Here is a 72,089-nt window from a genome sequence, read left to right on the forward strand (position 1 = left end):
TAGAACGGGCAGGGCTGGGTTCGGAGGTCGGACGCAGGATGACACACTATGGCAGCAGCGTCTTCCAGCCGCTTATCTTCTCAACTTTGATATGACAGGTGAAATTATAAATGCTGTACATAATCTTTTTTTTGGCATTATTTAGCACATTATCGTTACCATAATCAAAGGGACAGCTATGGATTTAGTGTTGGTAGTATGAGTATGTATTGCTTTTATTTGTCTGTGCCTTTGAATTACTGTGCCGTTCGTATTTTGTGACTCGTTTCCTGTGCCTTTGAATTATTGTGCCGTTCATATTTTGTGACTCGTTTTCTGTGCCTTTGTATTACTGTGCCGTTCATATTTTGTGACTCGTTTTTTGTGCCTTTGAATTACTGTGCCGTTCATTCCTCAGTTTCCTTCTGCACTTTTTTCCAGTTATTACTGCCGCTTTTTGCCCCTTGTGCGCGCCCCTTGTCGGCTCTCTCTGAGCCGCTTTCCCCGCCGCTACCTCCCTGCAGCCCGCCCCCCTCTCACCCCCATTCGGCGCTCCCTCCCGCCTCCCAGCTGCTCCTCCCTCCCACCTCACTTCTTAATGGCGGTTGCTGCGCTTCCGTGCCGCTGGCGCGCCAGGGGCAAGCCCGTCTGTGCCCGTCCGTGCCTGGACCGCGCTCAGTGCCGCACCCCCTGGTCCGCGAGACCCCTGCATCTCCAGACACCGCTACACGCCTGACCAACTCAACGCCCTCAATCCAGGCCGCATCACAACATGCTTCCAGTGCTCACCAAGGAACACCCACGGACCCTTCTCATGTCACAACTGCAGATTCACCTGTGACAGAACAACAAAACCATCAAAGACCGGAACAAACCACCTCCACTGCATACTCCTCAACACCCGCTCCGCACGCAAGCACGCCATCGAGCTCTGAGACCTGCTCGACTCCACCCCCCCAGACATTGCCTTCCTGACCGAAACTTGGTGGAACGACTCCTCGGCGCCCGACATCGCAATAGCCATCCTGGATGGCTACGAGATCATCCGAAGGGACCGCACCAACGGAATTGGAGGAGGAATAGCCATTGCCCAAAAATCCACCCTCAAGGTCTACACCCACACTGACGACATCCTCAAGACCGCCGAACACCTACACTTCTGCATCCACACCGACCCCAACACCACTCTCAGTGGAACGCTCATCTACAGACCTCCCGGACCACAAGCACCTTTCAGCGAATCCATCGCCGACCTCACCAGCACCCACGCACTCACCTCAACAGATTACATCCTCCTCGGGGACCTAAATTTCCACCTGGACAACAAAAACAACACCAACTCCACTACTATGATTGACAACCTCACCAACCACGGCCTCAGACAACTCGTAAACACACCAACCCACATTGCTGGCCACAACCTAGATCCCATCTTCTCCTCAAGCGCCAACGTCTCCTTCAACCACACCACCGTACTCCACTGGACCGTCACCACTGCATCCACTTCACCTACAAGAAACATATCGAGCACCATTGCACCCAACAACCACCCCGCCGATGCTGGAGCAAAGTTACGGAAGACCAGCTTACCAACACCCTCACCCAGAACCCACCATCCGACCCCACTGACCCAGACATCGCCGCCCACAACCTCACTCTGTGGATCAACGATTTCGCCAACGCCCTCGCGCCACTCAAGAAACCCACCGACAACCAAGCCAGAAGAAAAGCCACCTGGTTCACCGACGAGCTCCTAAACTCCAAGCGCAACTGCTGGAAATTAAAAAAGGAATGGCTCCGCAAACGCACACCTGACAGCCTCAAAGCCCACAAAGACGCCACCCGCAGACACCACCAACTCATCAGACAAGCCAAACGATCCCACTTCAAAGATCGCCTGGACAACAACGCACATGACAGCAAAGAGCTCTTCAGCATCGTAAAAGAGCTCTCCAACATCAACGACATCCCTCCATCCCAAGAACTCTGCAACGCACTGTCCACCTTCTTCCACCAGAAGATCACCGACATCCACGACAGCTTCAGCGCCACTCCCACGCCAGACCCCACCCCCAAAAGCTCAGTCTGTGCAAACCGCCTGACCTCCTGGACCAACGTCAACGACACAGAGACACGCAAGATCATGAACTCCATCCACTCAGGATCTCCGTCAGACCCCTGCCCCCACCATGTATACAACAAGGCTGACTCCATCATCGCCCCCCAACTACGGAAAGTCATCAACATCTCCTTCGATACAGCGACTTTTCCGGAAAGTTGGAAGCACGCCGAAATCCGGGCCCTCCTCAAGAAGCCCAAAGCAGAACCCAACGACCTCAATAACTTCCGACCGATCTCCCTACTCCCCTTCCCAGTAAAGGTGATTGAAAAAATAGTCAACACGCAACTAACCAGCCACCTTGAAGACAACAACATCCTGGCTCCCTCCCAATCTGGCTTTAGACGAAACCACAGCACTGAGACCGCCCTTCTCGCCGCCACAGACGACATCAGACGTCAAATGGGCAACGGGGAAACATCAGCCCTCATCCTCCTGGACCTATCCGCCGCCTTCGACACAGTCTGCCACCGCACCCTGAAAACACGCCTCCACGAAACCGGAATCCAAGGAAAAGCCCTCGACTGGATCATCTCATTCCTCTTTGGCAGAACCCAGAGAGTTCGCCTCCCCCCTTTCTGCTCCGAAGCCACCGACATCATCTGCGGCGTCCCCCAAGGCTCATCCCTCAGCCCGACGCTGTTCAATATCTACATGGCCCCCCTCGCACAAGTGGCCCAACAACACAACCTCAACATTCTCACCCACGCCGACGACACCCAGCTCATCCTCTCGCTCACCAAAGACCCGCGCACAGCCAAAACCATCCTCCGCGAGGGAATGGAATCCATCGCCGGATGGATGAAAAGCAGCCGTCTGAAACTCAATTTGGACAAGATGGAGGTCCTCATCCTAGGACCCGCCCCCTCCGCCTGGGACGACTCCTGGTGGCCTACCACACTAGGAACCCCACCGACACCAACCAACCACGCACGCAACCTGGGCTTCGTCCTCGACTCCTCCCTCACCATGTCTAAACAGGTCAACGCAGTCTCCTCCTCTTGCTACAACACACTCTGCATGCTCCGTAGGATTTTCAAGTGGATCCCAACAGAAACAAGAAGAACGGTGACACAGGCCCTCGTCAGCAGCAGGCTAGACTACGGCAATGCACTCTACACAGGCATCCCAGCAAAAGACCTACTACGCCTCCAACGCATCCAAAACGCCTCCGCCCAGCTGATCCTCAACGTACCCCGCCGCAGCCACATCTCCCACCACCTGAGAAACCTTCACTGGCTCCCCGTAGACAAGAGGATCACTTTCAAGTTTCTTACCCACGCTCACAAAGCACTCCACGACACCGGACCAAACTACCTGAACAACAGACTCAGCTTCTACACCCCCACCCGTCAGCTCCACTCCGCAAACCTCACCTTCGCCATCGTCCCCCGCATCCAACGAAAGACCTCCGGCAGCAGATCCTTCTCATACCTTGCCGCCAAAACCTGGAACACGCTCCCTACCAACCTGAGACAGACCCAAGACCTACTCACCTTCAGAAGACTCCTCAAGACCTGGCTCTTCAATCAGTAACAACAGCACTCCCCCCCAGCGCCTTGAAACCCTTACGGGTACGTAGAGCGCTTTGGAAATTCAATGATCGATTGATTGATCTAGGTTTTGCTTTTCCTTTCATACAAGGGGGTGTTCTTCTAGAAACACACAACAGGAGTACGGGGTTCATCTATTACTACGAGGAGCTCCCCAAGGGTACAGCAGTGGTGCCCTAGGTTCCGCGTGGTCCTCTATTGGAGGAAGTACAGTGTGGTGATGGAGAGCTGTGGGAGATCGAAAGGGATGTGGCTTATCCGGGTACATCCTTATCCACAGCAGAAATCTTTTTTAGTGGACGTTCATCAAAGGTGTATCCAACCTCATGCCTTATCAACATTTCTCTGCCTCATCCCACTATAGATTTTTTACTTCAATTTTGGTGACTAAGAGGTCGATTAGGAGTTTGGCGGATGGAAGCACCTGTCTACCAAACTCCCGACAGGGTGGATGCCTCTGTGCTGGGGCCTTCCCACTGGGCTGACGGACAGAAACCACATTGTACAGTGTAGGGGGTAATTTGGCCAGAGTAGCATGGTCCTTTGGCAAATGAAGGTTGCTGGTGGGTATGTGATGGTTGCACTTCTGACATGGTAAACAGCTCCATTTTTATATGGTTAATACCTTACAAAATCTCTAATTCATCTATGTATTGATGCATTTTGAACTTATGACACTTTTCATGAAATGTCAATTCTTGTGACATCATCACAAGTCAAAGGGCACTTTATGTCACTTCCACTATACCTGGCATTTTGCAAAAGCGATGTCCATGCCTGTAGCTCGCAGTCACTTTATCTCAGATAATCTAACAACTCATCCTCAAGACAATATAACATACAAGTGGAAGTCTTTAGTGTCCATAACATGACACTGTGGGACTTTGTCAGTTCTAAGCGCAGTGCTGAAACCAACTTTCTCCGATATAGGATAGTCTTGAAAACAATACTCGTTTGTCCCATATACATCTATAACCATTTAGGAAAGGGGTGTGACTGAAGATTTCATTTTTTTACTAGAAGAGTTCACATTAATTCATCATGAAATAACAGAAAGAAACAAGGCGGGCCACCACACAATGGCACCCCCATGCCCAAAGTCTTATAAAACCTAAAGCCAAAAGTTGTGAGAATCACTTCTACCTACTTACAGAATTGGTGGTAAAAAAAATGTGAATTGTAAACAATGCGGTGTGTCACTTTTTGAGACACACCGACTGCCCAGGCTGCGGTTCCATATCTAAAAGGCCAAGAAAAGCCACTTGTAGATATAGAACAAGTTGCTGTGTTGCCCTAATCTGCATCAAAGAGGCTTTCCATGGGTTTTGTGGTGGGTGTTCTCATACAAAACCCATGGATTTTGACGCATTCCAGAAATACAAGGATTTGTAAACCTGGAATGTGTCAAAAGCCTACACCTACTCAAGGGAGGTGTAAGGGAGGGGCAATGAGGAGAAATACTGTTATTTTCTTTTTCCAGGTGTACTGCAGGGAAATGCCTCTTGTAATTGTTTTTGTGTAGGTAAGTGTCCCTTACAGCCCTGTAAACCAGACACTCAGGGTGCAAGGCTTGAGGCACTGACCTGTGACAGAAGTTTGTAAATATGGAACAAAGTCTCAGCATTCACAAACCTTCCCACAACCTAAGAAATTTAGCGTATAAGCCAGATCCCAGCATATAACAGCATTCCAAGGCCTTTATCTTTGACATTTTAGTCGGCCAGTGTTCGAAGGTTGGGACTACTTCAGTGTTCTAATTTTGTAGGATTATGGCTCTTTCAATCAAAGTAACCAAGAAAAGATTCTTCTTGTCATCCATATTGATACTAGTATTTGAGGAGTACTCCAAAAGAATCACCTGAACATCCAGAGAAACATTAATATTCAAAGTACACATGCAATATTCCAAAATAGAGGTGCAATCTTTTGACAGTCCCAAGTAATATGCTGCCAGTTGCCCTCACCCTGTTTTAAGCATTGGAAGCATTCCAACTGTACCTGGGGGTCCATTTTATTTAAAAATCTGGTATTCTATATAGCAGCCACTTAGTGCAGAATTGCATCCGGTGGACGTTTGCACCCTTCAACAAGAAGAAGTTGAACAGACTAATCTTGTTGCAAACTTCCACAGATATTTGCACTCCCTCTCTTGACTGCCATTTTTGTCTGGCTTTACTAAGCAGATCATCCTCCTTGTATATTCAAAATGTGATTATCCAATACCTAACTGGTCTATGTTTGCTCAGCTTTATCAGTTTCTTTGCTAATTCAAGACTAGCCATAATTTTGTACAGTCCAATTCTTTTTTTTTTTAATCTAATACGAACAAAGGTCCATTGGAGGGAGGATTTCCAGTATCTAATGTTGAACTCAATATCAGGCCACTCTTTCCATGTATCCGCTCTTAAAAAGTCTTCAGTGCTATGATAGCTATTCATCTTCCACTTATGAGTGGCCTTACCATCCAATAAGGAACACCATTCTTTAAAAACATCAGTAAGTCGAGTTGAGCATTTAACAACTGGTATATTAAAATAATTTAACAATTGTTATTTATTGTTTAAAAGCCATTGTAGCTGACTTTTTGGCAATCTGATCAGGTATATAAAGCATTATTTTATATTTCTGCATGATTAATTTTAAAAACCAATTATGAATTGGTTTATCAAGACCTTTGGGGTTAAAGAATCTGTATGAAAAAGTGCAAAACTAGTAAAATAATACTTTTTTTACATTAGTCTTTTTTACAGGGCTGCCTTCTATTGCTGGCATATATAAAGTGTTCGGTGCTATCTGCTGTGTTTTAGTGGCCCAAATAAAGGTGGAGAACAGTCCCTCAATTGCCTTAAAAAATGTTATTTGCAAGGTACAGGGTAATGCTGCAAAGAAAAAGTTTAACAAAGGTAACATCAACATACAAACCAATGTGAGTCATCCCACTAAGGATACAGGCAAACCTGTCCATCTTGAAAAAAGTGATTTAATCTTCCTAGTCAGACACAGATAATTTAATACAAATAAATCCTCAATGTTCTCCATGGTATATATTCCCAAGTATCTATTAGGTATTAAACTAGGGGGCGGAGTTCTAAAAGTAAGATATCAGTTGTGCAGTTACACAACAGAATTTCCATTTTTAGTCTGTTTATCTTGGAGCCACCCACTGACTGAAATCTCAAAGGATATCTATGACTTTTTGTGGAGATACCAGACCAGGTTTGAGAACAGTGACACATCATCTGCATATAGATTGATTTTTGACATTCAACTCACAGGGGGTTCCATGCACCCATCTTCCCTACTTGCATTGGCCAATGGTTCTTTAAAGATTGCAATCAGGATGGGTGAAAGAGGACACCCGTGTCTTGTGCCCTAGCTTATCTTACAGGTGCCTAAATCGCCAGCAGTTATGATTAATTGCACCATTCCATCGCAATATAATCCAGAAATGACCTGGAAACAAATTATAGGGATTCCAAACTTCTCAACTATGAAGAAAAGTCTAGACCAGCATACCAGGTTGAAAGCCTTTTTGCCATTTATTAGTAACACCTGAGCTGGGACCAGTTTTTGTTTGAAATAGTCTAACGCCTCAACCGAAGAATTAGCACTGGTGGAGAGTTGCCTGCCTAGCATAACCCCGTCTTTCTCTTCATGAATGAAGGCTCCAACAACTTTGTTCATTCAGTTGACCAATACCTTCTGTAATAACAAGACTGATTGGCCTATATTCTCTGGGTCCTTATTTGTTTTCAAAAGAATAACCACAATGGCAGTGTTAAAAGATGGTGGCATTTTACCACCATTTAAAATGTGGTAGGTAAGCTGCAGTATTTTGATTTTTAAAACAGGAAGAAATTTGACTGGAAGGCCCCTTTCCACACAAGCCTTCCAATTGGCAAAATATTTGATCGCCTCCTCCACCTCATCTAAAGTGAACAAGGTTATCTGAGCCTCTGCTTGCATTCTTCTTAACCTGGGAATGGCGAGTATACTCCCAAAACACCCAAGCTGTTCAATGTTGACCTCCTGTCTCACACAATACACCTGCTCGTATTGTCCCTGAAATTTGTCCTGAATCTCCTTAGGATCAGTGATCTGGGTCTTAGTCTTTGCCTGATAAAGCAAGGTGATATTGTTCTGTGCCTTTTTCTCCCTAGCCTACCAAATTAAGAACCTCCCCTACATGTTTGTTCTCCTCATAGACCTTTTGTAGATTGGCACTATTGGCTGGGTAGGCTCGTTCAGAATAGCAATCATAATAATCTTGCATTAACAATTTCACTTTCCTAAGCTCCTGTTGCTTATTATGACTGTTATATCGTAAAAATAATTAATTAGCTGTTTTTTAGCCCCTTCTTCTTTCAGTAAGGCACTTCCTTCCAGCACTACTAGAGGTAAAACATGCATGTATAGTTGCTTTAAAAGCGTCCTAGACAATTTCTATGCTAGCAGTGAGCAAATTAGACTTGAAATATTGGACAATTTCATCTATAATCTCTTTGGGTCACATATCTTCTAATTTAGCCCTACTAAAATACCATCTGCCTCCTGACTTATGAAGCACAAACCCCATCTTAGAAATTTCTGCTAGGGAGTGATCTCAAAACCCATTAGGTATGACATTCCGGTAATACGAAAAGTAATTCAACCTCACTGCTGACCTAGTTCATTCCTAAATACATCCACTAAATCCAAAACCTTCAGGTAGTTAGGTATAATTTCAGCAGTTTGTGCCTCATTGTGTTTTCAGGTAGAGGTTGCCGAATCTAATTCTGGTTTCAAAGGAAAATGAAAGTGCCCTCCCAGAATTAAGTGACTGGGAGTGGTTGTCAAAGTCTGGAAAAGCTCCAATAGCGGAGCTGGATCTGTGGCAACAGATATTCTGACCCTGTTTATTAGCCAACAGACCCAAGCCCACCTCCCTCCTTTGTCTGTTTGAAAATTGCTAATATGATATTTAAGATTTTTGTTTACATTTATAGCCAAGCCTTAGTGTTTGATAAACATTCAAATCCTGCCTAATTACTAAAACTTGTAGGCCATGGCTTCTCTCCCTCCCTGAAATGGGTCTCCCGAATTATGATGATATCAAGGGAGTGGCCTTTTATCCAATCCTCTACTGTCTTGGGTTTTTGGTTTTTATTCAAACCATTGGCATAGTATGAAATTATTTTCAGGAAGATATTTTGTTACCTCATTTGTTGTCTTCATACAAAATACATGGCAAATATGGATGCATAGTTCAGTTATCACAGACCAATCTTCCATCTTGCCATGCACCATAAAATAGACATAAATATTGCTACTAAATGCAATTTGCTAGCTGCCATTTCGGGTATCCTGAAGTGCTTCTGAGGAGTTCCATCCATGGAGTAAATCCTTCACTCATAAAGTACACAATACTAATTCCCATTCTAGTATCCTAAATTACATCTACACTGCTTCAACCATTGCTCTCCATATGTGTTCCCAATTTCATTAAGAAATAAGTTATCACATGCCAAAGTGCTATGTGCAAAAGTGTTCAGTGCCCCTAGTTTAGCTAAGAAGTTGCAGAAGACCTACACTTCAAATGGAACATGGGTACATCCAGCATCCACCCCTTCCAAGAACTCTGCAACATCCTCTCAGACTTCTTCCATGGCAAGATTGCCACAATCGACAACAACTTTGACCAGTTTGTCAGCAACACTTCTTGAGGTCTCTCCACATCCTTCCCCTTAACTCTACCTGGTCAGCTCATGTTGGAATCTCTCAAACCTCCCCCTGCCAAATGTGTGCATTTCTCTGTGGGGGTCTCCTTGCTAGTTTTGATGCCTCCTCAAAATGATTTTATCAACATAGTCTTCTTTGAACTTCCTCAATGCCCAAAATTACAGGTGTCCCCCCGCTAGTCAAACTACCTGCTTACTTTTAGCGCTCTGGAAGCTCAGTACTCCTTGAAGAGGAAGGCACCGGGATTAGGTGGCTTTGTTGTGGGGGTAAAATGAGCAGGAGGATGACTTGCAATCCCATTCGTTCATCGAGCAGGATCGGTTAGTCCACACGTGACACGTTGAACATATGGAGCCTTTTGGTCTTCAGGAGGGCAGACGTCTGGTGTATACACTGATTACTGATCAGCCACAGCCAAAAATTGCAGACACTAATAATTCATCAGAGTATGACAGTGTCTCTCCCTCACCTGGAGTGGGAGCATCTGGGCGGGGCGAGGGAAGCAGCGTGCTTCTCACTACGGGAACCTCTACAAGCCATCCGCTGGTCTTTAAATCTCTTTTTTCTTCAGTTTTTTCAGTTTCTTTGTGATCTTTCATTGTTCTTAAGTGGCTTAGCTGATGTGTCAGCACTTTATGAGTCTATAAACTAAAGATAAATAAACAAATTAATTAAGGGACACAGTTGACTCAGAAGGCGGTAAATGTTTTCCTGAATGAAGCCCATCCACAAGCAAAAGTTAGCCTTATAAAATATCTGAATAGAGTGGACAAAGCATTAAGGAACTCAGCTACATCATCCAACCTCCCAGATGTCGCGTTGTGCAGTGGCAGCTGCCGATGCAGTATGCGCTCGCGCAGCAGCGCTAGATCACTCAGGCATGCACCAGCTATTTATCCACTGGGAGCTGTAGAGATGCGTCTCTCTCACTCCCATCTTTATTACCCTACTCTTTTATCGCCACCCCAGAACTCCTATCCGCTTCCGGGTCGGGTCCCGCATGGCCAGTCTAGAACATGTAGACCGCCACGCTATATTACATCCCTCCGCAACTAGATCAAAACATTTACCCACTGAATGCACACACAAAGTCTCTCAGTCTTTGGCTGGGGAGAGGATTAGGTCTCAAGTTGTACCTCCCAGACTGTAATCTGGTCTCTCTGCCTTCGGTCGCCGGGGATCAGTCACCAGTGGTCTTGGAGGTTTCAGTTCATCTGTGAGCGACGACTTGTCCTCCTGACCATGCCTCGGACTTTCAGTGGCTGACCATTCTGGTGCAGGGTCCTCTGTCTCCAGATCCTCCAACAGCCCTACAGACATTGTCTTTCGAAACCATGAGATGTGCCGTGTCACTAGCTCAGTACCTTTTTCAACAGTTACCATGGTTCCGGATACCCCGGTCACAGTACATACTCCTGGCTCGTGGGGGGCGCAGAACTTCCTTCCAGGCTTCCGATCTTTGATGATCCCGGTTGCTGCCTCAAATGTCCCTTACTCTGGCACACCTCTTCTGGCTCACCATGTAATTTACCTTTTTCATCCTGGCTTGCGTTTGCTCCAGGCGATAGGGAGTGGGCCACCACCCAGGGATCATAGGAATGGAGTCTCGCCTCTGCCCAGCAAGCATTAATGATAATGGGGTCAGGCCAGTGGTGCAATGAGGGGTCCCTCTCGCGGAGGACTTGATGAAGGCTGAGTTCCGGATCACTGTTTTCTAAGATGGCATTCTGGATGTCTTATTGAGTGTGCAGTTAAAGTGCTCGATCTCCCCATTGCCCTGGGGCCATTTCAGTGTGATTTTTTGATGTCTGATGCCTTGGAACCTCATCCCCTCTTGAAACTCAGTCACTTGGAATGGGGGCACATTATCGGTTTTGATTTCTTCCAGTAGACCAAACATGGCAAATATTTTCTCAAGTGTCAGGCCCACATGTACAAACGCCACTGATGCAATGACCTCCACAATGGGATACTTCAAGTATCCACCTAAAAGAGCAAGGGTGATCCGGCCATCTGGTAAACTCCCAGGGTCTAGACTAACCTGTGACCATGGGGTGGTACATGCTTCTTCCATGATGATTGGAGCAGGTACTTCAGGGATGGCTGTTAATTGACAGACCGGGCATTGTCGCACACACTCTTCCACTCCTTCTTCAAGACCTGGGAACCACACCTTCTCCCTCAGGTGCATTTTCATCTTTGTCATCCCTTGGTGCTAGCAGGATCACCCGCTGTTGTAGGTGCTGTGGAATCACTAGTCAGTGTCCCCGGAGAATGAGGCCATCTGATGTTGCACTAAGTTCATACCGGACTCTCCACAGTTTCAATAGCCGTTCCCATTCAGCCGCATTCCAGTTGTTCCTGTCCCGGATTAAATTGTGCTAGGAGTCGCCCTCCAATGCTTTCTTTACGCACAGCAACACCTCATCATCCAGGACAGCTTCTGCAATTTCTTTTGCGATGAGCACCTTAGGACAACTCCCCTGTACTAGAGCTTGCACGTGGACCTCTGTGTTTTCTTTGTCCTCAGTGGTGGTGGTTGGAGCCTGTTCTGACGGCTACCTTGACAGGAAGTCTGCTGGATTTTTGGCCCCCGGTTTGTACACCATGTCCATACAGTAGTATTGGAGCTGGATGGCCCTTCTTTCAATCCGTGAAGGCGGGTGTAGGGAGGTCCCCTTGAACAGAGGGAAGGGTGGTTGGTGGTCGGTGACCACCCTTGTAGGTACAGGTGAAATGACCACACGCCCACTTGATGGCCAGGGCCTCCCTCTCGGTTGTTTAGGCACTGTTAAAGCCTTGCTGGCACATGCTAGGGAGGGCCCACCGGCCCGGCTCATTTTCTTGGGCCGGGACTGCACTGAGACTCGCGTCAACCACAAGCTCAGTCTTCTTTTTGGAGTCAAAGTACTCTGTGGTTTCACAGAGAAGGGCTTCTATTAGCGCTTGGAGCGCTTCTTCTTCCTGACTCCCCCATGTCCACGGTGCATCAGCTTTGGTGAGAGCTCAGAGTGGCTCTGACACAGTGGCTAGCTTTGGAATGAATCTGCCACAATATGTCACCAGTCCCAGAAAACTCCATACCTCGGTTACAGTTCTTGGGGCGGGAGCTTTCCTAATGGCACTGCACTTCCGCGGTTCCACTTGGATACCCTCCTGATTGAACACGTATCCAAAAAATGCAATTGTTGTTTGAAAAAATACGCATTTGTCTCTGTGGAAGGTGCGCCCATGCTCTGACAGTCATTGGAGGGTATCCGTCATGTGCTGATGGTGCTCATCGGCCGTTGCGGAGTAAATTATTATGTCATCAGTGACATTCATAACACAGTGTAACCCAGATAATGTCTGTCAAATTGTGTCCTGCAATACCTCTGCCGCTGAGGACATGCCGAAGCTCAGGCATTTGTAGCGTTGCAGCCCCATATGCATTGAAAATGTCTTAATGTATGTGCTTTCCTCTGCTAGTTGGAGTTGGTGGTATCCCACGTTTAGGTCTAGCTTGGAGAACCACTTGGATCTATTCAAATCAGCTATAATATCGTCTATTGTGGGTTCGCTCACTGTTCCCTACAGTAGTGTGAAGGACGTCCTGCCCTGGGGATGTTCAACCTTTGGCAGGGTCCCGGGGCACAATTATGCCAGCTCTGTGGCTTCTGGAGTAGCAGGAGCTGCCAAGTAGGGTCTGGCACTCGCATGGCCTGCGGGGCTATTGCACATCATGCGTGATCGCAGCGTGGTCCCGCGTCCTCTTCTTCGCTTTATGTTGGGCGTGGGAACAGGCCAATCCTCGTCACCAGTGTTGCGTCGTGCAGCAGTGGCTGCCAATACAGGGTGCTCGCGTGCGGCAACGCTAAATCACTCCGGCATGCACCAGCTATTTATCCAGAGGGAGCTGTTGAGATGCACCTCTCTTGCTCCCTTCTTTATTAACTCATTCTTTTCTCACCTCCCCGGAACTCCTCCCTGCTTCCAGGTCGGGTCCCACGTGGACAGTGTAGAACATCTAGACCGCCATGCTATATTATACCAGATATCTGGCATTTCTTAGCGTCAATATCATCTGATGAATCTTGCACCATGTGTGAACGAAGCGGCCAGGCTGCTAGGAGAAAGAAGGCTGTCATTTTTATCTTTACTTTTGAAATCATCATCGGACAAATATTATTAATTTAAAGATGACAACCTTACCTATCCCGGCGCCATCAGAACATTATCAACAGTAACCACTTATTGTATTATGTCTAGTTTATGTTCACAGACTATGCAATTCTCAGTGTGACGGGGCTCTGTTGTCCTGTGCCTGCTTGTTAACATCATTAGTTATCAAAGCATTATATTTTACTGTCAGGTTCAAATCAGAGCCAGTTTTTGATATTTTTGTGCACCCATGCTTATTATATTAGGTTATAATTAAGGGTCTGCTTGACCTGATTTTTTATTCTGGAAATGCTGTTGGAGGTAACCAAATTATACTGTTAATGTATTAAATGCTTCAGTTAGCCCCAGCAACCCCATGGCCCAAATGGTTGAACCGGAAAAAAAATGGTTTCATGATATTCATGATCCATTTAACAGTTATGCGCACATTTAGTTGGCATGTTTAGTTGGTATCTTTATTGAGTCCTATCTGTTTTTCTTTTATCTTTTTCCTAACTGTGAAATGACTAGGAATGTACAATAAGACACAGTGTATTAGTTTAGCATATTATAAGGTCTTATATTTGTGTATTTTTGCTTCTTTTTTTCTAATATTACGTTGTTTGCACAGTAATGGACTTGATTGCCTAAATAAACTATTTTTCAATCAATCAATAAATAAGTAAATAAATAAATGAATATGAATGTTATTGTTTTAAGGGCTCAGCTATTAACTGTGACGACAAAAAACATGTAAGTTATTCCATCTTTGTTTTTTTATACAAATGTACCACCGAAAACCATTTTTTTAGAAGTCGGCGTATTGAAATTATTCAATGTGTAGCACATCATTTCTTAAATGTATGTAAGATTAGTGATACACGCTTTACTGAGTGCTGTTTTCTCAAGCTGTTTGCTCAAAAATGCGTGGGAGTGAAGACAAAGGGTTTCCTATTAAAGTTAGCAATCATTCAGTCTGTTTAAGAGGTACTTGGGCATTATCAAACACACAGTGCACAGGTTTTTTAGAGAGAGACAAACTTTAATAAAACTTCGTGTACTCTTTATATTGAACACACATAAAACATCGTGTAGCACACTTTATACAAGGCATCTGATGTATTCCTGTTGGGAGAATGTACTTGCAGTTCCGTTTTACCCGAATTGTATAAACGTTCATACATTGCTCAGAGGATTAAGTATTCTTTCTCTTCAGTTAATATATCAACATGTAAAACGCGTGTGTTTGCGGACTTTTCCATATTCATTGTATTGTTAAAGAAAGAGCGCTAAAAAAGATGAAGAAAGGTTCCAAAAGGTGGAAATGCCGACAAAGTATTTGCACCTGAATCACGACCACATAGGATCCCATAATGTATAAAACATATTTCTGGCACATTTCGGACTCATGGGTTTTCTGGCCAGCTTCCTAAATCTGATGCAGTAGTTGAACTGCCTTCACTTTGCCATTGCTGACAGCAATCCTAATATCTTGTTGATTTATCGTTCTGTAGCCCAGGGCCTTGCTGCAGAAATCTATCAGCATCCAACTGTCAGACATAGTTCTCCTCATCTATTACTGTTGGGGCTTTAACGTACTGTTTCTAAGACAGGGATCGCATGCTTGCTTTCTATGTCTCATAGTGTCAGCAGGAATGGTGTTAACAACAAAACACATACTAATCATTATGTACAGTACTTGATTTAATGCGCATAAAACTGGAAAAGCATTTAACAAGCATTTGCAAAGGAAATACGTTTAGCCTTCCTCAGGCCTCTTTGTAAAACATCGTCATTGACAAAGACACAGGGCCTCATTTAGATTTTGTAGGAAGAGGCACTCCATCACAATCTGGCAGAGCAGTCTGTCCGTTCTACTGCGAACCTAGTGGATCATCACATTTCCGCTGGTGGTGTCCCCAGACGCCTCAGTCAATGTCAGTAGTTTTTGTTTTATAAAAACAAACTTCCACTTTGGGAGTTTGTTTCTGTAAAACCAAAACGTTTTCTGAGTGTCAGCATGGCATCTGCTCAACAAAGGTTTAGTGCCTGCAGAGGGGAGACCGAGGGGGAGGATGACAATCTACTAGAGTGTCAGAGGTTATGCCTTCTGTGCCAGAAGACGGCACGCACCTTCATCCTGGATTTAGGAGAGAGGGCTAGTAAGCATATACACACTAAAAGTACAGGAAGCCAAGATCTGAGACATCTGTCACACTCAGAGAGGACTCATTGTCCTCGGAAGCAAACTGCATCTATTCTCCTTGAAATTGTCATATGAAGATCGTGTCTGTTAGACCAGACAGCCTTAGGGTGGTTTTCCCCCAACGTTTTGACTTCCTCTTCTGCTTTTTCTTTGCTGGAGTTGTGAATATGTGCATTTTACCACTGCTAACCAGTGCTTAAGTTCTTGTGCTCTTTCTCCTAAACAAGGTAATATTGTCCTATCCTCAATCAGCACACTATAATTTACTTATAGCTCCCTAGTAAAGTGCACTACATGTGCCCATGCCTTTGTAAATGAAATGCTACTTGTGGACCTGAAGCACTGATTGTGCTTTCCACTTATGTAGCCCCTTAACCATGTCTCTTGCCTACCATTGCTGAGCCTGCGTGTGCAGTTTTACACTGGCATGTTGGCCTGCCAAAATATCCCTTTTGCCAGTCCCAAACCTTCCCTTTTTATAAATATAAATCACCCCTTATGTAGGTTCTGGACAGCTCAGAGGGTGGGGTGCAATATAGTTGAAAGTCAGGATATGTTTTTTATTTTTTTATATCCCGGTGTTGGAAAACTATCAAAGTTGGTTTTCACTACAGCAAGGCCTGTCTCACCCATAGGATAACATTGGGACTACCTTATTACATTTTATGAGTGTAATTCACAATCTGGAATAGATACGTTTTTCAAGTTTGGTGTCTCTGGACTCACAATTCAAATTCACAACTATGGTGAGGTTGGATTTTAGATTGTAGTTCTGAAAATGCCACTTTTAGAAAGTTGGCATTTTCTTACTTTTGCCTTTTGATGCCTTCTACATGTCTCTTGTTATACGTCCAAAGTGGGTGACAGCTGGGCTTTGTGCATTCCATCTAAACAGCCATACACAGAGGGAGTTTAGATGTGATCTGATGGTCCATCCACATCCTGATGGGCCATACTGGGCAGGATGGAAGAGAGGAGCTGGGCACAGTGACACACTCACACTTGAATAGACTGTGACCTGTCCCCACACCAAAGTTGCATTCCCCCTTGTAGTGAGTCTGGTGCTATGGCAGGAAGTGAGGGCCTCTGTGCACTTCAAAGACCTTTCTCTGAAGTCTCCCCCGCTTTAAAGGCACAACTGGTAAAAGTACTGCACCTCCAACACCACAACTTCGGTACACTTCTGGACCTGTGGATACTCTGACAGGAGGAAGGACTGCTATTCTTCAGCAAGGGCTGCCACTCTTCTGGATTACTACACTGCTGCATGTCTGCTTTGCTGACCTGCTGCCTGTTGCCTGGGGGATGAGAAGGACTGGACCTGCATCTCTCTTTCCTCAGAATCCAGAGTGACTCCAAGGGCCAGTTGATTGGTATCCTGTTTCCTGAAGTCTCAGGGACATAAAAGACTTTCAGCTTACCTGCATCTGGACTCTGTCATCGGTGAGTCTGCCCTACCAGATGGTGCCACCCCTGTCCTGGACCCTTGGAAGTGAGGCCTACGTTTCTTTTTCAGTCAAAACCATGCATCCTCACTGGAACTGGTGCATCTCCGCCTTTGTGTGTATAAGAACTGGAAAATCCTCATTGCTGCCTGGAGTGGGCCCGGAACATCGGCTTTGGAACCAGCGCATTGCCCTCGAAATTGGTGCATCCTCTGCTACAGAAGCAGAACTGACACATAGAATTCAGAACCAGCACATCATCCTCAGAACTGATGCATCACCAACTTTGTGTGGAGAAAACCTATACAACTCATTCTGTTGTGGGATCAGAACCAACACATCAGCTCGGCTGCACACCACATCTTTCTTGACGTTGATGTAACCAGGATCAAGGTACTTTTTGTTCAGTGGGTCGAAGTGGGTCCCTCTATCCAGCCTGTGAACCATCGCGGTCAGCCTGAACTTTTGACTTTGTCCCGGTCCAGCGCAACCAGATAACCCTGGTTCTTGCTTCTTCCTTCTGAGCGTTTTTCTACAGTTTATTCTTTAAAATTTCATAACTCAAGTTCTACTTATTGGATGTTTGTAGTTTGGTCTTGTTTTATTTATTAAATTAAGCTCTATCCATCCAACCAGGTGTGGTAACTTTGTGCATAGTGTTTTCACTGTTTTACTGTTTGAAGTGGTGCACAAATACTTTAGGGTGTATTTGTGTCCTACCGTGACTGTGAATCAATCAATCAACTTTTATTATCAGTGCACCTAGTTAATGACAACCATTTCACTTGTACACATAAAAACACATAAAATCAGACCTTTACACTAAAACATAAACTAAAACCCATAAAGTAAAGCATTACACTTGTATCATATTCAATAGACAAGTATCATTTTATAATGCAACGTTATTGTTATTGCTGCCTGGCAGAAGGCATATGCCTATGTCTTGTAGTCTGCCATTGTTGCATCAGCCAGGGCACGCTCCACACTCTACAGGTATCTCACAGTGTGGGTGATCAGTTTTTGGTTGGCAGAATTATGGCAGCTTACGGTTGCATGTCTGCATGTGCAGACCCCCAGATGAACCCACAGCGGGCGCAGGAGCCTGCGGTGCTCCTTCAGAGTCCTGGAGCAAACGCAGAGCATGTGGGGCACAGTTTCAACTGTTGACCCACATACCAACAGAGTTTGTCTTTTGTGGACCATCCACATGGGCTCTCAGGTCTGCCTACTAGGAGGATCCCCACGCGATAAAGCAAGTACTTCCTCTTGATGCTGTAGGTAAAGACTTCTCCCAGATAGGGCTTGGGGGCTGGGTCCTATAATTATTTAAAACTAACCACACATGATGCCTTTTCTTGAAGGTTGCCTTGTCTTCAGAAAGGGACAAAAGCTTTGTTGCTTTTTTGGTTAAGGTTTTAAATAGTTTGTGGTTGAGTTTCGATGACCATAAGCTCTCAATGTCTAGGTGCTTTATTGAGGTGTTAAGGTATTTTCATGCCGGTGAGCAGGGCTTAATCATTATTTCTTCCCCTATGTACTAGTTTATGGTGTTCATGGCTGAGCTCCTTTTTTTATGATAAAGGTGGATGAAAGTTTTACGCCTTGCTAGAGACTGTTTGAGTAAGCCGAACTCCAGCCTTATCTGTGTTGGTGATATATAACTTGGGAGCTTGAACATTTATAAATACTCACTACGGTGTCATCCAAGACCTTTGCGTCTCTACCGCAAAGTGCAATACTTCTGTAAGCCAGTGTGGGGACCACCTTAGCTCTTGCTACTTCTAACAGTGGACTCAGCGTGTACTTGTTCAGTTTGGTTGCCAATGTCCGAAGCCCTATAGTGAGAGCAGCCCCCTTCAGTCTTATTTCTTCTTTATGTTTAAGAAAGGATCCATGACAGTCAAACAGGAAACCCAGATATTTATAAATTGTTGTTTCTTCAAGCGTGCCCCCACTTAGTCTCCAGGTTGTGACCTGCCTCAAGGATCTCTTGTCTAGACTCATGATTTTGGCCTATTTTATGGTTGATTTGCAGCCCATTCTCTGGGAAGTAATCTTCTGTGGCTTTCAAGAGATGTTGCATGCCTACCCTTTTTCTACTGAGTAGCACAATGTCATCTGCATATAGGACGTTCAAAAGTTGCTTCTTCCCCAATCATGGTGCATGAGAGTTGATTGAAGGGAGCACTGTTGAAAAGTCAGCCATGAAGAGATTGATTAAAGTGGGGGCCAAAACACAGCCCTGCTTTAAGTCTCTTGTTGTTGGGATTGTCCTAGATAGGTTTGATCCGTTGCCCAGTTTAATCCTAACCCACATGCTGGTGTACAGGGTCTTAATGGCTTTCAGGAGTTGCTGTGGGATTTTCCAGTTATTGAGTTTCCCCCAGAGCCTCTTTTGATTGATGCTGTTTAAGGCTGCTTTGAAGTCAATAAAGCAGAGATAGTGTGAGAGTTTCGTAGCCAATGAGGATTCTAGTATGAGCGATAGAGCCATAATATTGGTGTCTGTGCCTGAGTTACCGGTAAACCCTGTTTAGTTTTTGGGGATTATTGATTCTTGACCACCCCAGTCGACCAGATATTCAGGGAGAGTGCAAGCAAAGTATTCTGCTTCATTATCGAATAGTACAATCAGTCATTCATTTCTGGTATCCAATTTATCACCACCTTTGTATATTAGAGAGATTATGGATCCCCTCCAGGATTCTGGGATAGGTTTTCTGGACAGGGCATGACTGAAGAAGGGGTCCATGAGGTCGGGTCGACTTATTGGAGAAGGAGGGCATGACTACTTGCAGGGGGGCAAGGGAGGTTTTAGAGGTGGAAGGGCTGGACTTGGAGAGGGACACAGAGCATTTGGGGGTCACATGGGGTGGGAGAGGAGTAGGGAAAAGGGACAATTCTGGGAGGAAACATTTCTTAGACACACAGGACGATCATGGCAAAAGGGTTTGGGAATTGAGGGAGCCAGCTACCCACTGCAAATTGTCTCTCTCTTTGCCATCCTTCTGTTTCGGCACATGCTGTTTGGGCCATGCACGCCCTGGGGTGTTGGAATCTGTTCTCGGGGGCGGGCCCCTTGCACCCCATAGGACCATATGGGCAACCACAGACAACCTTCTTGTGTCGTTTGATGCACCTTTTCATGGCCTTACTGGGTATGGATATCTGGGGTCTACTATTCCTACCAAGTTGATTCCCCACTTCTTGAAGTGTTTACCTTCCTTAAGAACTGCCCCAGCCAGGGTGGCGGACCGCCAGATGACTTTGGGTGATTTATTGGCTTGCCCTGGACCTCGCTCTGTGAATTCTACTGACTTGGGGCCTGATTACATCTTTGGAGGAGGGTGTTAATCCGTCCGAAATGTGACAAATATCCTGCCCACCGTATTACGAGTTCCATAGGATATAATGGACTCGTAATACGGTGGGTGGTATATCCGTCACATTTGGGACGGATTAACACCCTCCTCCAAAGTTGTAATCAGGCCCTAGATCATGTCTGAAGTGATGTTAGTTAGGCCTGGAATTTTCCCTAAGAGTTTTAGTATATTTCCTCAATTGACGTGTCCATTTTGCCAAGTAATCAATATTCTGGGTTGAATAGAATTGTACAGTACTATTTCTCTCCTAGGGTGTGCTCAGTGGGGTTGTGATTTTCATCCTCCGTAAATGGGGACAGCAGGGTGTAAAACTTGGCTGAGGGTTGGTTTAGGAGGTTGCATTGGGGCCAAATCTGGTCATCCTCCTGACCAGGGGTAGAGATTATGGCTGGAGGGCAGCTGAAGACTGCCTCACAACTTCATTTGGAGATAGCTGATCCAGTTTCTGAGCATATGGCAGTCTGTTCGTGACTGGGATAAACATTTGTATTCCTCTATGAGCCATGTTATCCTGCATTTCTGTCACCTCTTGGCAGTCATCGGATGTCCACGGCCCAGTTGAGCTGACTCCTTAGGCCGGGATGTCTTGCCACTTAGCTTTGAGGGGTGAGCCCCTCGGAACTGGTGATGGGGGTGGACTTTCCTTGTCTCAGGGGCCACCTCGGAGCTGTAGATTTTCTCCTTTAGTTGCTTGGTCTCAGTAGGGTTTACTGTGGGTGGCTCTGTTTCATGCTCTGTGAGGTGAGTCACGTCAGGGGCTCCTCATTGCTGGTTGGTGAGGCATTGCCCCCGGTGTTGTATACATGGCGTGTCTGATTAGATGTCAGGTAGGTTTGCAGCCATGCTGCTTTTGGGTAGTTTTTGTTATCTGATTTCCTCTTCTGAGTCCTTTTGGACTTAACTTTGTTCCCTGTTTACTCTGCCTGGTATATAATGTTACCATTGGTCTTTAAGCCTGAAATTGGCTCTCGTTTTAGATAAGCTGGTGATGCTCTCCTTCCCTCCCCAGTGGTGTTAAAGGTTTCCCTTGGAGGTGAGGGATTCTGGCCATTTGCGGCCACTTCTCCAAGTGGAGCTCCCTTGATTTTGGGCACACTGTCATGTTTGTCACCATATGCACTGTTGCAGCCTCCTTGTTACACTCCATAGTATGCTTGGCAGCTGGCTTAATTTGTCTAGGGTTACATAATAACAGCATCTTGGAGCAAGGTCATTGGTTACTTCTTGAGCCCTCTTGATGAGGGTATTGAGATCAATGATGTGCTTGTCTATACCAGCCACATAGGTAGATACGATACTGAGGTCAGAATCTCAACTTGCACATCCATCTTAGCTGAGTAATAGCTGAGTGCATTGGCCATTGTCTGGATGGTCCTGAGCAGTGTTGGCCATGCTCTATCTTCCACCTGCTTGGGGGATCCTCTACAGCTGTCAGGAGGGGGTCCACCAAGGTTGTGGTGAGAAGCTGGGGTATCCAGAGTACAGGGTTCCTGGTGTGCAGTCGGGCACTCGTTTTCCTTTCTCTGACGAATATGAAGTGAGGCGCTCGTTCCATTCTTCCAGTGTTAAGTCATCAAAGTCAGCCACTGTGTTGGGCTTGACCTCAGCCTGGCAGATTCCTGTCTTGTTGGACACTGTGGCACACCTGTTTGCAGAAAGGGCCAGATGTACTCCAATTTTCTCATTCTTTTAGTGCAACAAGAGCTTTCTCCTGCTTGTCTCATTCTGCTCGTGTTCCATCTTTCCTGGACTGGTGAATTGGCAGCCTAGACTTGGTCCCCCCCACCTGGTGGAATGAGTTAGGCTGTGTGGTTTTGTCCCGGAAATGTTGTGCTCCTGACAGGGCATATCTTTCCAGTATCCCTCCTTTCATCACTGTCCCGGCTTCATTGCCAATATCTGTGTCTTTTATCCTTGCACAGTAGTTTGAGAGTTACTTGAGTTGGTCCTTCCTGGAGTGACTTTTATGCTGGCTTTATACAGGGAAGAGACAGTTGTAGTTATAGGGGGTTATTCTAACTTTGGAGGAGTGTTAATCCGTCCCAAAAGTGACGGTAAAGTGACGGATATACCACCAGCCGTATTACGAGTTCCATAGGATATAATGGACTCGTAATACGGCTGGTGGTAAATCCGTCACTTTTCCGTCACTTTTGGGACAGATTAACACCTCCTCCAAAGTTAGAATAACCCCCATAGTGCCAATTGCTGTGCCAGTTATTATGCCACTGGATGTTAGCTCAGGCTCATCTAATACCATGGGGGCTGCGTGCAGCAGTGTACTGAGATTGTCTTTGAGAATCAGAGATAAGGATTGTTACCTGGCTCTGATTATCTCCAGAGGTCTTAATGGGACAGGAAGAACAGTGCTCATGGGAGTGGATGAGTGGATGGCAGCTCCTCCATTTTTCAAAAACAGGAATTTTGTTGTTATTTTGGGCTGGCCGGTGATCACCGATGCCCCTGCTCCATGACCCATTTGATAAATTCAGCACCCAGTTGGGTGGATGTCCAACGGGGGGGTCGCTGTTGTGTGCCTTCTTTTTCTTGCTGCTCTGAACCAGGGATTTCCTTGGCCTCCCTGACCTCCTTGCCTTTGGTGTCTGCTCAGTGTGAGCTCATCTGCTGTAACGTGTGTGGCGTTGGTATTGTTGCAGGTTCAGTACGATTAGGTGGAATGATACCCTGATAGGGATTGTGGCTCCTGCTTGGACAAGGTGCATACCTCTGCCAACCAGAAACCTTTCTGTGCTAAGGGACATCACCTAGAACCACTGCCAAGCTTGAAGCTAGTCCTCTTTAGGAAGGAGCATATCTTGATGACATGAAATATGGCAAGGACCTACCTAAAATAGGTCATAGGCCAGTGCAAGTATTATTGTATGTGGATGACGCAGTACTGTTGTCCCATACCATCAAGGGATTGCAATCTCTATTAGATGCCTTCAATTTCTTTAGGATTTATTTAGACTTAAAGGTTAATCATGCTGAATCTTTCATCATGACATATGGCCTCAGGAACACTCAATCACGTAGATTTAAAATGGACGATATTTCAATTGTAAAAGTCTCAAATTTGAATAACCTAGGGATCCTAAAGGATGCACATTTTAAATGGGACAAGTTATTGAACTAGTGAGAGCTCAAAATGGGAAATATGTCTGACATAAATGTTCTTTTTACCTACTGTGTTTCAATTGCGCACTCCTTTTCTCAAATGGTGAAGTCAATTTAATGTGTATGTGCTGTCAAGCTGTGTACAGTGTCTCAGGCGGCACTTCCCAAATAGACCAATTTCATGTGACGGTGATGACAAGCACTTCCCAGCTGTCTGATAGACTTAAACTGAGACCCGCTTATTCATATACTATTTAATGCACAAATGTACTTTACTCCTCAAATGAAATAGATCAATTATTTATTGAGGTGATCATCAATGTGTAACTTTCAGTTGAATCCTTTATCATCCTTTCAATGTCATTAAATGGTGACTTCTGTACATAATACATTTATTACTTCATGACACCATGGAGGTCATTATGAACACAGTGATAAACACTGCCGTGTTCATGCTGGCGGTCTTTCCATAGACCGCCAGCCCCCTTGAGACCCCGCCGGCCGTATTACGAACATTCTGCTGGGCCGGGACATTGCCGACGGCTCCACATGGAGCCGTCGTCAATGCCTCAGGGTGGCAGGTGCATCAGCACCCGTAAATCGGGCAGCGACCTGCGCGACTGGGCACTTCACGGGGGCCCCAGAGCACCCCTTCCACCAGCCTTTTCCCTGCCAGGGAAAGGCTGGGTGAAACCGGGTACATTACCCGGAGGGCAGCGCTGCCTGCAGCACTGCCCTGTCAGATAATGTAATCCGCCATCATCAGGCTGCCTGTCGGCAGTAGCCTGGCGGTGGCGGAGGGCCACAACAGGCGGCCCTCCCTGTGTTTATTATATGGTGGTTCAGACCACCATGCCAGTGGCAGTCTTTTCTGCTGCTGCTGGCATGGCGGTCTGAACCGCTGGGTTCGTAATGAGCCCCCATATATTCAATGGACCCAATGCATTTCAGGTCACATTTCCCTTTGTCAGGGGTATCTGCAAATCAACAAGCTAACTGTCACCAACATGAGCTCCACTGCACAACCTACATGACATAAAAGTTGTTAAATACCCAAAACACATTTGTTCTCAAGAGATTTGACAGCCACCTTCATGCACCTTGTGTACAAAAAACAAGTGCAAGGTAAGTGGATTAGTTAAAAATAAGGGAATCATGACTGTGTAAACTACAATGTGAACAAGCCTGACGCCATGCATTAGTTGGCTCTTTGCGTCAGGTGAATGCCAACAATCCTCGTCTATCAAACTCACCCATAAACTGTTGGTGTGTCATAACTTAGCAGTACTATCTACAATGTTTTGACTCCCTTGTATCAAATGGGATTAAGGGGGTCATTCTGACTCCCGCCGGCGGAGGTAACCGCACGCCCGGCGGGAGCCGCCGAATGACCGCACTGCGGTCAAATGACCGCGGCGGCCATTCTGGCTTTCCCGCTGGGCTGGCGGGAGACCGCCAGAAGGCCGCCCGCCGGCCCAGCAGGAAAGCGCCTTCAACGAGGAAGCCGGCTCCGAATGGAGCCGGCGGAGTTGAAAGCGTGCGACGGGTGCAGTGGCACCCGTCACGATTTTCAGTGTCTGCTTAGCAGACACTGAAAATCAATGTGGGGCCCTGTTAGGGGGCCCCACGACACCCGTTACCGCCATCCTGTTCCCGGCGGTGAAAACCACCAGGGACAGGATGGCGGTAAGGGGGTCGGAATCCCCGTGGAGGATTCCCTGGGGCAGCGGGAAACCGGCGGGACACCGCCGGTTTCCCGTTTCTGACCGCGGCTGTACCGCCTCAGTCAGAATGCCCATGGAAGCACCGCCAGCCAGTTGGCGGTGCTTCTGCGGTCGTTGGCCCTGGCGGTCGATGACCGCCAGGGTCAGAATGACCCCCTAAGTGTCTTTTCTCACCTGTTCCATAACATATCAATAACTCTAACAATCCTTGACTTATGAACATTGCAACAAATCTAAGTAGCACAACAACACCATCTGTGTCATTTGATAATGCAATGACTCAATTGAAACCATTTCAAATAGCCCACTGAAAATGTGGCACAACATGAAGGTTATCTTCCTCTAATTTGCTGTTAAATTCTTGAACAATATGGCCTGACCTTTTGAATATATCTCTGAAGCATCAGCAATGTCTTGGGTGGATAACATCTCCATGTTCATCTTGTTCAATGTTGATGAACAGAACTTGCACAGGTATAGGTGTTGAATTTGTGATGCAGGCAAGGTGAATTGTTCCACTTGTAGACTTTCATCTGATTCACTCACATTCAGTTGAAGATAGTTCAGGATAACTGTAAAGACAATGTGCAGTTCTTGCAAAGTGCACATTGACTTTGATATCTGTAGAACACTCGGAACAACCTCTCTGAAGTTATGCATGGATGAAATCTTGACCATTCGCAATTGTGACACACTGTCAACAACAATAGCAGTTTTCAGTGAAGACAACATTTTGAGTTGAAATTCTTCAGATGAATTTTTTTTTTAGCTTTTGTATAAGTTTCTGCTTCACTGGTTTGGTTGCAGCATCTGCATTAAATAACGCTTTGTTGGTAGAAGATCATGCAACAGAATGTCCTTGATAAATTCACCCCTTTCTTTTGCTGCATACATCTTTGTACGTACTTGCAAAAGTTCTTTTTTTGTAACCTGTTTCATAGTGGTTGGCTGGATAAAACTCTTACTATGACAATTAATGTGGGGAAGTTTAACTTTATTGATTATGTCAAACACATTTTTTCTCTTTCAATACAAATGTCTCCTGCTTCAGATCTGCGTATGGTTTTAATCTATGTTCCAGGACCGCTAATAGACGTGTCTTTTATTGTTATCCACATATTGTTTGTTAACGAAGTTGTGTAGTCACACAGACCCAGTCATTTCACAGGGGTCTCCTTGTTGCTGCATAAAATGAAGAAGTCTGTCAATATGTTTACTAAAATGTTCCCTTCTCTTTCCCACAAGTTTGTGGTGGGGAACAGTTTCACGATGCTCCATTAATTTTGAATTTGTCACCTCTCGGAAAACATTGCAAATAGAAAAGACTTCATGGTAAACTAGCTGCTATTGAGCAACATATTCACTTTTATGTGTCTGACCAACAATTCCCTTGGAGCATTTTCTGTGATCTCTGGATCGTCAGTTCCTGGAGCCACAGCATTAAATGTTCCCTCGCTGTCTTTCACCACAAAATGTCTTTGGATTAATTTTCTGTAGATGTATGGTTTTTCCAACTCTAGCTTCTTCGCTATTTCCAAATACCAGGACCCATATCTCAGGTAGTTTAGCTAATCAGATTTGTGAAACAGTAATCAGTGACTCCACAGTCTTCATGTGTAGCTCCCAATCACCTTCCCGATGAGCATGTACCAAGTTTTTCACTAGAGCTATCATGTGTAAAACATTTCCCTAGTACTTGCAAAATTCTGATTTTTCTTCACATTCTTTGACAAACTCTACAAACTTGATTTTCAGGTTTTCCGATTTTGAATTGAGTGTATTGAACATTGCCTGGCTTTGCATTATGTCTTTTGAATGAAGTGCGCCCTGTGCCGTATTCACTTCTGAGTTAAGATATGCAAAACCTAATTTGCTAGTCTTGTTCCAGAAATCATTCCTAGACTATGGCCCTCATTATGACTCTGGTGGTCTTTTGCCAAGACCACTGCAGTTACGGCCGCCGGAAGACCGCCAACCGCCTTATTATGACTGCCACCGGATATCCGCACCACGGGCGGTCAAATATCCGGCGGCATTCATCATGCCGGTCTGCGGCACTTAGGCAGTTCCACTGCTGGCACTGCCAAGCCAGAAAAAGACCGCCCATAGAATTACAAACAGTAATTCTGTGTGGTGGTCTTCTGATGGCGTGGTGGTGCTGGCGGAGGGAGCACCGGGTCCTGTCCCCTCACAGAGGAGCAACTCATTGGACAAGGTAAGTGTTGTCCGCAAGGGGAGGGTGTAGGTGTGTGTGAATGGGTATGTGTGAGTGTTTATATGCATGTTATGAATGTGGGGGGAGGGCAGGGGAGGCTCTGTGCATGCATGTGTACCTGTGTGTAAATGTGGCAATCGTAATGCATGTGTGTATGCATGTGGACAGGCGGTGTGGGTGTGTGCATGGGTGAATGTGTAAGGGGCAAGGGGGGTGTGAGTGAGTGCATGTAGTTGCGTGTATGTATGGCTGTGTATATGGTATGTGCTTGAGGCGAGGTGCGATTGGTGTGTGGGGGTGACATTGTGTGAAGATGAGTTAGGGGGTGGGGGTTGTGTATATATGAAAGAAGTTGAAGGGAAGGGGTGGAGGGATGGTGAATGTATGCATGCATGTGTGATGTGTATGTATGAGTGTCTATGGGGTGAATGTTGTGAGTGCGTGTTTGAGTGGGGGGTGTTTATGTGTGATTGTTTGTGTGTGGGTGCATGCATGCATGAGTGCCAAGGTGTTTCAGGGGTATCCCGGTGACAGGAACACGAGTTCCTGTCGTAGGGATACCTTTCCCCCAGCATTGTTTGGCGATGAGACCGCCAGGAAAATGCTGGCGGTGTTCCGAGTTGGAATAACCTCTGTGGTTATCTAACTCCTGCCGATCGTCACAGGTGGAAACCTCCAGCCCGGCGGGCCGCAGTAAAGCAGAGGGACGGGCAGGGACACGGTGGGGACAAAGTGGCCAAACCGCAGCGGTCGTCATATGGCGGTCTGTACCACTGGTCCCAAAGAGGTGAGATCGCCACAGAGGACCTGGTGGTCAATGAACCACTAGGGTCATAATAAGGGCCTATATTTCAATAGCCTCAGATATGGTGACCATAACTTGTAACAAGTTAACATATTGAGTTCTGCTCACTACTGATTGGACAGTTTTGCTTCTAAAGATTTCATCCTCAAAAGGTGCATCATCTATGCCTCATCCACACTGCAACACAGCTTATGTCATGTGGAAAATGCCCATCATTGGATATCACAGGGTAGACTGGCCTTCAAGCTCATTATGCACATTTTGGATTTTTTTTAGAGCTGTGTATACTGTTGCATAGTTTGTGACTGATGTTTGTATTACTGGTAAAAACCCAGCATTCTTCAGTGGGATGGTATTCTGGGAGATCAGTGCAAGAATTCCAGCCCATGGAGATACTGGTTTTCTTCATTTTTTAGACTGCACCGAATAAGCAAATTCAGTTAAATCAGCTTTGTGGACCACAGCATCATGTAGAAGAAGATCCATGTTCTCAGCCACTTTTAAACTTTGTGGTAGACTGGGACGTGTGGATGACTTGTAGTGATTTTGCTAACATTGGCAAGGCTGTAGGGTTATAAGTTTGCAGCTTCGTTTGTTTATGCCTAGAGCTGACACAGTTTGTTTTCCAGCAGCTACTTCACTGGTACAGTCTTGAAAAAGCACCATGGCAGTATTATTTGTGCTGGATGTTCCAGATAAAGAAGATCTGTCTTCAAAATCAAAATTATCAAAAGCAGAAATTGTAAATAGTTTCCTGATCAAATGGTATGCTGTCGGGCTCACACGATTTGACAACATGAGCTGCTAACAGGTTCCTGCTCTGTGCTAGGTCATTATAACTTGTGTATACACCAATCCTATTCATTGACGTGATTAGCTCTCTACTTTTGCACTTGACATAGATTGTGTGTGCAGTCATCATGTGTAGCAGAGTTTTCTTTTTGCTGCAATATAATTCATAAAATATAATTTGGAAAAGACAGTAGATTTGCACAGCATAAGCCTGTCAGTTCATGGAATTGTCTTCCCCTTCTTCGCTTATATCTTCAAAGCCATTATCAATGTTGTTGGATTCTGTTCTGAACTCAAGAACTTTAGTTTGTAACAGTTTTGCTTTAGTGATATAAAATAATGGTGTACAAATGCTAAGACAACATCAGGCATTCTTGCTGACTTTCATGTTTTCTGGTGCTCTGGCGCATCACAGAATTAGTCATGAAGTCCATAATCTAAATCTTTCAGGACATTTCTTACAATGGTTCTGTGAGGAGAAAACGGGCCGTGAACCCCCCTACTTATCTTGCATGAATCCCTGAGTCCGCACCACTGGCTATAGATACTTCAGGAACTCCTGCAGCAGAAAAAAAGAAAGAAAGAAAGGATTGAAGCAGGAAGAACACAGAGACAAACAACACTAACATTGGACTACCATATTTTTGAACAGCAGAGGGGACTCAATCCTGTGAGAGTGAAGGAGGAGAAAAGAACACCTCAGCTGCACAGGAGAAAAGCAAGGAGAATAGAAAGGAAGAGAAACAGGAGTTGGAGGGAGCCTGTCTGGAACTGACGTGCAGGAGGAAACCACCAGCCTGGACGAAGTGCCCGACGCATGGAGTGAAGAGTAGTACATACACCCTGAGGATACAGGGGAGCTGCCGCAGCTCAGGAGAGCTGCAACATAGCAGAATCTGCGATGGTGCCATCTGGACAGACAATCCTGACAAAACAAAAGGAAGACTATTACCAGTGGATCCATCATCAACATCCCTACAATTGTTGTTTACCCATACCAGTAACACAAATAAATACCACCATTTTTAATCCCATCTGGATTCCGCATTTACATATTTGCCCAGCCCTCCTACAGGTTCCTGCTGATTTTATTGCATCCTATGATCTTCTTTTGGCAGCAAGAACTTCAGGAGTCAAACCAGATGAGGACATCATAAGCAACACGTTCTTTTTGTTAGACTGACAAAAAAGAATACTGTCATTGTACATTCTCACCAGAAAAATCTTAATTTCATTACAATGGATCAATACATTTTCATTAATGTTGACCATTATTTCTCTGATCTCACTGAATGTGAACCTGTCACCATCACTCAACAGTGGCTTTAAAACCTCATTTGCTTTTTCAAAGAGAGCAAACTTAACTAAAGGTTGGCGGTTATGTTGCTGCTGTGAGCTCATTGTACATTCATATTTTCGAATGTTTGCATTCATGCAGTTTGAAAATACAGATCTGCTGCAAAAAAAAATCACCTTGCTGTTTAGATCATCTCCTTGGCTGAAAGCTTTATCTTGGAAGAAACTAGCTGCAGATAAAAACATATTTGCCCTTTGAGACTTACATACTCTGTACTTTGTTCTTTCATCAATTCCTTTCACCCTTGTTCTGGCTAAACCACATATAACACATTGAAGATCCTCTGCTTTCTGACCTGTTGTTGGAGGTGGACGAGGGGTAGCCATCAATCATCTAAATGGTTGGGCATTGGTTTTGGGTGTTGTCGCTTTCTCAGAAGACTCAGATTCTTGTTTTGATTCACTGGTTTCTGCCATATTTTGGCAAAAAAAATTCAGACTTTTTTCCATTGTATACGGCTTGAAGCACTTGTAACAGTGATAAAATAATTGATCTGCTTCTCCCATCAGGTTCAATCTTTTGTGAACTTCGTTTTGCCATAGTTCTTCTGCATCACAAACACTCTTCTCTCCAGCCACAGTTGATATTAGCATTTGTTTCACATTAGCTTGGCATATGACATATTTTTCTCTGTTGGAGGAGTCCTCAGATTTTGTAGTTACCAACACTCTGTCAGGAGGTACGGATCCTCTGCTACCACTTGCTTCGCTCATGTTTACTAATTTGAATCAATGGAAAACCTGAAACAAAACCAACATTGAAATACATTACCAATATGATGTCTAAAGAACATTATTATAGAGCCACCATTTTGGAAAATGTTAGAAGGGTAACTCTGAGGAGTTATTTTCTGTCTCTGTAAGACTACTTGACCCCCAAAACCTATATTCTGACACCCAAATGATTTGTATAGGTCTGAGGGTTCCTGAAATATTACATCATTACTGCAACACATCCGCCACTTTTAAAAATGTAATCTAGAAGAAATGTACCCCAATTTGCAAAGTCTATGCAAGCTAAATTACTTCACTAATGGTACAAAAACACAAATTAAAAATGAAAACCTACCTGTAGAGGTGACCTTCATTACATAGGAAGAGTTGCAAAATGTTAAATGCAATCAGCAGACAAGGCAAGCAACATTTTTAATTGCTCTTTTTGTAGCTCTTCTTGAGATCTTCTTGTATCACACAAAATGGTAGAACAGAATGCCTCATACCTAGATGTTTTACTCAGCCACTTGGCTCTTTTCTTTCACTCCCTACACTTAGTCAGCCACCACTTAATACCTCTTTGGGGTTTTGTCATTCCATTATCACCATTGGTATGTTTGCCCCCCCCCCACACTTGTGCCATACTGTTACTTTTTCCCAAAGATTTTCTCATGGTGTGTACCTAAATATCAACTCCAAAATATGGTTTGCCCAAAAAATTGTTGTTAAAAAAGGTGTGACTGCAATCGTGGTACTTACTATCACAGGTAAGTGTAACATGCTCTGCTTTTTGTAAATAATACCAATGATTAGCAGAAAGGTGTAAGGGTTGGATACAGAGACCAGGTTAGTCTTGCTGAAAAGTTGTCCTCTCAGCCCGGAGCAATGAGTCCTGTTCTCAGGGGGGAGTCAAGAGGTGCAGAGAAGCATCGCAAACAGTTGTCAAGGAAGTGAGAAGAGCAGGCATGGCATCACAGACAGTTGTTATTGTAGCGCAAAGATCCTGTTGTTGTCTAAAGTGAGTGGGCTGAAGCTGTGCAGTGCCGCTCCTGGCAAACGGTCAAATCCGTAGCGTGAAGAGTCAGGTAGATGGAACTTTGCGTTAGAGGGCTGTGAGAGTGGCAAGATTTTGGTGCCAATTGGCCCATTTACATTTTTGAAGATCCCAAAATCTTACATTCAGCCTCACTGAGGCCATACCACATTTACAGGACCTGAGGTGTATCACTTGGGGGATCTGGTGGTTATTCCAATTGGATCTAGGGGCTGGTTCAGATGGTGTAAGCCTCTTATGTCCCTGTGGTTCTGCAAAGGAGGACAACAGAGTAGCCCTTGAGGTCATTCTGGAAGTCCTGGGTTCAGGTGCAGATCAAAATCCCTATGGCTCAGGCAGGAGGGCAGTATGGCAGCAGTTCAGCATGGCAGTAGGCTAGCAGGCCAGCAGTCCAGCAACCCAGCAGAGTGGCAGTCCTTTCAGCAGCATAGCAGTCCTTTTTGCTGGCAGGGTCTCAACAGGTCCAATACTGTACTAAAGAGTTGGCTTCCAAGTCCAATATTTAGACCTGGATCTTTCTTTGAAGTGGGAGAAACTTATAGAGTGTTTCATTTGAAGTCCACAGGCTTCCTTCCTTTTCCTACCCAGGTTCCAGACTAACTACAGGGGAAAGCAGCCCTTTGTGTGGAGGAAAGACAGAGCCTATTTAACTCTAAGTAGGGCTATACCCAGCTCTGCCCTCTTATCCTGCCTGTAAGCTCTCTATTGTGTGTGGCTCTCTAGGAGGAATACACAAAGCCCATCTGTCAACTACACCCAGTCATGTGAGCCAGAGACAGCCTGTGGGCACCAAAATGGAGGCAAATGTCAACTTTCTAAAAGTTACATTTTCAAAATTGTAATTCAAAATCCGACTTAACCATAAAATAGTATTTTTCATTACAATTCCAAAGACACCAAACATGAACTGATTACCTGTTCCCATTAGGAAATTGTAGCTTATTAAATGTGAAAGGAAATACTAATTATATACTGTGGGAGAGACAGGCTTTGCAATAATGAAAAGAGAATGTAAGAGTTTTTTACTACTAGGACATGTAAAACCTAAAGGTAGAACTTTTTAAATATACTGCACCCTGCCTTCTGGGCTGTCCATGGCCTACCCTGGGGGTGACTTGTATGTATTAAAAAGGAAGGTTTGGGCCTGGTAAATGATTGATTTTGCCAGGTTGAAATGGCAGTTTCAAACTGCACACGCAGGCTGCAGTGGAAGGTTTGAGACATTTTGAATGGACTCCTTAAGTGGGTGGCACAATTAGTGCTGAGGACCCACTATTAGCATTTAATTTATGGGCCGTGAGTACAAGTAGTTCCACTTTAATAGGGGCTTATAAGTAAATTAAACTTTCCAATTGGGGAAAAGCCAAAGTTACCAAGAAACCACACTATAATACCTCCTACTCTCACTTTCTCCATGCACTGCTCATAGTTTTTTATATTATATTACTTATATCTTTTAAAAAAATAACATTTACAATAACACTCATGGCGTCACAAATCATTTGTGAGAACAGTGCATGGTAGCGTGGTGAGCTGTAGTTCATGTAGTGTGGCTACAGAGTTCAGTTGAAGGTGTTGGGTAAATTATAAATTAAAGCTATAAGTTTAGAATTTATAATGTTTGTGTAGCTAATGTTTGGTTTGTAGCTAAGGAGTAAGTAAAGTTATGAAAATGTAATGGTGAGGTGCCAATTGCAAATTTAAAGTACATTTATAAATCTAGAAGTTGTAATCTTTGTGAAGTTTAGGTTTGGTTTGTATTGAAGGAATAACCAAAGTGTTCCTAGCTATAACAACCGTTTAAACTTTGTTTTTTATTGCATTTAATTTTTTTTTTTTTTTTTAATAACAATGTATTTTAGAGCACATAGGCCCATGTTTATACTTTTTTAGCGCTGCATTTGCGCGGCTTTTTGGCGCAAAAGCGGTGCAAACTTACAAAATACAATTGTATTTTGTAAGTTCGCACAGTTTTTGCGTCAAAAAGCAGTGCAAATGCAGCACTAAAAAAGTATAAATACGGGCCATAGTTTTTGTTGTTGAATGGAGTGGCATAAGTAGAGTGCCATGCAGTAGGGCAGAGGACAATGTCATCCACTGTAGTGTCATAGAGTGTAGGGCTGAATAGTGGAGAAGAGTGGAGTGTGGCAAATTGGAGTGGCTTACACTGTAATATCATTCAGAGGAATGGTGAACAGTCAACTGGCTTAGAGGTGAGTTTACTACAGTGGAGTTCCATAAAGTCGAATAGCGCACAGTGGAGTGGTGTAAAGTTGAGTAGCATACAGTGGAATACCAAAGACTGTAGTGGCGCACACTGGAATGGCAGACATTTAAGTGGTATACAGTGGAATCAGATACAGTGGAGTTGCATACATTGTAAAGGCATACAGGTCAGTAGCTTTGAGTGAAGTGGCATAAAATGGAGTCCTCTACAGTGGAATAGAATACATATGAGTTTGTAGTGGCACACATTGGAGTGGTATACACTGGAGTGGCATAGAATGGAGTGGCTTGGAGCGGGATACTTTAGAGTACAATTGTGAAGAGTGGAGTGGCATATACTGCAGTGGCATAGATTGGAATAGGGTACAGTGAAGTGGTTTATAGTGGAGTGGCATACACTGAAGGGGCATAAAGTGATACCATAGATTGGAGTGGCATAGAGTATAGTAGACTTTCGTACAGTGGAATAGTTTACAGTGGAGTGGGTGGAGTATTGCATAGTGGAGTGTCGTAGACTAGACTGCCGTATAGTGGAGTGGTGTAGAGTGCATTAGTACAGAGATGACTAGTGTAGAGTGGTGTTTTGTAGAGTGGAGTGGGGAAGGGTGGCATGGGTAGAGTGTAGATGTGTGCAGTCTACAGTGAAGGACGGACTGGCTCAGAGTGTAGTAGCATGGAGTGGCGTAGAGTGGAATACTCTAGAGTTTAGTGGCACATATTGGAGTGCCATAGAATGGAGCCACATACAGTTGAGCAGCATACAGTGGAGTGGTGTAGAGTGGAATAGCATTCATTGTAGTGGCATACAGTGAAATGGCGTAGAGTGTGATAGTTTTTAGGGGCATGCAATGGAATAGTGTACAGTGCAGGGGCATGAAGTGAAGTAGCATTCAGTGGAATAGCATACAGTGGAGTAGCCTAGAGTGTAGTACTGCACAATGGAGTGGTGTGGATTGGAGTGTCAAACAGTAGAGTGGTGTATACTGAAATGGCATGGAGTGGAGTGGCATACAGTGGAATAGCATAAAGTGTAGTGTTGTAGAGTGGAGCTGCAGGGAGAGGCATAGAGTGTAATAGTGTACAGTGGGGGGGTTAGAGTGTGGAGGCATAGAGTGGAGTGTGGTAGAGTGGAATAACATACAGTGGATTAGCATAGAGTGTGTGGCATGAAGTGGATTAGCCTAAAGTGGGGTAGCCTGTAATAGCACAGAGTGGAATGGCGTAAAGTGGTGTGGCATAAAGTGCAGTGGCATAGAGTAGAGCGTGGTACTTGAAACAGATGTAGTGTGAAAATGGGTGGATGGATATAGATGTAATGTGTCAGGAATATAGATTATGAGGTGTAAATGCTAATTTCTGGTAGTAGAAAATAGTGTAAGCAGTAATAAAGTTATGTGTTAAAATACATAGTAATATATTGTGCTGCTGTGTACAACAGTAACGTTACGGTATATTGTAGTGCATACCCATAAGCAGGAAGTATCTCACTGACTAATGGCTGTTTTTACAAAACTTAAAAGGCCCCCTTTTCGAGAGTTCTGGGTTAGGGCCTCCAATATAGGTAAGTATATTTTTTTTATAGTTTGTCTGTTCCTGTTACAACTTTATACAAGGGGAATAGTTAGAGGAATGCATTTCTAATTCATATATATTTTTCGACAGTTTAGTGAGAACAGCACTTTAAAAAAAAATGTAATCGGCGCTGTAATTTGTAGGTATTACCACAGTACTCTGTGAAGATTGAAATGTTTTAAAAATTGCAAACACATTATAGTACACAATATTTGAAAAATATATGGTAGTACAGTGTTTCTTGGCTGTACTATTTAACGTACTGGTGGTATGAAACGTTTAAATAACCATGAGGCGTATATAGGAAGGAGAATTTTATGGCTGTATGTTTGAAAAGTAGAAATCGACAATAGGTCCACGGGGACTGTTGCCAAGATAGTCTGGATCTGAGTAAGTGGATACATTTCAAGATGGCGCAGAGAAATATAGCGACCCCTCGTTGCGTTGATATGAATACAAATATCAATATGTCACTCATTATCACGTGCGAGTGATAGAGTGCAGGGAATGGAATGTCATGCACGCAATTACACCTGTACATTTAACAGTAATATCAATCTGCATGTTTGAGAAATGTTGGTAACACAGCACCGCAATATACATTTGAAATCTTTGCAAATAGGCAATTGCTCATCATCCATAGCTGTAAATATCCCCTCCTGAAATCTAAAGGTCTAATGAAAATGGGACTCTATATTTGAATTAAATCTTACATTGCTTCTGATTTCCAGGTTGCTGTGCTCGGAAAGAAAAGGCTTTGAAATATTGCCCGTAAAATTGCATATACCACTTGGGTCGTGTAAAACTAGAGTAGTCCTTGAAAACTATTTATTTGACATCCATCTGCTTCCCTTTTAATTTGAGTCACTAATCATGTCAAACGTTTTCCATAAAATCAAACGTGTTTCACGTGAATACAGTTGCAGGGACTTGTGCCAAGGAACTACTTGTAACACTAAACCATGTTTCCAGTTTTATGTGGATAGTAAATGGGAGAAGTTCAAGCAAGCATTTGTAACCTCATTTGAACCATGTTAAAATCAAGGTTCACTTAATTTAATATATCAGAGTCTGCATTTTTAATTTGAAAATTACTACTTGAAACAATTTACATGCATAGCCAGTGGAACTGGTTACATAAAAGACTGGGGGCCATATTTTTTAAGGGAGCGCAATACATCACGTCACCTTGCTGCGCTACACTGTGTCACTTGGAAAATGCAGGAATGTGCTGTAGTTAAGGCATATGGTGCATTCCTATGCTTTCCCCCTTCGCTGGCGCACAATGGGCTCCTTAGCCTCAATACAGGCACACTTGCACCATGGTGAAAGGGTGACTTTGTTGCAAGCAAGATTGTTTTTGAGCAGGAAGGGGACCATCCTGCACCAAAATAATCCTTAGAGGCATAGTCCTCTATCTATGTGTGGTGCATTCTGCAGCACACATAGAAAGAAGTAACATGAAGAAATAAAGATATTTCTCCTTGTTACGCTTCTCATATGGAGGCATTTTTTGGCACATTCCCAGGTTTACCAGGTTTGGTATATCTGGGAATGTGTCAAGAACCATATGAGTTGTGTGGGAACACCCCCCCACCCTTGCTCAAAGTAGTGCAATGCAGTGATTTGCTGTAATTATCTGGAAACTGTTATTAGTATTATCCAGCTGAAGAATTCATCATCAGTGGATATGGTGATGGTGCCCACCAAAATACCAATGCCAGTGTTGCTGTGGTTTTCTTTTGTGTGGTAGTATGCTCCATGTTTATATTCACAAAGGAGTAGTGTAGTAATAGCATGTTTCTCCTGACTGAAGATTGAAATGTTCTTATTTTTCTCCTACCCACATTTCACCATGTATTACAGTGGTTTTGATCTTGAAACACTTGGAAAAATGGAGCCTCATCATATACTTTAAAAAGGAGAAAGTTTTATTTTGCTGGTCACGGAGATCCTTGGACCGATAGATATGCAAGAAATGTACCAGGTCACCTTAATGCATTGGAATAGTGTAGAGTGCAGTTATCACCTTTCGATTAAATGCACCCAACACAAGCGTGTTGTAGTGCTCCATTATACCAGAAAACATGATCAAATGTCTTCACAGAGATCCTTGCCCCAGTAGATACACACTTGCATGCAGAAGGGGTGATGGGACACTCTTAGGTGGTGTATTCATGTTTCGTCTTTTAGCCAGCCAGAGGTAGTTATACAAGATACATTTTCCAGTCATCAGAGCAGTAATGAACTTTTTACAACATAGTGTTTATTTGTAAAGCACATGTTTAACCAAGTGCTTCTGAGGTAATTTAATCGTATATATTTCATCCATAAGCCAGGTTAATAGTACTACTTCAATCCTGATAGGAACTGGTGAAATCCTGAAGAACGGACTGGGAAAATATGCCAGACTTACTGTTCCTTCACAGGTCATCATAACAGCCACCAGCTTGATTGATTGAGTTGGCACTCTGTGAGCACTGATAGGTAAGGAGGAGTGGCACAAAATAAATCTATGTGACTTTACCAGCTGGAAGTTATTTGTTTGTACTTCCGAAAATCGTGATTTTTGTGGAGAACCTAGAGCACTCCTTCATTGTGAGTCTAAAAAATACAGTAGTGGTAAAAGCATATTTTAAACAACAGGGCAGATGCAAAACCAAGGCTTTTCTAGCTGCAGCGATTCTGGCAGAGGCAAAATCTTGTAAAGTTGTCTTGATAGCAGTACATCTCATTCAAGTATTTAATTTTCCCTGAATGGTTTGCTTTCTAAAGATGTTTTGTGAACACGTTTTGCTGGTTTGGTGAGCTGAGGCCTTGTTCAACAATTTTTAGCCAGTTAGGAGGGGCTTACTTCTCACAATAAATATGCTAGGGTTTTAGGTGATTGTAGAGCTGTATCATGAAAAGCTGCATTGTTTGCATATGCACTCTCTAATGCGCAAGCCAATAACTGAGAAACTCTGAAGTAATGCATAAACTGCAGACAGTACAGCTCAGAAATTGAAACATTGCTCACTGTTTCTGACTTGTGCTATCTGCAGTTGATGTATGTATTGGAGAAGTTCAGAGTTATAAGTACGACCAAAGCAAATGCATACATAAAACACTCAGCTCTCCTCTGAGCTAGCACAATTTTTCATGAGGACTCCTTTGTTGGACATTTCAAGAGTTACAATCTTATTGTCTAGGTTTACACTTGTTCAGCACCAAATTTTCAGATATTAGTCCATGTGTCACTGTCTGTGAGATAAATGTTTGTGTCAGGTTAAAGAATCACACTTTGTGCAAGGCTAGGCCTGGCAATATTGTTGTTTTGTTAATTTTGTGCAACATTGGACAGAGTGGATTGCATCCATCTATGAATGATACAAGGGAAATCACAGTTAGATCCATTCTTCCATTTTATTACCTTCTTCCAAACAAGAATATGTATAATGTTTAGAATGGTGGGAAGGACTGTTAATATATTAGATTAATTGATGTCAGTGTACACAGTGATGCATTTATATACACAAACGAAGTTACATCACCATTGTTAAGATTCCCCCATCATGAACTCTTTTAGCCCCAGCATGTAGGTACGTGGTCAGGCCGGCTCTGAGACCTAGGCCTAAGGTTAATGACTGATAGATCGCAAGTAAGGTAACCCTTAGCCGGCAGCCAAACACACAAACAGGAAAACCTGGATCAGATCCCACAGATAGGCAGCAGCAGTACAATGGTACCCAAAGAATTGCCACCATAAAATTCACCTGGCCAGAGGGATGTGAGCATTCCCAAGAACACCATAAAGTTAGATACAACATATATTTAGATACATTTAGCCAATCAGGGCGCAGCAGACACAACCCACTCAGTAACTGCGTGCCCCTCTGGCCGGACATCTGGACACATACTTGCTGGTCCATATTGGGTCCACGTCAGGTCAAGCCCCACCTGCATCCACAATCTGGAAGTGTATTTATGGCTCCTTGACAACGGTTCACATTTTTTACCAAGAAAAGAATGTCTTTTATGGGTTTATTGCACTCAGAGAAATGAATAAAAACTTGCTTCAATCTGATGTACAACAACAGATGGTCCTCAGACCCTGGTTCTGTAACTGCTCTCCTTGCGGGAATGTTCATATTTGCGCAACAAAAGAGGTGAGCAGGTGCTGTAAATTATTAGAATTTCTGCTGAATATGCGGGGTGGACGTCCATTCTGAAGCAGAAGTCTCAAGAGTAAGAGACTAGCATATGGCATGTGGCAAACTAGGAAAAAGCATAATCCATGAAAATCTCTTTCTGATTGTCAGGATGGGTGATCTCTAGGACAGCTGGGCATAACACAGATGGTATGCTTGACCCCTGGGAGTGATGCAGGGTGTTTGGGTTTCTGGCTGCTTGGGCCGCTGGGTGTGACACAGATGATTCATATAAGGCTCTGGATGATACATGGGGCCACTCCTCTGTTATAAGAGGTGCTTTTTGCTTGAACAGCTGGGTGTGCATAGCCTCTGGGTGGGATATAGGGCCCACATCTCAGTCTTGTTAGACTAACCTGGTTTTCTTAGTGCCAATAATTGAATTTGAAAGACGTGAGAGGTGTATTTGCCTGGACCGCAGGGCATGACGCAGTTGGTAGGTAGGACCCCGGGGTGTGACAAAGGGGGAATTAGGACATTAGGGAACTAGAATGGTTGGGATCCAGGAGATTAGGCATAGCCCGTGTTTTTGCCAAAGAAAGGTCTATGGTCATTGTAAGTGATTCCTTTCTTTCGCTGCATAAATTGCTGATATCAACAACATTATCAGCTCCCCTAGTGCACTGAGCAGAGCTTCCCTTGGTCAAAGGATAATGTGTGTTATGAGTGGCCTAAGATACTTTGAGCAGGTCATTCCCTTTATTCATGGGGCTTAGTCAGCTTCTCTTGTGCAAGTTGAAATGGTATTGTTTTGATTTGTGATGCTACTAGATAAATATGACTGTGTTTGTCTTAAATGTTGTGTTTTGTCATTGATTTGATGCATTTTGAAGTTACTGCTGTTTCATACAAATTGTTATTTGATGCCAAAGTAAGGCTCACTATATTTTTGCCAATTCTAGATTGCTGTGAGTTAACATTTGCACTTTTTCCTAGGATTGTGATTCTTCATATTTAATCAGATCAAAATGGCATCCCCAAGGTCGAGCCTTCAAGAGGATCCCAGGCTCACAATCCCTTTTTTGGATTACATCCCTGATTTAGCCAGCAGAGAGAGGAGACCTCATAGATAGGGAGTCCCCTACTGGGTCATTGCCCAGCAGCAGCACCACCTCCCATTCCCTGTCACCTGAGAAGCTCAGAGATCGAAGGGAAGAGAGGGACCTGAGGCTTCAGCTAGCCCGATGGCTGTAGAAGAGAGAAGGGCTGAGGTAGAGAAGGCCTTATTCTAGGAGAGGATGACAGAGGCTGAAAGGGCCTTTGCCAGGGAAAGACTTGCTCTAGATCCCAGTCTGACAAATCTGGACTCAACAGCACTGCAGGTGGAATCCAGTGGTGGGAGCATAATTGTTGGTAGTGTTAGGCATAATCCCTACCTACCCACAGGCCTGGGTTCTAGAAGGGGGACGACCTACGTCAGTGGCTGAGGGAGTATGAAGAAGCTCCGGTTGCATGCAGGATCCCTGAGGAGGATTGGGGGACTGGCCTGTGGAGCTATATTCTTGAGGAGGGGAGGGATGCACTACTGGCCATAGAAGGGAGTAACAGACAGGAGTATCCCCTCATCAAAGAGGCACTAATAAAAAAGTATGATCTCACCCCTGAAGTCTACAGATTGAGGTTCAGAGGCAGCAGCAAGTGGTCTCACCAGTCTTGGGAGGATTTTGTGGAGAATTCTTGCAAAGCACTAGAAGGATGGGTGAAGGGTAGCACAGCAAGCACTTATGAAGTGCTGTTCAATCTCATTGTCAGAGAGTACATGTTCCTTTGCTATTTTCCAGGGCTATGCCATTACCTGTCACTGAGTAATTTCTCTGACCCCACGGAACTTGCAAGGGAGGCCGACCTCTGGCTCAGTGCCTGAGGAGCTGGTAAGGCACTGGGAAGTGACCCATAAAGGAATGGCTCAGGTTCACCCCACCAAAGGGTGGGGAAGGTTCAGAGTAACACAGACAATGTTTTGAGTGGGGAGGGTGCAGGTTCTAGATAGTCCTGTGCCCTGTCGCAGTTCTTGGAAGGCACCCCGAGGAGGCCCCACGGAAGGAACTTAGTCAACCCAACCAGGGTTCTGAGTAGGGAGGGTACAGGCTCTGAATGGTCCTATGCCCTGCTGCAGTTCCTAGAAGGCACCCAAAGGAGGACCCAGGGAGGGAACTAGTCTTTACCGAAGAGTCATCCACTGAAGGGGATCCCCTAGTGTCAGGAGAAAATGGAAGGATGATTGCCACCAGTGTCCCACTGGCTCTGCTGACTGGTAGTACCACCCCCAAGCTTCCACAGAGGAGTTTGTGGGAGGGGGACAACTCTCCCCTAACTCCAGTCCCACCAAAGGGTACAGACCCTAGGTGGGGAAACCAGGTGCAGGGCAAGGCCCTTGGTATGGAAGTAGAGACAGCTGTCCCGAGCGTCCCCACTATTTTGTCCCCTAGGAGCACTACTCCTGACAGGAGGGTGCAGACCTCTGAGAGGATGGGTTTGCAGGGGGGACGCCTCTCCTCTAACTCCAGTCCCACCCAAGGGTACAGACCCTTGGTGGGGAAACCAGGTCCAGGGCAACCCCCTTGACCTGGAAGTAGAGACAGCTGTCCTGTGCATCCCTACTGCTTTGTCCTCTAAGGGTACTTCTCTTGAGGGTAACAGTTTAAGGGAGAGGATGGACTTTCCCCTAACTCATGACTAGCCCGAGGGTACAGACCCTAGGTTGGAAAACCAGGTCCCTTGGCCTAGAGGTAGAGAAAGCTGACCCAAGCCTCTGTACCATTTCTTCTGGGATACCACTTTCAAAAGGAGGGTGTGGAACTCTAGGAGAAGGGGCAGGAGGAGGAAGGACTTACGCCTGAACCAAGCTCAGCCTAAGTGTGTAGGTCTTTGGGTTGGGAAGCCAGTTACAGAGGGGCTCCTCTGAACTGGTAAGTGAGCAGAGCAGGATGACTAACACCAACACCCTGGCAGTTCTAGATTCTGGGGGTACCACAATCAAAAGGAGGGCGCAGAACCCTAGAAGGAGGGCTCTCCCCTGACCCCTATTCAGTCCGTGGGACTAGCCCCTAGGCTGAAGGACCAGTGGCAGGGTAAAACCCCTGAACTGGTGGGAAGTAGAGTGGAGAGAGGATGCTATGCACCTTGGGCTACTGCCTCCCCCCCCCCCCAATCAGAGAGGTTTCAGAGACGAGAGTACCCGGGGTGGCCTGGGACCTGGCTCTGGCCACAGACAACTAGGACGCCTCCATTGGTTAGTTTAGATTGTTTGGGAAGCATAGACGGAGGGATCCAGCTCGGTTCTGATTGGCGTAGAACTGGATCATGCCCCTGCAGTGACTCTGGTCACTTTATCACTGCTAATCTGTGCTTAAGTGCATGTGCTCTCACTTTTAAACGTAGTAGGAGTGGCTTATACCTGATTGGCACATTTAATTTACCTATACATCCCTTGTACAGTGGTATCCTTATACCCAGGGCCTGTTAATCAAATGCTACAAGTTGGCCTGCAGCACAGCTTGTGTCACCCACAGAGGTAGCCTCTCAAACCTGTCTCAGGCCTGCCAGCGCAGGACCTGTGTGCGTAGTTTACTGCCACAGGGACCTGGCATCTAAATTTACTTGCCAGGACAAGAACTCCCTTTTTACTACAGGTAAGTCACCCCAAGGTAGGCCCTAGCTAGCCCTATGGGAAGGCTGGTATGTATGTTGAAGGCAGGCCATGTGCCTGGTAGCGTGGCATTTTCTGGTAGTGACAAACAGCCTATATTTGTTTCTCACTGCTGTGAGTGCTGTATTAGAAATGCCATGCCTTATCTCTAGGAGGTATTGTCTGATTCTTGACGGGTAGCGTAGGCATGTTTGGTATTTTTGCAATGGTAGTGAGAAATTCTGCTTACTTGTGTAGGTGGATTTTTTATTATCATTATAGAAATGTCACTTCTAGAATGTGAGCATTTCTCTGTGCTTATGACTCTGGTGTTTTGCAGCTTGACTCCAATCCACATCTGGGCAGAGTGACAGCTGGGCTTTGTGCATACTTTTCAGACAGCCTGTACACAGGGAGGGTGGAGGTGTCACAGAGGTGCATCTGCGTATTGAATGGTCTTCCTGGGCTGAGAGAAGTGGAGGCGGGGCACACTTGCATCTGTGCTCTAGCCTCACTCAAATGGCTCGTTTACCATGAACTGATGTCTGGAGCCTGTGCTGGAGGAGAGAGGGGACACTCCTAGAACCAGTTGTAACTGGTGTGCCAAACTCATTGAAAGTGCTTTGCAAAACTGAGAATAAGTACAGGGGATTTTCCCCATAAGGAAACACAAGAAACATTTTCTGGAACTGGTCACAGAATGCTGCTGAAGGGACTCATCAGGAACTGCCTTGGACTGCTGCTGTTGTGTCACTGTGACGTGCTGGGTCACTGAGGGAGACTGTCACTGCCTGTCAGCCGTGGTGCTGGCCTGTTTGCTGGAGCCCTTCAGCCCTGTATCCCCATTGCTATCTTCAGAGGAGGGGAGGTGTGCCCCCCTTGCCCCTGTGCTTAAGCTCCTACTGCCTGAGGGAGCGCTGTGGTCTTCACCCTGGTGAAGCCAGTAGGGAGCGATGTATGACAGTGTGGCCTTGAGTGCTGTGCTCCTTATTCTCCCAGCACAATCAGAGCGCTTTGTCTGCACTTGCCGAGTGAGGAGGCGCCTGAAGGAGCGCTTTCTTTTTTTATGGGTCTCACGCCTTGAGGAGCGCATTCTTGCTAGACCGAGGAAGAAATCACTGCGTGACCTCGGTAGGCAGTGAAGCTCCAGCGCAACTAACACGCACTCAGGGAAGTACCCCCAGGGCACGAAAAAGCAAATGCTGGAGCAGGTGTGCTCCTAGGAGTGTCCCCGGGGGTGAAGTGCACTGAGAGAGGTGCCCCTGGGGCACAAGCATGTACCTAGTTGGGTGCATCACCACCGTGGCTCCAGGCACCACCACTGGAGAGCCAGGAGTCACGCTGATGCCTCAGAGGCCATGTTCGCAAGCACCTGGCTTTTTTTTTTTTTTTTTTTTGTCCTCATTCAACCCCGCTTACTGAGCCACCTCTTAGTTCCTGTAACCTTCTCACCCTCTGACCAGGAAGAGAGACTCGAGTCAAGGGATGCACCTTTGTATCTCCCGGTCTGCCTAGGCAAACCAGCAGGAGCATCAAACGGTGGCTAATCATTGGACTAAACAGAGAAAACAACCAACCCAACATTGCATAGTCACCAAGTGGCAGATATTAACAGGAAAACAGATTCAAACTACACCCTCCCATTCTAATAATGATGACCACAGTTCTACGTTTCTCTTAGAGCCCTGCACATTTAGATCCATATTCGCTGCACGAAGAACTGCATTAAACCAATCTGTATAGCTCGGAGGGTGCTCCTTCATCCAATTTTTGCAGATTTCATTCCGGCCCAACACAATTACATAAAACAAGAATGTGCGATTAGCTTTATTCACCCTGCTCCATGTACCCTCATCCTGAAGCTGCCCAAATATAATCAGTGGGAGTGATACATTGATTTTCCAGCCTAGCATAGATGATAATGCCCTGAAAACCTCCTCACAAAACAACCGAATAGCGGGACAATCCCAGAACATATGTATATCCGTTGCTCCTGGCTCGCCACATTTCGGACATTTAATCACCTCCCCCTTCTTAAACTTGGCAAGTTTTGCCGGAGATATATACGCTCTGTGTAGAGTATAAAGATGGTTTTTCCTTAATGGGGCAGGCTTCACTACTTCATACAGAGTCACAAACGACTTCTTCCACCATGACCCAATCTTGTCGCCTGACATCACCTTGCCCCATAGCTTGTTTGGTAGGACAAAATTCTCATCAAGAGTTTTTAATATTTCCCAATACCAAACCGCCAACCTCTTCACAGGTGCCGAGTCCGCCAGATCTAAAAAAGAATCCTCCAAAGCATTTACCACTCCCAATCCCCCCTTAATTTCTTTTTCCAACTCTCTTATCTGTAGATATTTTAACCTGGACAGTGATCCATTCGTTATTCTTGCCAAATCATCCCAAAGAAGTAAAACACCCTCTCGCGCAAGCTCACCCCACCTTTCCACACCTGCCCTTTTGAGTGGCAATGCTAGGATATCTTGACAGCATTCTGGGGTTCCCGGGGAATCCCAGATAGGGGCCTGATTACTGTAATAGTGTACACCCAACCGTCGTCTCAGCTGATACCAGCTCCTTGCCATTCCTTGCAGTACTTTTAGTTTAACTTTTTTGAAAAATTTAGGGTCACCGAATTTAAATAGAAAAGACTTTGAGGCCCCTTTCACACATAAAACCATTGCCTTATACATTCTGCCCACTGCTGAGCCGTCTGGGGACAGAAACAACATCCTTGAGTTTTTAAACAAGAAAGCCCACGCATAATATGTCAAATCAGGTAGAGCCAGCCCTCCCTTTTCCCTTCTGCATAATTTTTTCCATGAAATCCTCGGCCCCTTTGAATTCCAAATGAAACTACTTATTGCTTGCTGCATTTTATCCAGGTATCCCTTATGCATTGCCAAAGGTATAGCTGAAAACAAAAAATTCCATTTGGGCAGAATAAACATCTTAATTAAATTTATCCTCCCGAGAATCGTCAAAGGGAGATATGCCCATTTTTGTAGCATAGCTTTACATTCCACTAATAACTTTTGTGCGTTCCTTTCCACCAAGTCCTTCAAATTTTGGGTCACTAAAATGCCCAGATACCGTATTTCCTGCTTGTTTGATATTGACCCTACTTCCATATTCCACTGCATAGTTTCTGTTTTCCCCACATTAATCCGATACCCTGATATCCTTCCAAATTGTTCGGCGAGATCTTTAACTGTGTTAAAGGCTAAAGGCAGGTTATTAGTATATATCAGTAAGTCGTCTGCATATAAAGAGATTTTCTTTTCCCAGCCATTGCAGCAAAAGGGTGAGATAAGAGGATTTTGTCTGATTTTTCTAGCAAACGGCTCAATATACAGATTAAACAATACAGGCGACAGGGGGCAACCCTGCCTAGTACCTCTTGAGATTGTAATGGGGTCCGTAAGTTTCCCATTCACCAGAATCTTAGCACGAGGTGATGTATAGATCCGGTCAATAACCCCACAAAACTTAGATCCTAAGTTGGCCCGCCTCAAGACCGATTTCAAAAAGTTCCATTTTACTTGGTCGAAGGCCTTCATTGCATCTAAGATAATAATTGCCAATGGCGACCCAAACGTTGTAGCCATATCTATTGCGCCGATCAGTTCAAAAGTTAATTCATGCAGAAATCTGCCTTTAGAAAAGCCTTTTTGATCCGGGTGCACTAAATTATTCGCTATCTTACTCAGCCTATCCGCTAGAATCTTAGCTAGCAATTTATAATCGCTGTTCAGCAATGATATAGGCCTGTAAGAAGCACAATTTGCTGGATTTTTATCCGGTTTCAAAATTAAAGAGATCACCGCCTCATTCCACGAAAGAGGAATGTCATTACCACATTCCACGATCCCCCCAAACAACTCAGTCAGTACTGGGATAATTGAGTCCCCTAATACCTTATAAACTGCCACTGGGATACCATCCGGGCCTGGCGCCGTCCCCGACTTACTACTAATCAAGGTTCTCCTAATTTCCTCAGCCGTTATTGGAGCATTCAATGCTTCCCTCTCCTGCAACGATAAACCTAAAGATATATCAGCCCCCATCCAATCCGTTACCATACCTTCATCCACCTCTAACCCCTCCGAATATAGTTGTGCAAAAAAGTTTTGAAAAGCCGATTCTATTGCTACCTCATCCGTACTTTTTTCTCCTGAATGCTCCACTTCAACCTCCTTGATGTAGTTCCTAACACAATCTGTTTTGCCTTTCCAGGCTAACAATTTTCCCCATATTCAAAATGAGCCAATTTGCTTGCCTCCCATTTCCTTGGGGAGGAGAACATGGCGGGCTACGGAGTTCACGTAGCGCGCTAGGGCGCTTCCGGTTCCGGTTCCTGGGGGGCGCGGCAGGATGCGGCTGCTGAGCGGATTGCGGCTGTAGGCACACCGATGTGCGCGCCGCAATGTTTGGAGTCTGAGGCAGACTGGAGGGCAGCGGGGGCTGTCTGGTGGCGCCGGGCTGCGCTGGAGCTGCGCCGGGCTCGGAGAAGCGTGGCGCGAATTCCCCTTCGGGGGAATAGCGGCAGCAGCAGCCGCAGCAGCGGAACGGGTGGAGCAGCAGCCGAGAAGTTGCGGCAAGGAGTACAACTGAAAGAAATTTTGGAGAAGGGAGCTAGGATAAAAACGGTGAGGCAGTGTGGGGGGGGGGGTGATTTCCCTTCCCCCCCGCTTTTCTTAACAAGAGTGGAGGGGACTGATCAGTGGCTTCAGGACAATTTGGCTGCGATTGTCGAGGAGAAGGGAGACAAGGGGGGTCAGCCAAAAAAAATCCGAAATCTAAAGCTGGGGAAGGAGGAAGGATTGCGGTGAGGAGGTGGGGGAAAGCAAGCTTAAGGGGAGAGATAAGTTAACGCCCTCCCTAAGGTCTTTTTTTAAAGTGAGACCAGAGGAAATTAAGCTAACCCCTGGGAAGGCCAGAGTGGCAATGGAGGTTACCGCCAGGCAGTCGGATAATGGTGCTAGTGAGGGCAGGGGGTGGGCGAGGCCCCCCGCCACTGCCAGGAAAAGAACAGATGGCCCCAGTGCAAGTTAAGATCCCAGACGCTATGCCCGCAGAGGTTCAAGACTCCGCGCCTAAGTCGGTAGCTGTGGAACCCCCTCAAGCCGCTTCTGTTATCTCTCCTTCACTGAGTTCTTTGTTGGAGGCGTTAATTTTGTCTATTTCTGAGGATGTAAAAAAAGGTTTTGCGAACTCAGAAGTAAATCAAGGGGAGATAAGAGAGGTTTGTGCTAATTTAGAAAAGAAAATTGATGGCGTAATGGAAAGAACACAGGCCCTGGAAGAAGCGATAGGGGGTATGAAGGAGGAATTGGCACAGCATGAGGGTGAGATCGATACACTGAAGGGGAGCGAACAGGCATTAAAAAACAGGGTTGAGCAGCTGGAAAATTATTCAAGAAGAAATAACTTAAAACTTTTGAAAGTGCCTGAAGGTATAGAAGGGAACGATCTTAAGGCCTTTATAGTATCACTAATTAAGTCAGCTGTCGATCTGGAGGAGACTGAGGAGGAAATCGGGAAGGAAATTCAGAGAATCCATCGAGACCCCTTTAAGCTGCGAATGAACAGCAGTAGACCTCGGAAATTTTTTATAAACTTTTTGTCATATCAGATGAAAGAAAAGATTTTATCTAGAGCATTGAAACAAAAGTCTTTAAGAGTGAATGATATTGTTTTTGAGATTAGGTCTGATCTATCCAGGGTTACTATGGACAGGCAGTGGGAACTGGGGAAACGTTTGGAGATTTTCAAATCTCTGGGGGTCTCGGCCCAGTTGAAATTTCCAGCCTTCCTCAGGGTCATGTATAATAACAAAATGTACAATATCAGAGATTTAAGTGAGGCCGATGAATTATTGGTAGTGGTCAAAAATGGGCAGTCCACTGAATAAGGCGCTTAATGTTTAATGTTTAAACTCTCCCAGGAACACGGGGCGCTCTAAAATTTGGATCATTATGGTCCTTACTCGGGGGGGTTCTCCACGGGTGGGGTGGGGGGGAAGGGGACGGGGAGAGGGAGGTAGGTTTAGGGTTGGGGAGGGAAAGTGGGAAAAAAGTAAAAAGTAGTGCCTCTTTCAACCCAGTTATCTGTTACCTAAGATTGATTAATAGCTAGTAGGGAGAGAAGGCGGGGGTGCAGAATATATCACTGCAAATCCTTTCATGGAATGTTAATGGCTTGAGGGTGCGAGGAAGAAGGGAACCAATATTACAGTATCTGCAGGATTCTACAGCGCAAATTTTAGTTTTGCAGGAAACGCATTTAACAAAGGCGGAGTGCATTAATATAATACAAAAGCTGAGATGGGTTCAAACATTTTCATGTACAGAACACAACTATCATAATAAAAATCTTAGTTAAATATCCACAGCAGGGGGGTATGGCAATTTTGGAATCTAGATCAGATATAGTAGGTCGATGGGTGATATTCAAAATACAATTTGGGGGTCGTAATCTGGTTTTAGCAGGTTACTATGGCCCCAACTGCGATGATATAGAATCTTTAAAGCATCCCTTTTCCCAGCTTCTTGAATTTTCGGACCCTGTTATTTTGATGGGTGATTTCAATGTGGTGTTAGACAATGAGCTGGATAGGCATAACTGCAAATCACGAGGCACGCCTAAGTCGCAACAATATTTAAGGAGGATGATGAAGGAATTTGGCCTGTGCGATATCTGGAGACAAAGGGTGGGGAATAGCAGGGATTTTTCTTTTTTTAATAAGAAATATAGACATGCCTCTCGAATAGATTATTTTTTATTAGATACACGTCTGAGAGAGGAGGTGAAGAATATAGCGTATCTGCCCTCGCATTTATCAGATCACTCAGCGGTGGTGTTAAAAATTTGTTTTCAGCAGACAAGTCTCAGTAATCGGTGGACGATTGATCGGTCCTTGTTATTAGATCAGGAGGTGTTGTTAAAGATGTGTAAGGAATCCGATTTTTTTTTGCGTAAATTTGGGCTCCGCACCTTTATCAGTAGTATGGGACACATTTAAAGCGGTTATTCGCGGGGAGATAAGGAGTAGTTCCATCCAGAAACATCAACGGCAGAGAGACAAGATTAATGCGCTAGAGCAGGAAATGCGAAAACATAAAGTCGAAATAATAGAAGCAGGGGAGACTGAGGCTTTGAGGGACAGCTTGGATGGGTTGAGAAGCCAGTTGGAGAAGATACTACAGGGCAAGCACCTGGCTTGCTGGAAGATTGGGGGTGGGATCATCGGAGGTCCCCCCTTCTCTCCTGGGCCCCTTCCTACCTTCAGGAATTTCGGTTGGGGTGGCAACCTCGACAGAGGTCCCCCGCATGGCTATGACCTGATGGAGATGAGGTGGCCCCCGAAGGAGGAGTGGGGTTGCCCGTCTCTCCACTGTCATCATACTAGGAGCACAGGAGTTCTTAGGGTCCTCGCCTGAATCTGGGAGCACTGGCCCATGTAGAAAGTAAGAGCAGGTGCCGTTTTTGATTCCCTGATTAAAGTTATGACTAATGTATTTTTTTCTAATGATGTATTTACTGCATCATGTACATTTATGATGACATGTTCCTTTTCATGATTACCATTATGTGCTAATGTTCCTTTTCTGGGCATTATGGGCATTGTCTGCTAATCTGTTTTATGACTTGCCATATGTTTTCTAATGTTCCTGTTATAGACATTTATGTTACTTTTATGACAAGTGCATTTCTATAGTGATGTTTTTCGTCACTACTGCTTAAGCTGCAGAATAATGAGTAACATGTGTGTGTTATGTGTGACTACGGCTGATTTCTGCAGAATAATAGTACTGCGTAGTGTTCTGACAACTGGTTGGGTAGCAGGGTATTACTGACATGTTGTATTTGGCCTAATGGTGTTGTGTACAATACAGTTTATTTTTATATAACTTGGGATAGTGAGTCACTTGTGTTGTGTGTGTTGTGCAAACGCTTTACACATTGCCTCTGGGATAGGCCTGACTGCTCGTGCCAAGCTACCAAGGGGGTGAGCAGGGGTATCTTGGATGTGTAACTCCCATGTCCTGACTAGAGTGGGTGGGTTCTGCCTGGCTTAGGTGCATACCCTAGCCAACCAGAAAGCCAATTTCTAACAAATACCATCATGTGTGACCCTTCTGATGCCAGACGGACATAACTCGGGGTCCTTCTTCCGGTGACCCTATGGCAGCTAGTGGAGTCCCTGCACTTGTCATAGCCCAATTACAGGCCATCCCAGCCTGTCCCAAGCCACAGGGCTAAGTGTGTGTTTCAAGATGGAGCAGTCCATGCCAGAAGTTAAATACAGCTTGTCACCCTGCTCATACTTTACTTAAAGCTGTTCATAAGCAAGGCACTCATAGGCCTCTCACACCAATCTGAGACCTAACTCCCACATGATTGCGATGAATTTCTTCCCTTTTCACCCCAGATACCGAGTTGGAGTAATCCTGCACATTCCTCAGTTTGTATGGTGCTGAAAAAGCCACTTTATAGCAGTCATTTTGTATCTTCTAGGCCATGGGCACTTTCATGAGGGAGCAATAGAAAGGAAACAAGGACTCCTTATTCCTGAAGTCAGCCCTTTACTTTAGGACAGCCTCTTTGTGAACAGAAGAGACAGGCCTGAAGTATATGAGCCTCAGAATATAACAAAGGGCTTCTACTTTCTTGACTGAAGAAACTATAGAAAGTATGAAAGGCCTACTACTTTCTTGACTAAAGGGCCACAGAATGTAAGGAAGGACTTCTACTTTATGACAGCGTGTGTGAGACTGCAACGTTCATGCCTCATGCCATCCATCCTGAGATGGCCAATATCTGAGCATTAATGTGAGTTCTCAGCATACCAGCAGTGAGTGTGATTGCCTGTGGTGTTTGTGTTTTTGACGCCCAAACTCCTCATTACCAATTCAGTAAAAGTGAGAAAGGAAAACCACAATAGTAGCTTGGAGACTAAGCTAGAAACTGATCTCCACTACCATCCATGAAATACAGGAAAGGATGACTGCCCAGTGATCAGCAATTTGAGCATGAAAAGAAAGACAGGACTTTCTAACCAACTACAACCATAAAAATAGAAATAAATAGTCCAGAATACTAATCTAAGTAACTCCCAGTCATTGTAACAGAAAAAGCCTTTTGCTCCATACCCCCAGGGAACCTACTCCCTACCCCCAACAGTTCTGAACAATAATAAGAAATAAAGGACGCCAGAAGCTAAAACACATCATACACTAACACCAATATAGGAAAAAGGGCTAGCTCCTCTCCTAAGAGACTTTCACTTTATCTTCAGCAACACTCATTTTAGAACTCCGAACCCTATCCCAGTAACCCAAATTTCTAGCAACCTTTTAGCTATTTTGAAGTCTTACAGTCCAATACAAATATAACCTGGTCAGGGCATTGAAACACAAAAGACTCCCCAAACACAATCTACCATCCAGATAACAATACATTGCCTGCTTGTATGCTGCTTACCCAGGCACTCTATGTCTAAGGACACTGATCCTACAAAGGCAACAAACACTTCTCCTCCTCATCTCTGCAGGGACTTGAATGCAAAGAACAGGCACAATGACATTCCCCCACCCTAAACCCTCCAACACCACACTTGAGAGATATGGCCCTAATTCTTGGATCATAAAATATCCAAAGAATCTCTCAAATAAATGTAGTGAAAAGGTTTAAACACAATCTACTCAAGCAACTTCTGCAGACACTATTAATCGATACCTACTACACAGCAAGCAATGGCAGCACGAAAACTGACCTTTTTTTTACTCAAAACGCCTGGAAAAATGATGAAACATCTTCCTTCTCCATCTAAATATTATGAAATTAATCAGAATTCCCTATGGAATTAAACTCACCACCACCCCATCCCAAAGCTTCAGAAAGGAGATCTCCATATCTATCTTCAGAATGGGGAACATACTAATTCAACCAATAGACTATCACCTAACCATCTTTGATGATCACTTCTCATCACTTTTTTGCCTTATTGTCACAAGATGGTCTTGTTCTCCATGCACCCCCTTCCCCTAAACCCTTGCCATATACTCTGTTGTGATTCACCAGGAGGACTCCCATAGTAAGGAAAGCACCAGTCCAACCAGCCTAACTAATATCCGCACTGAAACACAGCCCATTGATGTGTACACTGAACACAATTGCACCAGGCCTAACTCTAGATTGTCCACCATGGAGCCCCCCTCAAACCCATCCCTGACTCCCAATGTGGAACTGATCCAGACCATTATAACCCTCTCCACTTCTAACCTTGATGACACTGCCCTCCCCCCATTGGAGATCACACACTTTCTTTAAACACAGGACCCGCTACATGTTCACCCTTATACAGAGCAGGTCTACTCCCTAACGTACTTACTCTATACTTAGCCCGATAGAAAAAAAACTGGGCTCTCTAACAACAAAAATCTCTCATGTAAGGAACAACTGTAAGATTCAGGCCACTTTAACATGTGATTCCTCTTAGAGAATGGAGAAATGGATACCTCTTAATTGACATCCAAGCAACAGCCAGCCATCAAACAGACCTCCATTCTCTTGTGCCACCTGTCCCACAGACCTTACTGAGCCCTCAACCCCCTACCATCAAGTGAAATAGTAGAAATCAAGGAATCATACATCACAAAAACCCCTCTAGAGGATCCCAAACCTGTGCAATACACCTCTAAACAGAATACTCCTAGCTCACTAACCTGAATGCTTCTTAACTACAGATCAGCAGTTAAACATGCCACTGAAATAGCAGAAACTATATTAACAGAGGGAATCAACATTGCATTCCTATCCGAAACATGGCTTAACAATCACTCAACCCTCATCCTGGACTTGCTAACACCACCGGGCTATTCCATCATTAAAAGGGATAGAGCAGAATGAATAGGGAGTAGGCGATCAATCACAAAGAAGAAACCCAGAATAACACACTTTTATAACCATTAACTACTCAACCTTCTATTACCTTAGAGTCAAACTCTTGACAAACGACCTCACTCCTATCAAACTCCACACCATCTATCACCCCCTGGCAACTGTGTACTCTTCACTGAAGAACTAACCAACCTAATACCACAGTTCTTTCTAACTGACATGAACAATGTGCTCTTAGGTGACTTCAACCTGTGCTGGAATGACACCAATGACTCCTCAATCCACAACCCCACAAACCTTCTGGAAATCAATGACCTCAAGCAACTCTCTAACCAACAGACCCACATCAAAAGATCCACTCTTGATGTGATAATTACCAGAAATTATCTTGTCTCTCTCTGATCCATCATGCCCATTGACTGGTTGTACCATCATCTACTGCCATTCAATCTCAAGGCTTACCCCAGATCCTACCCAAACCCATCCAACAAACCAACAAACTGGGCATTGAACATCCATCAAATTCCTCTAATGGAGCTTGAAGCCAGGATCAGTGTCCAATTACATTCCCAGCCTCTCTCCCACTCTGTTGATGACCTTACCACCCACTACAGCTCAGCAATGACAGATGTCTTTGACTAAGTGGCCCGCTCAAACTAAAGAACTCTAGAAAAACTCAAGCTACCTCCTGGTTAACAAAGAGAGTAGAGAACTAAGACTGACCGGTGGGTTATGGATATAGATCCCCTCACTGGCACACCTTTCACTTCTTAGACCGGAACAACTCTCATACAAGAAACACATCTTTTGGGAGAAAGCCACCTTCTTTTGCAGCCAACTTGACCGCGTGCAGATTAGACTGAAGGAGCTCTTCGAAATAGTAAAACAACAAACCACCCTGACCTTCTAACAGGAAACAATAGCCACCAATGAATGATGTGAAGGCATGGCTAACTTCTTCATCAATAAAGTTTCAAACTTTGAACAATCTATTATCTTGAGCACAAGTCTGATTTCCCAGCCCAACCATCCCATAGAGACACAAATCACCACAATCACTACCTCCTCAGGAACCATCTAAGGAACTGAATTCCCAGTAAAAAAATTAAAGACAATAATGATATCCCAACACTGAAAAATAATGCTAAATGGACTGATTTTAAACGTATGAGTGAAGGGAAAGTATTCAAAATAATCGTAAACTTGAAGCCTATATCCCACATTCCTGACCCCCTACCATCCTTCCTAGTATAAAACCTCAACCATATCATCTCTTCATTATGTATCAAAATCATCAACGCTCTTCTCAGGCTAAGTACCTGACTCCCTCAAACTAGGACAAATCACACCTATTCTCAAAAAACCAGGAGCAGACTCAAATGACCTCAATAACCTCAGACCTGTCAGCAACCTTTATTTTCTGGCAAAGACCAATGAGAAGCATGTCCTACTACAAATCAAACAACACATTAAGGAATTCAACTTCCACTCAGGATTTATGAAAGGCTGTAGCACGGAAACTGCAACTGCAGTGCTCAATATATAAGATGATCGGTGGCATTTGATACAGTAAATGATCAAGCATCACTCGAGACACTCAAGAAATGCATTTGCATCAATGGCACAGTCCTGAGAGGGTTCACATCCTATCTGCAACATCGGACTCAGCAAATAAAAATCAACACCTGCCTCTCGAGGCCTGCTCCAGTTACACAAGGTGTAGCACAAGGCTCAATCCTCTCCCCAGCCCTATTTAGTCTCTTCAAGGAACACCTCACAGTTATTCTAAATCAAGCATGGATTATATATCACCTATGTACTGATAACACATAACTGTACTACAAAATACCCTCCCCCAGAGATCTTTGTCATCTCAATACCACACTAAATAAGATACAAACCTGGTTAAACTCCAATCACCTAATGCTGAACCCAACAAGATTGAGCTACTACTTCTCTCACCAAAAAATCAACATCTACCAATCCAAGAATGGGGCAAGAATCTGGCCGCATTAAACTGTTCTCTTTCACTTTCGAACAAGGTAAAGTCACTGGGTATATCCCTGGACAAAAACATGTCTATGAAAGAACACATCAACATCTCAGCCAGAGGAGGCTCTACACTCTAAGATATCTCAAGAAAATCCAACCATTTATCTCACCTGATGAACTAAAGAATGAAGTGCAATCACTTGTCCTCTTGAAAGTTGATTACAGCAAAGCCATATTTACTGGGCTCACAAAAATCCACCTTGCGCCTCTAAGGACAAATTAATGCCACTGCAAGACTCCTCATAGGCACCAAAAGATTTGACCACATGTCACCTGCTCTCAAGAGTTTCCGTTGGCTCCCAATAGAAGGAAGATGCATCTTCAAGACAACTTGTATCACACACAAAGCCTTTACATTGCAAGTCCTAAATATTTAAAAACAAACTTGCAAGAGTGGGTAGAAATTTGGCCCCAGGGAGCTTCAACTCAGTCCTTTTCATCTCTCCCAAACTGAAGAAAAAATCTTCCCAGAAACGCTTTTCCTCAGGGAAAGCCCTATGGATATGGAACTCACTTCCTAAAGACCTCCGCTATAATCCTTCTTTTATTTATTTCAAACAGAGCCTCAAATCACTATGGATGAACAAATACTTCAAACCATCACCATAACCTTGAGGAAACGTCCTTAACCACGTCTTCGGAACAACGATGTTTTCTACAATGCAAGGGTAACCTAGCTTGCCAGAACGACGCATGGCTTTTTCTCTGCCTTATTCATGCATGTGCTGAGCTAGGCATATCTGTGGTTAAGGCAGAAAAAAAATCCATGCAGTGGTCGGGAGAGGACACAGTCAGGTAAGTGGGGTTGGGGCAGAGTTGGGGGTAGTTTTTAGGGGTGGGGTGGATTAAGGGCTTTGGGCAGGGTGGGGGGATTGGGGTAGTTTGGTTTTTTAGGTGGGGGATCAGGGTAGTTTGTTTTTTAGGGGCAGGAGCGGGCAGATTGGGGTAGTTTGATTTTTAGGGGTGGGGGTGAGGGGATCGGGGTAGTTTGGTCAGGTAAGTGGGTTTGGGGCAGGATTGAGGGTAATTTTTAGGGGTGGGATGGATTAAGCGTGTAGGTCAGGGGTGGGTGGTTTGGGGTAGTTTCGTTTTTAGTGGCAGGGGTGGGGGGATCGGGTAGTTTGTTTTTTAGGGGCGGGTGGGAGATCGGGGTAGTTTGGTCAGGTAAGTTGGGTTGGGACAGGGTTGGGGTAGTTTTTGGGGGTGGGGTGGATTAAGAGCTTGAACGGGAGTGGGGGGATTGGGTGGGCTGAATTAAGGGCTTCGGGCAGAGGTGAGTGGTTGGGGTAGTTTGGTTTTTAAGGGGGGGTTGGGGGATCGGGGTAGTTTGGTTTTTAGGGGTGGGGTGGGGGAGCGGGCAGTTTGGTCAGGAAAGTAGGGTTGGCCATGGTTGCGGGTTTGTTTTCAGGTGTGGGGGTGGAGTAAGTTCTTGGAGCAGGAGTGGGGTGTCGGGGTAGTTTGGTTTTCACGGGTGGTGGTGGGGGATTGGGATATTTTTATTTTTAGGGTGATAGGGTAGTTTGGTTTTTAGGGGCGAGGTGGAAGGATCGGGGTAGTTTGGTTTTTAGGGGGAGGGGTGGGGTTCAGGGTAGTTTTGCTTTTAGGGCAGAGGTCGGCCGGGTCAGGGTAGTTTTGTTTTTAGGGTCAGGTGGGGGTCAGGGTAGTTTTATTTTTAGAGAAAGGGTATTAGGTTAGTTTTGATTTTAGGGGCAGGGTAGGGCTTGTGGTAGTTCTGTTTTTAAGGGTTGGGGTAGGGGGTCGGGTTAAATTTGTTTTTCAGGGTGGGTATTTGATTGCTTTTAGGGCTGGTGTGAGGGTCGGGGAAGGTTTCAGGGCTCAGGGTAGGTGGGGTGTGTTGGGGTACTTTGGTTTTTAGGGGTGGGGGTCAGGGTAGTTTTAGTATTATACTTTTGGGCCTTAGGACAGGTGGAGGGGTTGCATGCTAGAACCACAAATGCCGTTCCCACACATGCCTTTACTAGGCATGCTTTTACAGCAGAAAATCATTGTAAAGGCATATGCGGTAAAGGCATTTGTGGTAACAATGCAGTCGTTGTTCCGACTGCATTGTTCAGGCATGCGTGGTTCTCGCATGCATTGTTCCATCATATATCCATGATCTTGCTACACCAACAGGGACATTCGATGTAGTCACCTGACCCAATGTAGCATTTTAATCTATCATCAATGTCTAAGAGGGATAATGTTGTGCTATATATTACTTTTTGATTATGTCAACCTTGAATCCTTCTGTCACATATCCTTTAAAGTGCTCTGATACATACGGATCCAGTTAGTGTTATATAAAGCTCTCAAATAAATAATAAAATTAATTTGGTTGTTAAATGTTTATTTCAATGCATCTGTGAATAACATTGAACGCATTAGATTTAGCAATCCCTGTGTGTTTATCCTCCCTCGCCAGATTAGATCCATTAACTCCCTTGTGTATATTTCCTTATTACAGGACTAGGGGCCAGATGTAGCAACCCGTTTGCGAGTCGCAAACGGCGAAATTCGCCGTTTGCGAGTCGCAAACGTGGGTTTGGCATGCAGAAATGCATATTGCGAGTCGTTACCGACTCGCAATATGCATTTCCGACTCGCAAATAGGAAGGGGTGTTCCCTTCCTATTTGCGAGTCGCTGTGGGATGCAATACCATTTGCGTACGCGGTCGCAAATGGCATCGCAGTTACCATCCACTTCAAGTGGATGGTAACCCACTCGCAAATTGGAAGGGGTCCCCATGTTTGTGACTGGACCCCAAAATATTTTTTCAGGGCAGGGAGTGGTCCAAGGGACCACTCCCTGCCCTGAAAAAATACCGAAACAAAAGGTTGCTGGTCTCCCAGGGCTTGACCAGTCGGCCACACCCCAGGGGGAGGGTAGACTGACAAAGAGGGGCAGGGTGGCTCATCAAACCACTTCTTAGAAAGCAGGCATCCCAGACCCTTGCACCCACAAACAAATAGGGCAAGTTCCAATCACCAAGTCAATGGGTCTCCATTCTCAGGCCCCCAGCCAGGACTAAAGTGTCTTTTAGTCACAATAGCAATAGTGCCTCCAGCAACCCCCAGCCAAATGTGAAATCCACTTTTGGTTCTAAAACAAAGCTGTCCTTCAAGTATCGATGCCAGGCTTCCCATGCGCTTCGGATAGTGAAGACCACATAACACTGACAGTGCACCCAGGAGTCCCAACAGTGCACTGCATGGTGTCGAGTCAGTTGAGGGGGATACACCAGTACATCTAGACATCCCAGTCTGTTCTCATAATCGAGGCAAACTCTGATAAGTTTCCAGCCCTGCGCTAGACTCTCCAAATGACGATGTCTTTGTCCCCTCCTTTTCTTCTGAGCTTCCCAATAGCAGCTGGGAACTGTAGTGCCAAAAAGGATATGGGCCTTGCTCACTGTGCCACTGGATTCCAGATAGCCTGGCTGATGAATTGTAATACCCTGAAACCAGTCCTAGGATGCTTGTTTCCGTTCCAAAGAGGACCTGGACTAGCAGTTTGGGCTGGCTGTTTCCCATGGGCAACAGGGTCAAGATTGATTTGCATATGGCTGGGTCCAAACTGGGGTGGCATGGTGAGCAAAAGAACAATGGATTAAACCCAGATCTGTGACTGGGGGTGAGTGTTTGAAAAGTTTCAACACTTCGTCCATCATCCTTTTGTGTTTTTAAAGTTACCTCTCTCATGTCACCTTGAGTTACACGGCACCCAACACTAGCATCCCACCTGTACTACACAGTGCTCTTTTATATAACACTTGGTATCAGCATATGACTGCTCTGGACTCCATGTTATGTCTGTTCGCTGAAACCATGTACAGTAGGTGCTGGTAGACCCCCAAATAGCAAAATGACTCCTTGTTCATCGGTAACTGTGTAGTGTTACGGCTAATATATAACCTAGTAGAGTAGAGCCCCATAGGGTAGTAGTAAATTTGACCCACTACGAGACCAATCCTACAGCACTATACCTTCTCACCGAGCCCAGCAACATCTAGACTGAGCTAGAGAGAATGCACAGGATGGGAACTATAGACGACACTGTTTGGCCACACGATTTTTACAAGAAGAGATTTCTTGAGGTAGCTAATCCACTTAACCAGTGCAAAAACACACCTGCTCCTGCTTCCATCTGTGGTCCCAGGGTGGTCCTTAGCCTGTCTGGGGCTATCCTCATTAATACCAAAAGGACCCCAAACATGGAGTTTCAGTGTAGGGCCATCCACCTTGATGAGATGAAGAGAAATGGGTCTCATAGAGGAGGGTTAAATAGCAGCGTAGGTACCCTGTGTCAGGAGATCTAGGACACTCAGATAGACTGGTACATGTGGATAGAAGGGAAGAGGCAACTGGTAATTGTAAGGAAACTCACATTTTATTCCATATGCTTCAGAGGAAAATTAACCATTCCGCTGGGCATGAATGAGAATTGTGCCACAATACTGCATATTCCGGACCTGCTGTGGGGCACCTCCAGACTGATGAATACCTGCTGGAAGTGTGGCCAGGTTGCTTACACCCAGCTTGTCCTAGCATGGCGTGGCCTCTTCTGCCTCATCACCATACACACCCAAACCTGGTCATCCCCAGATAAGATCTGTCTGAATCCACTGAGGAAGAAAACAACACTGTTGCATCAGGCTCAAAGGAGAACTGCTGATTATTTTGGTTTGGCTGAGCACAAGGACATTCCAAAGGAATTTAGACTCTTCACTGATGCCCAAGTATTGGTGGGATTGTCCATATCCATCTTCACCTTGCAGACAAAAGTAAATGCTTGCTGGTTGCAAATAACCTGATGGGAAATGTTCATAATGATGGACAGTAATGAGCTTGGCCTTAATGCGATCAAGGAAGAACTGAGAGCTATCTGCCTCATGGTGATGCAACATTAATATTTCCTGGACTTCATGACTGCAATGGAGGGTGGGGTGTGTGCAAAAATCAGTGTGTCTTGCTGAACTTTCATACCTGACAATGACATTGACAATGGAACTCTGACTCTTACCATTCAATCATTGCAGAAAAACGTGTGAAGAGGAAGGTGCCCCTGAGCAGGAGTGGTTCAAGAAGTGGTTCTCCTGGCTTTCCGGCGGCTGACCAGTCTGTGCACATCATTGTTGGCCATTTTCATCCTGTTACTATTTTTGTCTACCTTCTTGCCCCCTGCTAGTTGCTTACCACCGAAATACATACTTTTGAGAAATTGATTCTCCAAGATTTGTCCATTTTGGAATAAAGGAGTACATTTATTCCTTACAATTTGCTACTAGAAGAGAAACAGGCACTTGAGAGGCTGAAGTCAAGCCACTCAGTGAATATAAAACCAGCTGACAAGGTAGGGGGTATTGTGATTCAGTACATTGACCCTTATAAAGCAGAAATTGCCGGACAGTTGTCAAAAACAGACTATTATTACGACTGGGATCTCACCCTACAAGTGAGATCCAGAAATTGATTTGGGACTTAACTGAGAAGGGTATGTGTTAGAAATGGTTGGCAGTCAGGTTACCACCTGTCCAAGCAAGGACCCTCGCTCTGGTCAGGGTAAAGTAGAATCACCCTCAGCTAACCCCCGCTCACCACCTTGGTAGCTTAGCACAAGCAGGCAGGCTTAACTTCAGAAGCAAGGTGTAAAGTATTTGTACCAACACACAGTAACTCAGTGAAAACACTATAAAATGACACAACACTTTAGAAAAATAGGTAATACTTATCTAAACAAAACAAGACCAAAAGGACCAAAAGGACAAAAAGGACCAAAAGGACCAAAAGGACCAAAAGGACAAAAATTCAACATACATGGTCAATTTATGAATTTAGAAAGCAAAAGAGTCTTAAAGCCTTTAGAAAACAGTGAGAACACTGTTAGCATGAAAAAGTACCTGGGTTGCGTCAAAATAACACCTCACGGGCGAGCGTGCGTCGGAAAAGGCCAGCAATGAGTTGGTTTCTCACTGGCAGGCGAGACCGTCAGTGGGCTCCCCATTGCATGACCTGTTGCTTGCCACTTCGAGCAAGGCAATTCTTGCCATTGCGCTCCTGTAGAATGTGCCACCACACCTCCAGGCTATTAAGTGAGTTGCCAATAAATTGTACTGTTCGATGGAAGGAAACATTTGTTAGTTGTAATACAGTTCTGTTTTTTTTTTTTTTTTTTTTATATTCAGGCCTCACATCGCTGTTCAGGATGATAGAACAATTTGAAGCCTTGGACTCTCCTTTGTCACCCTTGCATTTATGATTGTTATTTTCTCAGGTTGGTCTGGTATGTTAATAGTCAACTTGCACTGGTGGTTATAATCCTCTACTCACTTGCCCTGTTTATATTTTTTTTCAGTTTTTACACTACAGGAAGGTTATTTTGAGCCCGTATATTTGCATATGTCTCTTTTTGTGTGATTCCTATATCATCATATGTTGCGCTCCAACAGATCAGTTTATTATAGGACGCAATGTTGTCTCTATTTATCTGCACCCTTTACACCAATTACAAATTTTCTCACCTGGAAAGTGAGTGCTCTTTTCATGCAATCCTTTATTGGTATTGTTTGATGTTATTCACCAATCTAGCTTGCCTTTCTCTTTTTCACTTTCACTTAATTTTGCTCATTGAATGCTATGCGTATGCCGTGTTCTTCGTACTAGACACTGGTTGGCGTGGAGTGCTTCTAATGTTGATATAAACCTATAATGGTACGCTACAAATGCAAGTTTCCCTCTCTTTTCTTCTTTTCTACTCTTTGTCCTTCCCCATTTTTCTTACTGCCTACATTTTAATCTAAGGAGGCATTGGGTTATATATTCAGTAACCTCCTCACCTCAGCCATAATTCTATGTCCTGATGATGATCCCAGCATTGGACTAAGGGATCGAAACACCCTCGACTAGAGAAGCTTGACTTGGTCTTTTTTGAATTCTAATTTCTGTCACGTACATAATGCCTGAGTATTTTCACTCTGTTGCCTATGTTATGTTTGTTATTTTTCCTGTGTGCATTTTGTTTCCCCACTTCATTGCCTTAAATTAAATTAAAGGTGTAGACATTATACATTTGTAAATTAAGCATAGGCCCCATTGTGTTTCTATGTTACATTGACTCTTGTAGTTTCACTTGAGGGATTGTTGTTCCTTCTACAAAATACCTGAGCAGGAGTGGTTCACAAAGTGATTCTCCTGACTCCCCGGTACCAACCTGTGCATGTCATTGTTGGCCATTTTCATCCTATTACTATTATTGTGTGGTTTTCTGCAAGTGAAGGGTTTCCTGCTGTAAAAACGCTGTCCCCAAATTAGGTAGAATACAAGTAGCGAGGTAGGCGAGACAACAAGGAACCAACAATGTGACTGTCATGATGTGTGGATTTGATGTTGTAGTCAAAAATTCAACTAGAGGGGGAATGGTAATATTGGATCAATTGATGTCAGTGCACACAGCGATGCCTTTATATACACAAGCAAAGTCGCATCATCATTGTTCGATTCTCCTGTTGTGAACTCTGTCACCCCCAGCACATAGGTATGTGGTCAGGCAGGCTCTCAGACCTAGGCTGGTCACAGGTGGTGAAACACTTAACCAGCAGCCAAACAGGAAAACCTAGATCACATCCCACAGATAGGGAGCAACACTACAATGGCCCCCGGAGAATGTCCCCAATAAAACACACTTGGCAAGAGGGATGTGTCCATTCCTAAAACACCATAAAGTTAGATGTCACATATAGTTAGGTACATTTAGCCTATCAGGACACAGCACACAACACACATGCAGTGAACATGCCATGTTGAGGCCCATCTGCATCCACTATCTGGAAGTGTACTTATGACTCCTTGAGAACTTACTGCATTTTTTTACTAAGAGAAGAATGTCTTTAATGGGTTTTATTGCACTCAGAGAAATGCATAAAAGCTTGCGTCAATCCGATGTACAATAAGAGACAGCCCTCAAACCCCGGTTCTGTAACTGCCCTCCTGGCTGTAATGTTTAATTAAATTATCCATTCCTGTTTTGCCAGGCACCTCTTGTCTTTTCCTTTTTAACATAAATTCTCATTCGAGCAACAGAAGTCCTCAGTCAAAAGCAATAATTACTAACAAGGTGGCAAAGGGTGATGTGTAGAAACATATGCACTACTGTAGGCATTTAAATGCTATGATCTATCCACAGGTAATTTTTGTATCTGATTTTGCCTCTTCATTTCTTCACAAACATTGAAATGAAAACAAAGCTGCTAGAACATGTAACATCCTCTGGACTTTTTCATTTTCATTTGTCTGAGAATTTTTTTGATGAAACTCAAAATAATAGAACAAGCTTATACTGCATACAATACCATAATTTACTACAGAACCATATACAATTTGAGAACTCAACTTCAAGGTAAAACAACACAGCAAAAAAAAAAGAAAAACAAGAGAGAAGGAGAAGAAAGCAAAACAAGCTCCTTTAAGATGACGTCGACAATGGGGCACTGAGGTGTAAGAGTCTCTGACATACGTGCAATTCTAGTAAAACTGAGCTTGGAGTTCTCCCAGGAGGGGTTATTTTTCTCTATTCCATAGTGTCAGATGGCTGGCATTTTGAAAATGAAAAGCGACTAGCCAACCTTATTTGATTTATAGGTAAGTCCGCAGTACAATTGTCCATCAACAGCACAAATGGTGTAAATGTCAAAAGCCGCCTAATTTAGTACAAAGTATGGCTTTACATTGTCCACATGTGGGATTTTAAAAACATAACAGAAAGACTGATAGGCAGCACTCTAGGCACAGCTGACAATAACTACATTGATGGAAAGGCACAAACTTGAAGGCCATAGCTCCAGTTGTCTGATGTCCCGAAGTAAAACATGACAGTTGTGCTAACTTTGAATGTTACAGTATTAATAGCAAACAAAGAACCTTTGCTACATAGACTTCCCCAGCTTTTCATTGACAAAGTGTGCACTATGTTTAAACAGCCTATTTATGTATCATGGGATAGATACAGATTCCATCCTTGCAACAGTTTACTGTATAGTAAAGACCAAATCCAAGATTAGATTTTTAAGTACGAACAATTTCTATAATGTTTGTTTTTTCTGCTTCATAAATTGTGATTATTCAACCAGTTCTGCCTAGGCAGAGCCCTTCACTTGCAGTGACTGTAATTTAATTTCAACCAGTCGTGGCTTGCTTCCCTAATGAGGAGGGGGTGGGGGCGGCGCGCAGGGGAGCAGGGGGGCAGCACACGGGAGCAGGGTCTTAAAATTAATTAAAAACAAAAAAAACGACCTACTCCTCGTGAGTGGCTCCTCTCCTTTGTCTCCTCCCTCAGGCACAGACTCCAAGCCTGCCCCGTGGCCAATCTTGATGCTGCTCAGAACAGCGTCAGGATTGGCTGGGAGTACCAGCAACTGGGTTGCTGGGCTGGAGAGACCCTACAGCGAGTGTGTGTTGGCCGGCCTGTGACAGCTGGCCAAACACACATGAGCTCTGAGGCGAGTGCACAGTGCACTCCCCTCGGAGCATGTCACCCCGTGGCCCAGCCCCTTCCACCACAAAGAGATAATAAACATGGTTTATTATCTCTTCATGGTGAAAGGATTGCAGCTTCTGCTGCTGGTGGGGGGTGGGGGGGAGGTGACGCTCCTCCACCCATATGGAGGAGTCACCCCTGATTTCAACTGAGCTCAGAGCTCTATCTCAAAAAGTGTCATTTATCATTGTAAAGATGCATAGATATGAAGAGAATGGACCTAATATTGCAGGAGCACGAGCTATAAGCCCATTATTATCAAGGCAATAGAAATATGAATAATGGAGCTCCTGCTGACAGGAAATACAACTTTCGTACATATTAGTTATTTGTAAGGGTAAATGAATAGGTTTTGTGGCTAAAGAAGCTTGAGCTCCCTTCTTCCACCATTTTAAAACAGTTCTTCCTGGTATAACGTTTACCGTAAATTGAAGGAAGCCCTCATACACATGGGTAGGAACTGCTTTACAACGTTTAAGCTCAACACTAGTCAGTTCTATATTAATTCTTTAAAGTAGGCAATTCACAATATGGAAATCAGAATGCTGCTTTATTCCATAGAAGACTGGGTGAAACTCAGAAGACGTACTCCAGCCACCTGAGGAAGGACTAACGCAAACCTGCTTCCTTTTGTATAATAACAGCTCAAACACATTCTCGGGCTCTTGGAATCTGGTCCTTACATCCTACAGATGTCAGGTCTTTGAAATCTGGTCCTTCCATCATACAAATGTAAAAGGATTATCAAGGACCTTTTCCTAAAAGCCAGTGCTTTGAACCTGCCTCAGCTGTAGAAAGAAGGAAAGTATCACAGGAACAGAGTGTTCTGTTCTGCTTTGGAGATAATAAGTTAGAATTCGACTTTTGGCTGTAGTGTAATGATAGAGCATGAGAAGCCTGTCTCCAGGTGGTATATGTGGTGGTGTGCCCCAGAAAGATTTCCTCAGAGTTTGGGAAATAATGTGACATCAAGGAAAAAGATATAGAACATTTGGTAAGGTTGAAACTTCTCGGACGCTTGTTCTACTGTTCCCCAAGTCTCCTGATAAAAATGGTACCTCACTTTTGTGGTTAGGTCTAGTGCCCGTGACAGGAAACGCCCCAAAATGCAAGATGGACACATCACAGTTTTCAACTGGAAACCGATGCGTTTTTTGCAAAGTACCTAGCTGTGGTTTTGGATCTAGCTTAGCTGTCACATAGGGAAACCTAGCAATCCTGTCCATTTTTGGAAAATGGACATGTAGGGGAATCCAGTATGGGGTGACAGTGGGGCTCTCACAAATTTCTGGCATCCAGAATCTTCTGCAAACCTCCTAGTTTGTCTACAAAAACACATGTCCGCATATTTCAGTGAAGTTTTGGATTCTGAGGGGAGTCACAAACTTCCTTCCACCCAGCATCTTCCCAAGTCCCCCAATGAAAATGGTATCTCATTTGTGTGGTTAGGCCTAGTGCCTGTGAAAGGAAATGCAGCAAAACTCAATGTGGACACATTACATTTTTCCATTGAAAACTGACACTTTTTTTGCAAAGTACCTATTAGAAAATGGAGTCTCTGGTTGGCAGACAGTTTGCACTCTGTTGAAGCAGGGACCCTGACTCTAGTCACGGTAAGGGAGAGATAAGGTAAGGTCAGATAACCTCTGCTCACCCCTTGGTAGCTTGGCACAAGCAGTCAGGCTTATCTCAGAGGCAATTTGTAAAGTATTTGTACAAAACACACATAGTAAGATAGTGAAAACACAACAACAGGACTGAACATCAGTTTAGAAAAATAGCCAATATTTATCTAAATTAAACAAGACCAAAATGACAAAAATCCAACATACACATGCAAAGATATGAATTTTTAGAATAAAAAGTCTTCATCCATAGAAATCAATGGTTATTTTAGCACAAGGTACCTGGTATACGTAAAAAAAAAGCCGCAACGGCGATGGTGCGTCTGAAAAGCATTCGATTGGATGATTCCTTACTCGCAAGGGAGGCTGTGCATCAATTCTTTACTTGCACCGGAGGCCATGCATCAATTCTCTTCTCGCAAGGGAGGCCATGTGTTGATTCCAGATGCGCAGCCTCGTTCCGGGCGGTGATGTTGAAAATTTTGACACCCAAAATCCATGCGTGGAAATTTCTGGCACGCTTTGTGAAGAGTCCATGGTGAGAAAAGGCACTGCATCGTCTCTCCAGCCTGGAGGAAGGTGTTGCGTCAAATTGTCAGCTGCAGGACTGGCCGTGCGTTGATTTTTCTGATGCGCACATAGCTGTGCGTTGATTATCCCTGGCAAGTTGCCAGCTTCCACTTCTAGGGGCCCAGGAACTGGATTTTGCACCACTTAGCAAGTCAGACCTCCCAGCAGAAGAGCCCAGGAGCTGGCAGATGAAGTCTTTGATGTTCCTGAAACTTCAGAACAGACAGAAGCAGCGGACCAGCACAGAAAAGCAACAGGCGGAGTGGCAGGTCCTCCTCATGCATTGAGCTCTTCTCATTGGCAGAGGTTTCTCTTGATCCAGAAGTAATCCGAAAATATGGGGGCTTGGGTCCACTACTTATACTCACTTCCGCCTTTGAAGTAGGCAAACTTCAAAGGAAAGTATCTGTTGTTCACAAAATCCTACCTTGCCCAGCCTGGCCCTAGACACACTCCATGGGGTTGGAGTTTGTATTGTGTGAGGATAGGCACACCCCTTTCAGCTGTGTCAGTTCCTCCCTCCCCATTGTAGCCCAGGAGACTCATCAGGATATGCAGGATACTCCCCAGCTCCCTTTGTGTCACTGTCTAGTGGGAATTCACAAAAAGCCCACTGTCAGTCTGACCCAGTCGTGGATTACACAAGCAGGCAGAGGCACAAAATAGTTAAGGAAGAAAATGCCCACTTTCTAAAAGTGGCATTTTCAAACAGACAATCTAAAAAAACAACTATACCAAAATATGTATTTTTAAATTGTGAGTTCAGAGACCCCAAACTCCATTCCTCTATCTGCTCCCAATGGGGTACTGCATTAAAAAGATATTTAAAGGCAGTCCTCACGTGAAAAACAAATTTGGCAGTATTTCACTATCAGGGCATGTAAAACACAACAGTACATATCCCACCTTTTACGTACACTGCACCCTGGCCAAGGGACCACCTAGGGCCTACCTTAGGGGTGTCTTACATGTAGTTAAAGGAAAGGTTTAGACATGGCAAGTGGGTACACTTGCCAGGTTGAATTGGTAGTGAAGACTGCACACACAGACACTGCAGGGGCAGGTCTGAGACATGTTTACAGGGCTACTCATGTGGGTGGCACAATCAGTGCTGCAGGCCCACTACTAACATTTGATTTACAGGCCCTGGTCACCTCTACTGCACTTTCTTGGGACTAACTAGTAAATGAAATATGCCAATCATGGATAACCAATCACCAATACAATTTAGACAGAGAGCACTTGCACTTTAGCACTGGTTAGCAGTGGTAAAGTGCCCAGAGTATCAAAACCAGCTAAAACGAATTACAGCACAGGGTTTAAAAACAGGAGGTCAGAAGCAAAATGTACAGGGAAACCACACCAAGAGCTGCCAGGTCTAACAGTGCCTAACTGTGGATTTTGTGCTGTAGCTCAGCTGACATCTAGGTAAACCTAGCAAGCTGTTCATTTTTTAAAGCTAGACACCAAGGGAAATCCAGGACGGGGTGACTTGCCAGGTTCTGCCACTCAGAATCCTTTTCATACCTCAAAACACATTTTCCTCACATTCCAGTGATGTAAAGTTCTGGAATTTTGGGAGAGCCACAAACTTCCTTCCACGCAGGATTTTCCCAAGCCTTACGATAAAAATGCTACCTCACTTGTGTGGGTAGTCCTAGTACCCGCAACAGAAAATGCCCCAAAATGTAACATGGACATGTTCCTTTGGTCTCCCAATAAAACTGATATCTCACTTGTGTGGGTGTCCAAAGCAGTCAGCTTAAAAATGTGATAAAAAAATCTGCGCTTATGAACATGCGTTGGTGTCCCCCCAATCTCTACACGTTTTTGGCCCTTGAGTGTCACAGGCACTTGTTCCACTCACACAACTGAGGTATCTTTTTTATTGAGAGACACATGGGAATGGTGAGTGGTAATTTCTGGTTTATTTATGTTTCTGGAAATATATGGCACAGAAATACAAGGACAATGTGTGATTTTATTCACATTTTGAGGATTGCTGAGTATTGTAAGTGAGTAACATGTTGAATCCACAAGAGGCACACCACCCTGTACTCCCCTGGGTGTCTAGTTTTCAAACATATCTGGAGTTACTAGATATTCCCTAGACAAGATGAGAGCATGATACCAAGTCTCTTACTTTTGTGTTGCCCCATACACTCAAATTCTGTAAAAAAAACACCCTTAGGTTTTGTTAAAAAAGACCCCTCATCCACCAATCTAGTTGGTGGCATGCTTCATCACTGGGGTCCCACCCGAGACATACATACTGGTTGGATTTGGCATGACGGTGAGTGACAGTTGAATATATAACATTTTATTAACAGGAGATTTCAAAAAAATGAAATGATCTGTTAATAAATTAATAGGTCAAAAACTAAACCTTTAACTCACAGTTTGTGAGCTGTAAGGCCACAACAAGGCGCCAATGACTTTACAGGCCATTCACACTCCTTTCATATATGACATGTACAAGATCATTCACACCACCAGCCGCGAGCCCAGCACATTACAGCATTCACAATAAGAGATAATGTAGAGACAATGTACACCCTGGAAGAGAAAGACAGAAATGACATTTACTGCACAACTATATATTCATCAAGTTCACACACATACTAGTTGGATTTGGCACGAGGGTGAATAATGGTTCAATACATCAAATTTTATTAACAAGAGATTTGATAAAAATGAAATGCACTGTTAATATTTGAAAGGACAAAAATGGAACAAATGACTCACAGCTCATGAGCTATAAACCTGTGTCAAGGCACCAACCGCTTTACAGTCCATTCACACACCTTTCATACGCGACACACATAAGACCATTCAAGCCACCAGGCGCAGCCCCAGCACATTACATCACTAACATCAAAAGACAGGACCATTCAAGGGCACATCACTTTCATACACCTGCATGCTGGGCACAGCATTCACACCAACTGTTTGAGTGTGTGGACAGGTGTTTGGCTATAAGTGTGTGTAGTGACCAGCAGCAAGTCACTACTCACACACTGCCAGCCAGCAGCAGCTCACATACACCACCCGCCAAGTGCCAGCTCACTCACACTGCCAGCAAAGCGCAAGCTCACTCACACCACCAGTCACATTTTTGTTACCAAAAAGCACATACCAACTGTAAGTAAATAAAAAACTACAAACACAACAGCTCTAACTAAATACAACACATTAATGCCAACTGTGAAATTAAACAAAAAACATAAAATGATACAGACCAGGCAACACTTTTTTTTCGTGTGGTACATTTGAAAACAAGTGGGCACTCACTGCCCAGGTTTAGAAGGAGAATCAACGCAGTGCATACAACTCTCCTTCTGCATGCTTCTTTCATACAGACTCTACATTGCTTACAGGGGTATTTTTGGGGGAGCATGGGAGGAATGTGATCAGTAATGTGGCTTTATCATCAGATGATTCCTCTCAAAGAGAAAATTCA

The sequence above is a fragment of the Pleurodeles waltl genome, chromosome 9, assembly GCF_031143425.1.
Source record: "Pleurodeles waltl isolate 20211129_DDA chromosome 9, aPleWal1.hap1.20221129, whole genome shotgun sequence".
Classification (NCBI taxonomy): domain Eukaryota; kingdom Metazoa; phylum Chordata; class Amphibia; order Caudata; family Salamandridae; genus Pleurodeles; species Pleurodeles waltl.